The sequence below is a fragment of the Hypomesus nipponensis genome, chromosome 18, assembly GCF_054491055.1.
Source record: "Hypomesus nipponensis isolate SF chromosome 18, ASM5449105v1, whole genome shotgun sequence".
NCBI lineage: Eukaryota > Metazoa > Chordata > Actinopteri > Osmeriformes > Osmeridae > Hypomesus > Hypomesus nipponensis.
Genome location: NC_140378.1, coordinates 14709213 through 14781301, shown reverse-complemented (window position 1 = coordinate 14781301; position 72089 = coordinate 14709213). Strand labels below are relative to the sequence as shown.

Here is a 72089-nt window from a genome sequence, read left to right as displayed (position 1 = left end):
AATGTCTGGTATCCTTCCACAGCCTTTACTTTTTCAATTACGTTTCAAACAAAATTATAGAAAATCACAAATCTCTGAAAATAAATTAATGCTCGCAAATCTTAATAGCTTTTTCAAAATGGTGTTAAAAAATCTAAAATATACACCAGATTATTCTAATAATGTCTGGCCCACTTCCACACCCTTTACTTTTTCAATATTGTTTTAAAGAACATGATAGAAAATTACTCATCTCTGAAAATAGCAATAGTTAATCTTAATAACTTTACATTTTCAATAACGTTTTTAACAAAGTAGGCCAGACTTTATTAGAATAATATTTTTAAATATATTTAAATTTTCTATCATAAAAAAATAAAAACGGAATTGAAGTAAAGTGTGTTGAAGTAGGCCACAGATAATTTGAATAATCAGGTGTATATATATTTTTTTTTTACACAGTTTTGAAAAACGTATTAAGATTAGCGTGGATTTCATGCTATTTTCAGAGATTAGCGATTTATTTGAATTTTGTTAAAAACTTTATTGAAAATGTAAAGGGTGTGGAAGTAGGCCAGACTTTATTAGAATAATCTGGCGTATGTTTGAGATTTTTCTGTACAATTCTGAAAAAGTTAGATTAGCGATTTTCTGTCATTTTGTTTGAAATGTAATTGAAAAAGTAAAGGCTCTGGAAGTATACCAGACATTGTTAGAATACTCTGATGTCCATTTGAGGTTTTATATTCATACAAATATTATAAAGGTCATCATTTTTCAAATGTGTATGGGTAATTTAAACACGGTCCCTAACGCGACGCTGCATACTAGCGTTTCCCTAATGCGAGACGACTGTTGAATGTCGAATATGTAACCAACTTCACCTCGCTGGCTATGGCATGATCTAGTTATGCATTGTATTCCTTAATAGTGCATAGGATGTTTTCTACATGTTTATAATAAATCAAATGTATCATCAGTTATTCCTATAACAAAAACAAAACGTTACACTACGGTATAAAAAATCCATAAAGGCATGCACTAAATTGCAACAGCTTGTTGTCAATTAGATTGGTATCGTCATCTGGTGACCTGTAGGAACTGGCCAAGACAAATGTTCAAAACAAGTATTGGCGCAGGTTGCAAAACAAAACTGTTGGTTTTAGATATTGGTATAAAAATTGCTTAACATTATGGTAAACTTCTTAAAGGTAATTTCAGCACCTCTCCAAAACATTGACACAACACAGATGATCATCTCAAACTGCTTTTTATTACATCTTAAATAACAGTACATTTTAATATAGTTTCTATCTTGCATCCAGCTTTCAGGTTGTACACTGACTGACTTTAAAATTAAATACAAAAGGTGAGAAGGGGACAGTGGGGTGCAGAGCTCTACAGTTATTTCATGATAGAGAAAAGGAAAGGGAATTTAATTAATTTGTAATATTTTTTTATTTTTATCTTATTTTTGCCAACTCCAGGCCTAACGCACAATTACAGCACATTTCTTTTTGTACAGAATGTCGCAGAGAAAAAACGGAATGGAAAAAATGCCACTACTGCTAAAGAAAGAGCGTCTCTGTTTACAAGAGGGGAACAACAGAAAATTCTGCCATTCAAATGCTGCAAGTTTTTTTGTTTGTTTTTTTTTATTAAAGAAGGACAGAAAAAAACCTGTTTGTTACAAAATGTTTGTTTTCTTGGTCAGTGGAATTTGTTTGCTACAGAAGGAATGAAAATTGATTTGTTCCATTTGTGTGTGTTTATACAATTATAATGTTTACATTACTCTTATTGTGGAATCCTTCCCATGGACCAGGTAACCATTTGTTATGTTGTGGTGTTTGCTTCTCTCAAGTGCATAGCTTTGACATTTTAAATTGAATTCCTTATGCACAGAGTAGCCAAAACAATATAAATACCATTGTAATGATGATATATTCAACAGGTTATTTTCTTAAAGAAAAACATCAAAGGACTTAGTTCCATATGCACCTCTTTTAAGCAATTCTACAGCATGCGATTCTAAGAGTTAACCCACCCGTGGCAGACAACCAAAATCTTTTTTTTTTGTTTTTAACTTAAAAAGTTTCGATATCATTATTTTCAAACATTGATTTATACAACATGTCATTCACAGAGTAGTAACTGCATTTCCAAGCAAGGATTGGGCACCTCTGTTGAAACAGAAACTCCGTAATGAAACCGGGGTATAAATTGGAGGTTCTTCCTACCCAACCAAATCACATCACCGGTCCCAACCACAGTCAACAGAAAAAAAGGGAAACAAAATGGAAAATAAAGAAATAATGAACCACTGGGTTAATCTTCATGTAATTATTCTACATTGCTGCCTGACAAAGGGTGAAATAATGGTTAAAATGCATGTTTCTTGTGTTTTCATTTTAAAAACGAGCATTCATTATCATAAACAGCATGTGCTTGGTTAGTTAACTTTTTCTTGAAACATTATTCTATATATGCAAAGTTAAATTTTGTGCAAACAAAGACTTGTGACTAGACAGAAAATAGAAACAGAGTAAAAGTATCTTGGGACTAAATATACAGAATGGCCAGACCCAGGGGGTGGCTTATGGACTCCCTGTTGTAGCTCAATTCTCTTGTCTTTTCTCAGGTGGGATAAAGCTGGATTAAAAATGAAATTATCATTTGAAGTTTTTTATTTTCAATCTACAAACATAATTCTAAAATATGTGTAAAGACTATGAGATAAAAGAAAGCTTTCAATCCTCATTTCAACATTAACCGACACTGATCTAGTTCTTAGGGGAGAAAAAAAAAAGAAAAATACTTGAAACAAAAAAACATTGAATAATAATAATAAACATGGCCAAAAAAGCTATCAGAGTTAGATCACTGGTGTGTAATTAACTTCACTCAAACCTTGTGTAATAAAGAGGTGTGACATTTGCGGAGGGGGTGAGTGTTCATATTTTTGTTCACTACAATATCAGAAGATGGTCCCCGGAGGAATGCAAAATTTTCCTTTTCATACCATTGAATTCCTCATCTTTTTAGTCAAGTGAGTTATAACAATTGTGCTCTTCTTTTAAATGAGAAAGAGAGAAAGAGAATATTTGCCCTTGGTAGTTATTTGGGGTGTTGGAGTCAGTATCGTGGTGTTTTGAGAAGATTGGATATGCAATAAAATTGAATATTTCAATGTCGGAATGGTCTTCCACGCAACTTTGGAGTCTGACATCTGGAAAAGGAAGAGACACACATTAATAAACTGCATAAGTTATACAGTAACTGTTGGTATTTGTTTTAAGTGTGTGATAGTTGCGTGACCTCTTGGTAAGGCAAGCCATTTTTCCTGTACTTCTCAATTCTACCCCAAGATGGCAGCACATGCATTGAACATTGTCAACAGTTCTACAGTAACATTATGCAACTAGAACTCTTTCCTCACAAACGTACACATCATGACAACAATATCTCTTAAAAGCACAGGGATATCAAAATATAGAATATACTTTCCACCATGGCTGTAGTTAACTACCTATAGCGTTTTTGAATTACTTCCTTTAGGTAACAAAATAATAATATGCCAAATATTGCTTTCCATATTGGCAGAATACTCCAACGAACAGGACAAGGTTCCATAATGAGTAACTAAGACCATTAGATATATTTCTATCACAAACGTTTACTACAAAATACAATTAACTGTACATTTGTAGTATTTAGACAGCATTTCCCTCTTTAGAGCTAGTTTAGGAAGTGTTTTTCATGACAATAATTCATCCCTTGCGAGGTGTGGGTGTCATACCTTCAGACTCTAGTTCCAGATCTTGAGGAAGCTGTCCCAGGACCCTGTTGCCACGGCCATGCCATCATCAGTCACCCCCAAGCAGCTCACACGGTTGTCGTGCCCGGCCAGTACACCTACAGACAAAGCACAGCGTTACACACTTAGAATTAACTGGATGAATCCAACTGACTCCAGTGTATTGACATGACTACCTACCAAATATGGGCGTTTCCATATCTTCACAATACATATCAATAAAATAATTTATTTGCGCACATTTACAAGACTTTTCTTCTAACTGCAAAAATTGGCAGGCTTGTTTCCCAATTAGTAGGCTCAGTGTGTGTATGCATATGTCGGTGCCAACCCCAAATCACATGTTCTCTGATCCAGGCCACACATGCCGTCAATACCTCTAAAGTATTCATGCCTCTGTGGGAGCTCTTCTGCTTGTGAAGCAGGTGAGAGGGCAGTTGGTCGACCGCCCCATTATCTGCCCCTGCTATACATCTACAACCATATACTGTGGTGACCAGGGAGCTTCAAGAACATTTGGATCAAACCTTGCACTGTTGCATGGGAGCGCACAATATCCCTCGAGCACGCTCCCTTTGCTTGCCACTCATTTTTTACCATGAGGTGGAAGAGTGCTTGCCTAAGTGCTTACATGACTTAAAAAGCACACATGCCGTTTACCCTCCACTACACAACTGGCTATTAAAATGCGGAAGTGTCTTAATGGTTAACAGTACTGTAGGTGCCCATCCTTACTGTTTTGTAACTCAGCACCGAAACCACTTCAGACACGACTTTACTACGCAACCTTGTTTGAATCTCCTCCCGTAATTCTATAGGACTTTACTACAGCAGTTATACAGCCAATAAGACCCTCTCTTCATCATAAGTAACTCTATACCACTACCTCCACTGCTGAGGTTGTGCATCTAACACATCCACGCTACAGTAAACTGGCTTTCTCAATCCAAGATTGATTCATTTTTTTGTTGTCGCTGCGGTTAAATTATGTTTTTCTTTGTGCTTCATAAAAATATGAACAAAACCTTTTAGTTTCCTTTAAATCTACATCCACTATTCCTTAATCATTAGTAAGTGAGCCCTTTAACTTTTGGACTGTGAGTGAGAGACCTCATCTGCAAATCCCAGTGTGTGTACTTTAATACCTAATAATGACAAGGTCGAAGGTCATGTCCATCTCACCTGCACGGTCGGCTTTGAGGGTGTCCCACACATTGCAGTTAAAGTCGTCGTAGCCCGCCAGCAGCAAGCGGCCGCTCTTGGAGAACGCCACGGAGGTGATGCCGCAGATGATGTTGTCATGCGAGTAGACCATTAGTTCCTGGTCAGCGCGCAGGTCAAAGAGCCGGCAGGTGGCATCATCAGAGCCTGTGGCGAAGGCGTTGCCATTGGGGAAGAACTGAGGGTAGAAGGGCCGCAATGAGAGACGGAAGCAGAGTGCGTTTCTAATTAGGCTTTGTACTGCTCCAACACAGGGAGGCAGGATGTCAATATTTAGTCTAAAGCCGAAATAAATGATACCAGGAACGAGTGCGTCAGAGAGGGGGGATAATTACTCAATTGAGTATGATGGGACTTCAGTGTCACAATGAGGATGATGGAAATTTTGCTTACGCAAATGGCATTGATGTCCGACTCGTGTCCAGTGAAGGTCTGTCGGCACATTCCTTCTCTGACGTCCCAGAGTTTGGCGGAGGCGTCACACGCTCCTGACACAAACAGCCGAGTGTCTGGTGCCAGCGACAGGCTCATAACGTCACCGGTGTGGCCAGCAAATGTGGTCGTCTGCTGACCCGTCTCAATGTCCCAAAGAGCACTGTGGGAGCGAGGGAGGGGAGCAGGTCAGCAACATAGGACAGGACTGTCAACTGGTCAAACGTACTTAACTACACCTTCCAAGATTCTGCGAATCTCCTCGCGAAATCAACAATAGTGGGCCCACTGAATACTTCATGCGCGTAATTTATTAGGAAGTTACCGCAAGCTCCCAACTTTGACCTCTAACCATGGTGAAAGTCAAAAAACTGAATTTATTAGGAAATGAACATGGATAAAACAATTTCTCTTACATCCTCTACTTGACTGACCACATGTTCATTTTATTTTCATGCTTGATAAATGTTAATCCCGGTATAACTAATATCATCATGGACTTAAGCACCACCGGCCTTTAAAGTCTTACTTTACATAAACAGAATCATCATAAATATGAGGTTGTTCACTTTCAGGTGGGGAAATCCCCTCATAGGCATTAGGTAGAACAGGGAGGATGCAGTTCCTACACTTACCAGGTGGTGTCTCCAGAGCTGGTGACAATCTGGTTGTCATCCAGGAAGCGACAGCAGGACAGGTAACCTGGCGGGCACAAGAGAACAGCCAATCAGAACTGAGTAGTACACTGCTGACAGGTTCCAGGGCCTGTGACACAGCTGTGTGATGCTGACATCTGTTTGGAGGGGAGAGCAGGCATGGAAGACGGATAGCTGCAACATCCAAATGTCCAGTACAGTTTGTTCAGACAGTAAAAAAACTAAAAGGTGTGGGTTGTGGAACATCCAGAAGGAAGAAAAGTAGAGATAGATTCAAATAGTGATTAAGATGGAGGTGGGATTAACCCATTTGGAACTAAGGGAGCTTGATAGGTGATAGCCCTGGTTTGATGCTGGTTGGTTACACTAACACCACTACTCATCCATCTTTGCCTTGTTGATGTCTGTGTGTGTGTGTGTGTGTGTGTGTGTCTGTGTGTGTTTGTGACCAGCTACCTGTGTGTCCGGCCAGCTCACGGCTGACGCGCACGTTGCCCTCGCGGGTCTTCAGGTTGTAGATGGAACAGATGTTGTCTAGACCTCCGCAGGCCACGTAGTTCCCAGAGGGTGCATAGGCGCATGTCATCACCCAGGAGGAGCGAAGTGGGATGGCGTGGACCTACAGGAGACAGGTGGTGGTGTTAGACGAATCATTGGTGCTTCATAAGCAGAAGAGCAATGTTTGATTTATTTTACCTTGTTTGTGGTGTAGCTGTCCCAAATGATGAGTTTACCATCTTGAGAGGCACTGACTAAAAGCCTAGGGGACAAAATGCAAATAATGGATTATTACCTAGTAATGAGAGCTATTGGAACACAGAGTTGAGATATTGTCTTGCTCGTTCCCAGAGTTTCTCTTGCTCACACAGAGAAACGCGTGAGCAAATGATGCTGAAAACCAAACAAAAACTAGATTGCACCTTTATGTACAACGTAGAAATGAATGGTTCCTGAGGAGCTTGTATTTGTCTTTGTAGGGATGATGTGGTGGTTTCCAGTGCTGGTATTATTGGAGACCGTGGGGAGCAATGTTCCACTATTTGGATGATTTAAACAATCTAACCACAAAGTTGCCTCAATGCACAGAGGAGGGCAGCAAACAGGGGGGGACAGGAGCCCCTCCTAGATCCTGCAGGGAACACGCACATCTTGCCTGCCTAGCCTACAGATGCTGGTGAGAGAGGGTGAGAACGTGAGCTACAGTAAGAGTGAGAGGCCGAGACACGTCCCTCTTTTGCAGGGGAAACCTCTCTCGCTTAAGTGACTGTTGTCTTGTGAACGTATGTTCACAGCTATGTGAAAAGTGTTTGATTTAAGTCTTGTGTTTAACTTGGAACAACCAGTTCTGAATAGACGTGCAATGAATGAGGGATTTCGTGAAGATTTTAAGTGAAAGTTTACTTTATAAAACTGACACGCTCTACTGTTTCCCCAGAGTAGTAAGATGCTTAGTGGAGATTGTAGCGCATTATCTGACTTTCCAAACGCACTGCAATAAAGCAGGAGTGGAATTAACTAGCGCTCTTCTTGCTAGGTAAGCGCTTAAAATCAGTTGCATTTACTGATTAGAAATTAAATTTAGCTTTACTTGCTTGTATATTGCCTAACTCAAAGCAACTCAAAAATGAGTTTCTATTATATTCTTGGAGAGTAACATTTCTCATGCTTAGGCCTAAACAATGTATAGAGTCCAGACACCCTTCCAGATGAGCCACGAGTTGGCTTTATGCTGGACTGTTTCTGTTTTAAACTCGAGCCGTTTGTACAATTCATCAGGAGGCCACAAGGGAGAACCAAGTTACAGGTTGCACCTGTAAGACCAGGGATTATATAAGCACATGACAACGCAAAGGGGGAAAATATTTTGCAAAGGTTTTGACCAATTAATGGTTGTCACAGGAGAGGAGGAGTGCAAAGAGACATTCGTGTCTGGGATTCTTGTCAGGTGAGCCCAAGAGCTATAAATTGCAGTAGGGACACAACCATGTCCATAAATAGCACCTCCAAGCTGTGTTGCACTGTGGCAAGTTAACTGAGAAACAAAGGTTGATTTGGACTTGTAGCTGCGACCAGCAGCTCTATAGCTCGCTCTGTCGGCTGGTCCACAAAAATGCCCCCGTGGTTGCAGCCATTGCGAATTTGAGCTTGTTAGAAGAGATGTTGATATGGAAAGATGACTACGCAGCAAAGCAAGATAACAAAGCAGTTAGGTGTGGCCTGGTCTGTGGCGTCTCTCTGGACTGGTTCACACCTGTGGTAGAGTAATTAGTTTGCTGGTTGCTGAGGTGAGAGATGTGTCTGGTGGCTCTTGGGAAAGCCCCCTTTGCAAGAGACACGTGACTTCACATGACAGTCTGCCTTCACTGCCCAGACACTACTTAGTACTAAAGGACGACACCATTTTGAATGTTTTTCCTACCCGCATACCCCCACCCCTTCCACACACCCACAGTGCATACACATACACAATGCACTGACAAACATTTGAGCACAAAACCAACAGTGGTTCAGTGAACCACATTCATGTTCACTAGTGCACACAGTGCTCAGTTGTGATTTAACCATTTTCCATGCACACTTCCTTATACCACCCCACCCTTTTAACAAGGAGCTGCAGGAGATCGCATTAGTACACAAGAGAGAGCAACATTTATGCCCACTTCCTGTATTTGGCAAAGAGACTGAATTATTTAGTTAATGGATAGAATGAAGCTAAATGAGATTACCTTGAGTCAGTGCCCCAGTGCATGGCATAGATTTTAGCCAGATGCCCCCTCAGTGTCCGTCTAGTGCGCATCTGAATTCGGCCAACAGCGTCGATGTTAGCGGTGATCTAACAGGAGGGAAAAGGCAATGAATAACAGGCAAATGTGGGTCTATCTGCATAGGTGTGGCAGCACTTTTCCCCTCGTATTTTACAAATCTGAACAATCGAAGCATAAGACATTACATTTCCGCAATGACTCGTGAATGTTAGCGTCTCTAAGAACAAATGAATACTATAACTCAGGCTTTAAACCATGGACTCATTGAACCTTGCTACACCCACCCCCCACCCCCCCTCTCCTCCAATAGGCACTTAAGAATGCTTCCCTCTAAAAAGTTTTATTGATGAAGAAATTATTCATATTTAATATTTGAACTGCTAATTGTATATAGCATGTGGCTAACAGAGAGCTTCCTTACCTGAGACAGTGTAGCATCCGCACACGCTTTCCTGGCATCCTAAAAAAGACACAAACACACATTTCTGTTATTCCCCCACCCCCCAAAAAGGTTGCCAGCAAACAGTCATCACTAGCTGATGTTAGTATCCCCCCCCTCCCCCCCCCCCACACACAACTTTCAAGACAATGTTTTGGGCTCGTATTAGAACGAGGTGTTTATGGAGGACTACCAGCCCTCTGCATCTAATTGAAATTGAGTGCTGGGATCAAAAAAGCAGTCTTGCGTTACTTAGGACGGATTGACTGGTATAAAACAAACAGATAATATGCCATCAAGCCTAGCATGTCAAACTGTGTCTCATTAGGCCTGATCACAACTATTTCTGTGAAATACTTATACGTATTTAAAAAATATTGCTCAAGTGTGTTGGAGGGTAGGAATATGCTTGATTGCTATAGACAGCTTTTGGGGGGGCATTTTCTGGTCAGAATATTGCCTCATTTTAGATTTTGGAAGCTGACTGTAAAAACCGGACTCAACCCTACAAAAGTATTTCTCTGTGTGAATAGTTCAACTACGCTGTGAGTGTGGTGTGTTAAATTACTTAAATGTTATTGGTAAATGTAATAGGTATGAAACTGAAGAAATGTACAGCCTACAGTAACCTGTTAGGCAGCCATCAGTCTCACAATGCAACACAATATAGCTTGTTTTACACAGACATTTGCAGACAGAAATGTAATTAATAATTTGAATTACTGTATTGAAACAGGGAATAAAGAGTTGACCAATAAAACAATGTCAAACACACTGCACTACCTAATGGTGATGATGTCATCACTCAGGTCAGCTGAGGAGTATTTGCAATTTTGTGATCAATATTGATAACAACCGGAAAGATACTAGTCAGTCAAAAAGAAACAACCAAGGGCCTATTGACTAAAAATAATATAAATTCATTATTTACCAAGTTTCTGCACATTATGTTGTTAATAGGGTAGTAAAAGTTAATGCATTTGTAACCAAATGTCAGCTCTCTTAAATAAAGCAGGAGATTTTGTTCTACTGACACCTGTTTCATTAGTCCTGTCAAACTATCACACTCAAGCTTCATATATATTAAATCCAACGGTACAAAAGGGAAAGGTGGTTCTGGAAGACTCACTCTGATCTGGTTCTTAAGCTGCTCGGCCTCCTGGCGTAGCTGGTCCAATTCGCTCATTTTCCTCTGCTAATGGTGTGCTTCGCTCCGCCGCCGGGACTCGTGCTGATCTGTAGGACGACAAGGCAAAAGCTGAACACCTAGTATTAGCATTTAGCATCGCAGAGGGGTTACACTGGCTTGGCTGGCACTAGACCCTACATCAGCAGTAGCAGGGTCTTTTGTCATGTATCCTTTAGCTTTGTGATAGTCAAACTCCTTGAGGAAATTTGAACAGACTTGACACTCAATCCAATATTACGGGCACAGTAAAAGGTTAGGTTCAGTGCACTTGGGTTACAAGTAGGTCAATAACAGTTATCAGTTATCCCCCATTAAACGGATGCAAAGCTTTTAATGTGCAACATGTGGAAAATGTAGTTTTACATCTTTTTTCTAAATGCTACAAAGCCTGCTATATAGGCTTGCCAGAATAATGCACAAAATCCCTGTTCTGTTTCTCTCTGACATTACCTATAAGGCACAGAAACTAGCCAGAAAGTGCAGAATCGGAACACTTTCATAGAGAAACCAAGATGTGTTCTTTTCAGCCTGAAACCGTTACCTAGCAACAGGCTTCTGCACCCAGTTTGTGCTAAAGACTATTTCTAAAGTGATGCAGAATTAGTTTCCCTCTCCTCCAATAAACTGGCCAACCTAACCAAACATCTGGACAATAGTGAGGTGGCGAATGACCCTCACTGGACAGCTCCAAGTCAAAACTGAAATCCATTGATTGGGGCCGAAACTATGAAATCAAACATACCCCTTCTTCGCTTGGCCGAATGGCGATGCCTGGAGCTTGAGCTTTAACTACAGAAGCTGGAGGTGTTCTGTGTGCTACCGGAGCCCAAAGGTGCTCAGGTGATGAGGGTAGGCTCTATTACAGCTCGTACTGCTCTGGACCTGGTCACTGGGCTCTAAACCTCCTTCCAATGTCATCTGTGTAATCCTGGGACACAGTTGATTCAGCTCCTCCAGCCAAATCCGGTTAAGACAAAACCTGCTGATGATCCTAAAAGCAGTGGCTATCCCGCTGACCCCAATCCTCTGGTCAACGGGCTTAACCCTGACACTTTCACTCTCCAGAGAAGGGAGGCAAAATACAAACAAACACTAAATAGCAAACAGCTCGGATACATAAAGGACATGGATGTGGCCACAACTGAGTTTAAAGAACATTTCTTGTTAATGCTACTTTGGATGAAATCCTCCAGCAGTTGCTGGGGGATTTGGTGCTGATGGGACTGCTTCAAATGCTCCTCCCACTGCTTCATAGAATTTAGGAACTATTTTTTTTGCTATCAATCTACAAAGACCTACTATTGCAACTTGGCAGAACTTCCTCTATCTTCCACCAGTGAGTCACCATTAGCGTTCAAACTCTAAATGTCCAAAAACAGGCTTCTAGATGTACGGTTCACATAATGCTGGAGATTAAGGTACATACTGTATATTACTGACAAATGCATCACTGATAGCAAGTAGACTGTTAAAATCCACACTTCTAGTCCTTCCTTTCTTAAATAAGGAAAAAGTTAACAATATGAACATGTTGTACAAAGTGTACATGGCAAAAAGTAACGCTTCTGTTTGAATTTGTTCCATTATTCTTACCTCCCTTTTCCTGTTTCTTTTCCGTATAGGTCCTGTGTCCTGAGGATGGTGGGAACCTGAATGAACACCTTATCCTTCAAGCACCTGACCATCCCTAGCAGGTACCTGCCATCTGATTGGCCAGTGCAGCTAACTGAGTGTGCATCTAAGCAATGCGATTTAACCGCCTAATCTGGTCAATAAAAATGTGTCAAGGGAACATGGTTAAGTCTCCTCGTCTTGTTTGTAATGAGAGCTCTCGGTGTCACAGCTAGTTAGAATGACCCACTGGTGGCCTTTCCTCTAAATCTGCGTAGACATAAAAAAAAACGGCATCTAAACTGAATACATTAACAAGACTGTAGGTGGAGAGTATAGATGCAAAAATACATTTGCCCGCATTGGGTTTTGTTGGAAGTAGTCAAGTCAACCCCTTTGAGATATACATTTTAAAAAATTGTAATACGGATTGAAAGTGGATCTGAAACATAGATCTATAGTAGCAGCTTTAGAATCAGTGTTGGAGCATCAAGGGTCCAGTAAAGGTGGCAGTCGTAGGATTTTTTGGGGGTGAGGCAAAGGGGGGGGGGGGGGGGGGGCTAGGGTTCTGCATTGATAGAAGTGTGATATTTCTTTTGTGAGGAAGCTCTGCAAGGGTGGCAGAGGTGTGATTCAGAGAGGGCTTTTTTCTGTGTTGGTGGTGGGAGTGTGTTGAAACCGCTGGCAGCCCAACTGATAGAGTGCGCCTCTACACTACTGCCTTCTCTCTCAGTTGGCTATTTTTAGAGAGGTGGTGGAGGAGGAGGAGGGAAGCAGACTTCACATTTTCCAGCCAGTCCTATCGGCTCCGTCATCTCGAGCGCAACAGTGACAAGAGGAGAGGGAAGTGAAATTTGACTCCACACACACACACCAGTTTTATTGCCTTTTTTCTTCCTGTAAAAGCTTCAAACAGGCATGTACTAGTATAGCAAGATTTTGCTCCACAAAGACAGCCCTCTCTGCTAAAAAAAGATTAAAGAATGCCATCATTTGGAGAGAGAAAGAAATCACAAAGCTCTTTTTACTTTCAACTTTATAGCAACAGTTGAGCAAGTTTAAACTATAATTATCATTAAGACCTATGACACAACCATGACCAAACTAATCTGGGAAACCCAGCCAATATTCACCATAAACTATGGCCATGATGAACTCATTATAATTGAGTGAATATCTGGCGAATTACAGATATTTCATGAACATACAAGGTCACATCAATCCACATGATAACTTGGTGGGTCATAGTAGGGCAGAACAATTGTAAGGCGGCACTTGGGGAAGGTCTACTACTCCATGACATGAGGACAGGAACTAAGGTGGTTGATCGGGCGGGCAAGCAGGTAGGGAGATGTTCTGGTGCACAAGAGGATACAGCCCAGGGAGACAAGGCGGAGGACAGAGCCAGATTAGCCTAATGAGAGTGAACAAGCAGAGGACGATTGGGAGGAGAGCTGCTAATTAACCCCTTGGTGAAGGGGAACAGGGTGTGGTAACCTTCACGGCATTAAGGGCCCACCGGAGCAGGCACACACTAGGCTTACCTTGCTGGGGAGGTGGCGAGACCAACAAGACCAGTTAATGGGAGCACTCTTTTAATTTAACTGTACATTTTAGTCGCTGACAGTGATTTTTACGCCGATTGGCTGTAAGAATCTTAGACAAGAGTCACCAATAGCAGAGCAATTAATACTGTAAGACCATCCACTACAACTTTTTTCGACGTATGTCGACGTATGTCTTATGCTAGCTGTTTTTGAAATCATATAGGCTATGCTTGGGGTATAAAAATATATGCACTTCATATACCTAAGCTGTATTATCTGTGTACAGGTATAGAATAAACCAAAATGTTTGTGAGGTTTTGTATAACATAATGAGCAGTAACTGAGTCACTACTTTCCCCAGCCGTGAAGTGGCCCATGAGTACATGGATCCATTGACCAGATCAGCCTCAGCCCACAAAGGACCAGGTAAGCACTGTTCTTCAGTGATCATGGCAGGGACTTGGTACCCATCTGACAAAGAGAGGTAGTCTCTTCCCATCCAGTGCTGTGTATTAACCATGAGTTCCTGTTAAGAGTGGCTGTGGTGGAGGATCTTAATAACTAAAGACTCCCTGGCCCTTCGGCAGCCGCCCCAACCCTCACCCGCATCAGGCTTTACTCGCTCTCCTCCTTCTGCTCATATGATAGTTGGCCGTGGCTACTAGCACAACATATAGCCAATGGCCATGCTTTTTCTTGAGGCACATGCAGAATGACTGCATCTTCTCTCCAACTGCTTACCGAGGGCGAGACAGTCAATGGCTGACTGTGTCAGTGCTTCTTCAACTACTGATTGTGTTTGTGTCAGCAGACTGCCTCTACCCCAGGAAGTCAGTGTGTCTCTGAACGGGCGTTTCCTCTGAAAGGGTGTTTCCTTTGCTGCTCTTAGCTCTAGCTCGCTCACTCTGTCGAAACACTCAGAGGAAGTGGCAACAGTGCATCCTCCCAAACATTTCTCTTAAATCTTAAGAGACAGAAAGCCACACACACAGTCAGGTAGAACAGTCTAAATAACACATGATGAATGCTCATGTGTTATTTAGGACCCAAAACAGAACAGGCTCTAATGGCTTATCCATAGCGCGTTGGGAATGTTCCCTGTTGTCGTCTGGGCCACTGCTCCAGGCCACTGAGGTGAGCTACTTGCTTGATCAGCAGCTGGTGTGTGGTGCTGTCTGCAGCTGCCTGTAGCAAAAGTTCACACTCTAACCCTAACCCATACCACTCTCACTCAGATTAGCCCGCGTGTACTACGCACTGCATTACACTCATCAAACTGTGAACTGCTGCGATCTCATGCTACAAGCTCTGCACTTAAACAGCATAAAAGTCAGCATGTTAACAAGTGTTCTTTAATTGGATTACTAGGCTGCCAGGGGAGACTGGGGTGAGCAGGTAGGCAATGTGCAAATGCTTGAAAATATCTAACTCATTAGATAAGAAAACTAACAAGGCTAAAATTATACTTTAAAATGCAATGGGCAGGGGATCAGCGGGTAGAGTCATTTGATGCATGTCTTCCTCTCTCTTCCCTACTTTCCTGTTGATCTAAAACTGTAACTATCCTATCAAACCTGAAATATCCCCCCACACATGTTTTTACATACACTGGGCATAATCTACCTACTTCAAAATCCTAGAGCTCATGTCCATAGAGCCAAACAGTTCTCAAACATTAAAATGTTAAACAACTGTGATTAGACAGAAGATGGTCTAGCCAAGGCTTGAAGTAGAGCTGCATTAAATGCAGAAGCTCTCTGGGTAAGTCTGCTGACTGTAGAGGAAAAAAAAAAAAAAGAAAACACCCACCTCCATCCAGAGAAGGAGACAGTATGCAATATTGAACAGTCCAGAGACAGCCCCTCCTCCCCAATCCTTTCACTTCTCCTCACTCACCTACAGGATCAGGGATGAGCCCAAAAGACCCATCGCCCCACAGCCGGAACACCCACCCCCACCCCTCCATACACACCAACACACAATTGTACACACACAAAGCTGTAGAAGCACACAACACTGCACACACACACACACCTAAGGGGTATATTTATGGCCTGCCCAACAGAATAAGAGAATGAACGGAGTGACACCACAGATTAAACCAGAATCTGGACATTGTACGAGTGTGCGTGTGCGGATGTGTGGCTGTGTGTGTGTGGTTGGTGTCTGAGTGGGGGGCTAAGTGCTGTGAAGAAGTCATGCATGTGAACACAGCTGAAACACAAGGAGGTCAGAAAGAGTGCCGGGACAAGGGGGCTGATGCAGGAAAGAGGCCGTAAAGAGCCAGGAGTTGCTCTTGGCCATTTCTTAAAAGCCTCAACCCCATTCACACTCACTCTAGCTCTGCCCCTCTCTTTGCCAAATGGAGTCCAGCATAGCAGACCACAGAAAGAGAGAAGGACCAGGGATGGGAGACAGAGAGAGAGAGAGAAAGAAAGATCGAGAGAGAAAGAAAGATCGAGAGAGAGAGGATGTGTCCTTAGTCAGTCTGCATAGTTATGGTAGAACACACAAATTCAATCAGACAGCCAGACATTGCCATGACTGCATGGGAGGAGCTGCTGACTGCTATTCACTATGACGCCAAGCAGGGACATACTGAACTATGAATATAGAACACAAAAATTAGGAAAAAAAACTGAAATGTTCCATCTTCACAACACTAGCAATAAAGCCTTGATCTATAGTACAATCACAGTCAAGATGCAACTCCAATTCTTCCTATAACCCTGAGTGGCTTAATTGGTAGAGCAATGTGCATGAAACACCTGTGTTGTGGGTTCCTTTTAGGTCAAATCAGTCACTTGGAATAGGTAGTTATACAGTATCCTATTAATAATATAAGTTTGACTGAGTGACTCTGTACTGTTGAGCTGGGAAATAGGGAAGATCTAGTGTAATTACAATCTGAATGTCTAAGGGACATGTGAATTCCAAATCCTAAAGGCATAGAGGAGAATTACTCAACTGAAAATGAGTAGCCTCAAGCCCCTTGGCCCATTTTCCTCAATGGAAAGAAGAGCAAGAGAGTTCTGAATCTGAGGCTACACATTAGAATATATCAAGACAATTTGGGATATGGTTTATTCCCTTTCCTCTCAAACGACTGGTTGTATTCCAATACTCCAATACACAATTAGGGTACAGTACTGCAGTGCCACAAACATTATCCACAATATACATGGTGTTTTTTGATCAAAAAATCGCCAGCAATGAATTGAGCATCCAATCCACTCAATAATACATTGACGGGGACTCTCCGTTAAATCCTACTTGGCTCATTGCATTAAGAGATAGGTCACCATATGTTTCAACTTCATGTGCATCCACAAAAAGCCTACATACAGCCTACATACCCTTTCACTGTGACATCACATGAAGTGATGAAGTCATTACCTGAGGGTTGGTCAAGATAAGAGGTTGTGCATTAAGAAAAGGTCCTCTTTGGGGACAGAAGCAGTTTTTTTTTTTTTATAATGACACAAAAACATTTCCACCTCATCAGCTTTGCACCCAGAGGACAAATGTGCATGGCAGACCTATTGCATTTCTTCGACAACATAGTGGAACCCCCTCCCCCAACACAGCTGTGAGTACTATTTTCTGTCTGATTTGAGTAGTTTCTGTGTACGTTCATTCAGCTTTCAGGTAATAAACTGAGCTCTCCAGTGGCAGATCCATGACTGTATTGGTCCAAGGACACCATCAAAACAGGCTATATAGACATCATTCACAGACTGGAATATGAATGCTGATCAACCAAAGTTTAATTTAAGTTTAGAAACTGTATTCAACAATATCACAGAGAAAGGATAAAAAAAAACAGGTGGCGATGGTATGTAGCAAAGGTTGAGGTGATCAACAGAAAGCCCAAACTATAATTGTTTTTGTATATTATAGTGACTTTTCCCATACAATGGTTTCATTTGCCAAAAAGTGGTGGTCAGAGTGCTCGTGGTCACTCGTATATGGGGAGAATGTCGGACCATGTTAGACAAAACATCAATGAGAGTGACAGTAGAGCTTAATCGATCGATCTGTGAAACATTCCATGATGCCATGAGAGCCTAGTAAGCAGATTGGTTACAGCAGATGGCGCATTTCCAGTTGAGGCAATTCTTGGCATGAGGAAATCAAAAAGGAAGGAATCATGTGACCTAAAGTAGTGGTCTTCCAGTTTCATTCCATTAAGAGTTCTCACTATGCTATTATTACACCACTTCAAAAGAATCTGAGAGTTAACGGATGTTGCTGCCCTTGCAAAAACACGAAAGTAACAAGGTATGGAGAGATTAACCATTCACCTGTCCTCTGGTATTTACATTCTCAGGCACCCATGTACTCTCCTCTCCTCCCTCCCCCCCCCCCAAGAGGCCCACCTTCCCGGCACTTGCTCCTCCTCTCGCTACGTCGTTGAGCACAGGGCTGAAGCCAAACAGGTTCCACAGGCTAGCACTCATGCTGGCAGACTGACACCAAAATGGCACAGCACGAGGACAATCACAGGGTTGGAGACATAACAGTTGATTCTAAACTACTAGTCTCAATATGACATCAAAAAGATTAATCAAATCAAGGCCTACATTTAGGCAAATTATTTCTTAAAAATTAGAACAAAGATTAGAATTGTCAACATGCTGCACATTTAGCTTTTCATGTGCGGACTACACTAAAAAATTGAGCTTGCCCAAAGCCAAGAGCATGACTTTGTTTTAAGAGTAAAATACACCATTTTGATTGCATTAATATTAGTCACCACTCCCTCTTTCCCATTCTTCCCATGTTACCAAATGGAAAGAAACAACTGAGAGTCAGATGACAGCTAGTCCACCATTCCTTTTTAGTTCTGCTCTTTTACTATACCAAAAAGGAATATACACACAAACACTAAACACTCTTCCTTGCCTTCCAGTCGTCTTGGAATTCAGGTTCGGTCACATGTTCTCTGTGGTAGTCAAATGTACTGTGCAGAATGTAAATAAAAAACCAAACAATCTTACTTCTTTATTCAAAGCAGACGTGTCCAGCTGTTTTATGTAAAGGCTGAGGAGCTGACAGGACCACATGATGCACTGACAACACGGGGAGTGAGTGGGTCACTAACGTTGCTGTCGCCACTCACTTTGACTATTCAAAACAGAGGCTCTCAAGCACCCAGTTGGTGGTGATGTGTGATGACTAGCATTGCAGAGTTCTCCTGCTGGCAAAGCTACTGCCACTAAGAACTCAAACCTAATGACACCAACAGAACAGAGGAAATAAGTTGGCAAAGAGCAGAAAAGTATTTTGGAAAATGGATTTGGTTGCATATTTCCAGGTTTCATTCTATGACAAAGTAGAAATTGACAGCGAGAAGAGAGGGATGGGGTTAAAGCAGTTGCAGTGACATGGAGTAAAGCTCACGCACACCTGTATCCACAACATCTGGGCTATCCTCGTTCCTCAATCGAGGCTAGCACGACAAAACCAGCCTCCTCATACAGCTGATGAATGGTTGGAGAGGGCAAAAGAGGAGGAGAGAGAGGGGAGAAGAGGAGGAGAGAGAGGGGAGAAGAGGAGGAGAGAGAGGGGAGAAGAGGAGGAGAGGGGAGAAGAGGAGGAGAGAGAGGGGAGAAGAGGAGGAGAGAGAGGGGAGAAGAGGAGGAGAGAGAGGGGAGAAGAGGAGGAGAGAGAGGGGAGAAGAGGAGGAGAGAGAGGGGAGAAGAGGAGGAGAGAGAGGGGAGAAGAGGAGGAGAGAGAGGGGAGAAGAGGAGGAGAGAGAGGGGAGAAGAGGAGGAGAGAGAGGGGAGAAGAGGGGAATGGTGGCCAGTCACATGCAGCTCACACTAAAAATAAACCACAGTGGTGAAGATGTGCTTGTTTGTGTTCAAATATACATAGACCTCGAGGGTCAGACACAGGCCCCCCAGTGCCCCTTAGAACAGGGTAGGGAGGGTGGGTGGGGTGGATTACCAACATCATAGTGCCTACACAGTCATCAACTGGCACCTTGGGTTAAAAATAAACAGTAGGCCTTCATTTGAGATAGCCTGGTCCCAATGAAGGTGGTGCTGTGCAGCCTTATGCGATTCTTCTCGGAGAAAACTAAACATTAGCAAGTTGGAAAGAGGAGTTACACTGTGTCCTGGATGCAAGTGTGACTATATAATGTTGTATTGGACGCTCTCTGTCCACACTGAATGCGTCATATTCCCTTTTGTTACGTCATGTAAACTAACCTATGACACCGTGTGCTATGGAACTTTCAACGCGAGCGACTACAAATAAATAGAAACAGGGTGTCCGGCAAAAAGTTTGCACCGCCTTGCACTGCTCAGTTGCTCGCATCCAGTTGGGACATTCCAATAGAACACAATCAAACTGATTTTAGTCGCTCGCATCGCATCCAGCTAGGACACGGTGTTAGACTGTCAAACAATTATTATACCATGCCAATTTTATCTGCATCACGCACTAGTACAGACAGGTAATATTTGGACAAACAGGGCTGAAAGATGTAACTTTTGACCTTAAAGTACTTGCTCTCATTTCATAGCTGAGAAGGTAGTGACAATGACTGCCTGATGAAAACTGGATTACAGGTTCTTTAACATTTTATTCCCTCCAATTCAGGCATTCCCCATCAACAGAATAATGCATGCCCTGGTTGATTTGTTGAACTACACCAAAACATGACAGAATAGGCAACAATGAAAGACCAGCTTCAACTCTTAATTAACAAATTCTATGCCAATTGCCAGTCCCATTCATGACGAGGGTCTGTTGGATACTGTAGTATGCCATATAGCTAAAAGCAGGATCATAGGAAGACTGGAAATCAGCACTATCACTGACCAAGCCCCATAATCCTAGAAACTGCAATCCACAGACAGTAAGAATTTAATCCCATTCATATCCGTCACTGTATTGGGGGGGGAATCCAGCAGGATGAAAATCTGTATCAAAACAAAAATCCCTCTAGTTCACTTAGAGAAGATATATGCCAAAGCTGAATGATCTTGTTGTAGTGCCACTCATCTCTGATGTGTTCAAACCAGTGTGAGGGAGGGTAAGCAGGTTTGATATGACAGGAAATTATCCTTAGTGTTAAACTCATGTTTGAGACTAACTAATTCTGTGAACCCCATGAGACTCTCACCATTGACTGTCCATTCGAGGCCACTGTATCACATGTAATTATGGATCATGAAAGGGGAATACATCTCAGTTGTTCACTTTGATTTACACTGCAATGACAACTAAGTGGAGACAGTCAAGCAGGCCCTGTCATGCCACACCACAACCACAACAACCACAACAAAGCCCTAGAATAAATTAATATTTTAAAACACAGTATCTCACAGTAGGACTGAAGAAATATATGTTTACAATGTTATTGAGTCAAGTTGAAATCCTTATTAGAACTAAATGTCATTAAGATTTGTAACACAGATACATGCTCAAATATCTCAGGAATCAGACACTGAAGTTTCACATTATCTTTCACAGGCAGAAAAAATAGCCTAGCATTACTACTTCATTGATCCATTTGTGTAGATTTCAATAACATTATATGTTGTCTTCTCGTTTGTGTTCAAGTCAAGTCAGTTTTATTCATAGAGCACAATACAGCCAATGCCAAGCAAAGTGCTGTACAAAAACATCAAATAGGGCAAAACAACAATAAATAAGAACAACAGACAAACACATTTACAGTGAGCACGAGTGACCCTAAACTGACTTGAAAGCTAAAGAATAAAAATAGGTTTTAAGACGAGACTTAAATGTATCGGTGGTCACATACATCTGACAAGACATGCATTTACCAATCATACAAGGCTAATATATGAAAATAAACAAACATGCCAATTAAGCATTTCAGCTTTATCGCACTTTTCTGTATATTTATAAATAATACAACTCAAATATACCTTTGAAGTGTACTATCCTACTGTCTAAAATGATGATTGCAATTAAATTCCTTGCTAAATATATCAAAATATGTATGCATGTACAGTCTGACATACACAAGATGCAGGCTTTACCCCATCCCTAGTAATCCCTCCATGTTGTCCTACATCTTTCTATAGACCCGCCGGTTTCCTGGGAATGTCATTGATTTGTCTATCTAACCGATACGTTAAGAGAAATATTGTAAGGCAAACGTAACCGCCGATTAAATGTACTCTGCCAATGCTAAATCCGTCAGATGAGGGGCTGTTGTCTTAGTCTGAGAACGAGCGGCGAGGAAAAAGGCTTTGAACGCCATCTTGTTCGCTGCAGCTGCTTGGGCCCTGAATACAGGAACCCATTCATTCAAGAAGGGGGGGCCAGACTGGCAAGATGAATTCATCTTTGTGAACGAGCAATAATTACAAATAGCTCTTTTCAAAGACAGGGTAAATGTTTTACGTGACACAGATATCACTGATCACCTGCCATGAAGACCAAAAATATTCTGCGGGTTTGTAATAAAAAGCGACTTCAGTTATCCACTGTTCGAAAATGATGTGTTCAAAACCGGTTTAGATATTTTATGATAATTGACTGGATAACACCAGTAACCCAGTTGGCATGAGTTTAAAAAGCTTTAAGTTGTCAAACCCAGCACATTTTCGTCGTTTCATCGACAAACTAATATGGGGTGGTGCTTCCTCATTGAATGGACACTTGACGTTTCTGGTTTCCTCTAAACCGGTCAATAAACAATACTCTCACAGTGCTGGTAAGTTAAAAACGGTAACCTCCACTACCAGACCTGTGCTTAAGTTAAATAGATTGCAGAGATCCAATTAGGCAATACCGTTGATATATCATTAGGAGCTGAAGCTTAAGTTAAGGCTAATCAAATTCACCTGGACAGTACACTGGCACACAAGCCTTGGTAGTGCTAACCTTTTAAGTATTGAACTATGCCCTCCTTTCATTTCAAAGTACTGCTACGATCAGTTCCCCGTGCAACCAACTGTCATTTGCCTACCCACATTTTCATACGCTTCCCAGGAAAAGCCAAAGGGACTTCTAATGCTTGCTAACCCGTTAGCGTGCTAACCACACTGCCCATTAGTAAAATGGATGTCTTATTCATTGCCACAAAGGCTACCGCTTGATGCACCATCAGCCTAAGGCGAGTGTGGCTTTATGTACAGGGAATGGAGGCAACAAATATTGACAGCGTTGCAATCAAGGCCAACGATGTATATCTACTCACTATAACGTTAGCTAATTACTGTAGGTGAGTGTCTCACAATGTCTGATACGGCTAGTGCTACCACTGCCAGTGGCACTGGCCTTCGTCTTTAGTCGAAGCTAGCTCTAACTGTTTCACTTTCTTTTCTATTTATAAAGAACTGTGAATGAACTATGAATGCTCAAATCTAATAGCAAACCAAATTTCATAACCTACTTTTAATCTACCAACATTAGCCAGATAGATCCTATTGCTAGATATGGTCCCTTGGTGGTTGCATGATTCTGATACTAACCACCATACCTAGCGAACGTTACGTTAGCTAGCTAAGCCGTAAATGCTAGGAAAAGTGGGGGTGGTGGTGGTAGACTAGATGCTGGCTGTATCGGTGAACGTGAAGTAGCCATTTTTAGACTCCCTCCCTAGTCTGCTAGCTGGCTAAGTCACACCATTTGAGTGACAAACTGTTGCTTGATTAAACCAAGCAGTGTCCAGGTGTATGTATGGACCAGGACAAAACACTAACAATTAGTTATCGTTGTATTAAATCTACATAATACTAACCAAGTTTGTAGGGCTAATTTGTTAACATGCTTGGCAAGTAAAATTAGCTAGCCAACTCGCTAGCACTAGCCAAGTTAGAAAAGAAATTGAGCCACTACCAAACAAGTTGATTAATTAGTACTTCTTTAGACCATATTTCATTCACTAATAACTACTTACTGCTTAAGTTCATGCAGTTTCGTTTCATGCAAGCCTAGTAAAGGACTAGGAACTCGAAGTGATAGTCTCAGGGACGACAGTATGGATCCGGAGAAAAACCCGGACGTTGACAGCACGTTAGCTAGTTTTGATTTGTTTTACAAGACAGTTAATTTTGCCCCCACCCCGTCGCAGTAATGCCGTTGAATAGTTACACGGCTGGTAGCAGAGAAGGAATCGCACAACCAGCGAGTCACTATTTTACCAATTTTCACATGTCTTTTAACCTAGCACTGACTCGGGTAGACTACTTTGTCGCATCTTAAACACGTTTATTAGCTAGCTCAAACCCAAATTCCAAAGAATGTCTCACCCGTTTTCAGTCGAGGGTATCCGTTCTTTATATCGCATTGACTGGAAACAGCGAAGACAGGTTCTCCTCTTTCCACCTAGCACGCAGACTTGGCGAGATAACAAGCTATCGAGGAGCGGCACTCCCCGAATCCAGCTTTCGATCCGCCAAGGGGAGACACACCGGCACAGAGGCACAAAGATGAGGCAGTGTTCACCACACCAAATGTTACTTGCGAAATACGTGTTTTAGAGTCTGGGGGTGGTCTTCCAATTGAGAACAATTTCTTTCCAATCTTTAATCCTTCTAGTCTTTCCCACCGTCTTCCCCCTATTCTCTCTTTCTTCACACCAGTATCTCAAACGCTTCCTCCGGCCATCAAACAGCAGAGATGGGCGCGGTAACCCTGCACTCAGCTATGGGAAACCCCACGTTATGGTAGCGTCATAACGTAAGGACTGAGACGTCGTCCACTCAAAATCTGATCGTTTCGTTAAGAATTGGCTTATGTAATGTCGCTAGCCACTTGTTTTAATGACAATTTACACGGTTTCATCCCCCAACACCAAAAACTTATATACGGATATTGATTTCCTCAATTTGCTACTTTCTACTACAGACTTATTAGCAGCTTAATTAAACGCCAAGGAAGGCGGCTGAGGCAAGGATAAAAAGTTACAGTATTTAGCCATTGTCCACAAACTGAGCAATGATCCACCCAGGAGCGCCGTATAGGGGGGAAAAGTTAAGACGATTCTAAGGGCCCCTGACTGACAGGGCCCCCCAAAAATAACTAATAGAAAATAAACTAATATAAATGATCAAATAATATAAATATATATTTTCTTTTTTCATGGGGCCCATAATTCCTGGCAGCGCTCCCATCCACCACCATGTTTCCATTTAGTCTATGGAAGTGGGGGGGGGGGGTTCCATCTTTTCAATGTCCAAGGCTAACTATTTTTCCATAAGCACATTAAATGTGTACTAATCAAGAAGCACACTAACCCCTCAACTCTGCACTGTCCAATAATCGGTCCTTAACAATATAACTCAGTCTGCCTATTGTCCCACATTTACCACAAAAACAAGTGGGGTAGTTCAAACAATGATGTCAAGGGATCTCTATCACATGTCTATGGGGATAATATCATTCTACACACAGACTAGATAGATCATTATCATGGAAAGCTAGAGTGTGACATCGTGCTCAAAGGGAGATTGAATGCACAGTGGGTTAAGGCGTTACTTAGAGACGTAGAACACAATATCCCCTCATCCATTACCCAGAGGAGGGACAGAAACCCTCGTAGACTGGTACTCTCTAGTGAGGATATGGCAGTCAGCATCAACAAAGCCCCACTCAAGGCTCAAGTTAACCAGGACCAGATTTGTATTATCTAACCAAGCCTCAGCATTACCCTCGTCTAGTTGCCAATTTTTTTGTGTAGCATCTCTCTCATACAATGTGCAAACTCAACTGCACACGGTACATTGTATAAGAATCAATACAAATAATAATCTTATTTGCATAGCTTACCCCTCTTATACACCATATTTTTCTTTTTGTGTGTGTCTGTCTCACCTTTTGTCTGTTTGAAGGGTGTGTCAATGCATGATAAGTATACAAACCTTGGTGACCAGATAGAAGACAACTTCTTCTGCAGTTTACATGTCCCATGTGGGTTCTTAAACTCAATAACAGCATGAGTCTGAAATCCATAGGGTAGGGTACTAATATTAGCATGGTGTGTTCACGCACAGTAGCAGTTTTACAGTGACACAACTCACATGCCGGCCAGCGACACATAATGCTATCTTGGAGTTCAGCCAATATCAATTAATTCATTCTTCAGAGTCTCGACTCAACTCAAATTCCTTGAGTTCAGCTTGATTACATATCACATACTGGAGCACAAGAGACATAGTGATTGTGACCACAGTGCGAATTATACAATGACAGTCAGGGGGTCAACTTCTTGTCCAGGGTGTTGTTTTTACCTCTTTTGGGGGGGGTCCAAGTCTTAATTAGGAGGGCCAGACCCCCCCAAACTACCCCTTACTTCGCACCCTGATTGTGACTCTGATCCCGATATCTCACACATTACACATACCTACGAGATTAAGTAGACAAATATAACCATCCCACTCAAAAATGCTTTTATATAAGTAACTGGGCCACCCTGTCAATCACACAAAAATGGGGATTGTAAATGTGCAACACATGCTGTATGTTTAACTTCACCAAGAGTGAATGAAAAATGCTATTGGATAGTGGTTATTTCTATCAGTACAATGGAAGTGATGTGTACTTCATTGTGCCTGTGTGTTTGTGGGTCTCTATTGTGTAACTACTGTAGCAGTGACAAACAAGTAAATATCATGTGTGTGAAGACAAACTACCCTACTCTGTGCACAGTTTCTCAGGGACCCATCTGCACTGCCTAGCTACATCCAGGTAAACCTAAGTGCTGCTGAGATTTAGTTGCCTTGGATACGTCCTGGATGCATACATGTGTTGTGAGGCTACATGCACACAATCATGGAAGCCTATTGGTTGTCTGGTTTGTGGCAGCATTGTGACAGACTCTGTTAGATGACTCCATGTATCCTCTTCTGTTATGTACAATGGCAATATGTCTAGCTCATAATAAATGACTCAATCAAGTAATAAGAATAGATGTACAGTATATTTTTGTGCTTCAATATAGATTTTATATTTGGTATTTAAAAACTCCTTTATGTTAATTGGGAGTTGTGGTTGTTTTTCTCAATGGAAGTATTTCCACCCAGTGGCTAAAGGCAGAAATTGCTTCTATTGCTTGTCTTGGAATCTTGGCCCTTCAGACAGTGTTCTCATGGTTTATGAAAATATAAAACCGACACAAATTCTACACACACACACACACCCACGCGCGCGCGCACACACACACACACACACACACACACACACACACACACACACACACACACACACACACACACACACACACACACACACACACAACCCTACCATGAAAAACAAGTAATACTCAAGCTCAGCAGAGCAGTGACAATAATTGGCACTATCACACAGACTTAGTAGAGATCAGACCAGAAATCAGATTAGAAAAAAGATGGCAACACAAATATCGTATAATATTATCTAATGCATTTCATAAAGCGAGTGACATTATATTAGGCTAAGCTCATAACGACCTTGCTTTTTATAGCCAGGTTGAGATACAGTAATCTGATTTAGTGTAATCTGCTTCAATCTCTGATAAATGCTTACCGCATGTATCTCTATGAAACAACGGGTCCTATTGGTAGGCACACAGAATTACTTAAAGCTGCTGTTTATAAAAGTATGTGGTTTAAATAGTTCCATTACAATTTCTACAGTTTTAAATGTGTATGGTATAACAGTGAACCATTTATAATAAAAAAAAGAAAACATATTTATTGAATTAATGATTATCTGTGAAATGATATTATCACTGAAATATAAAAAGTCTCCATAGCATGCAGGTGAATTTGTGATGCAATGCAGAGTTTAAAGTGATACAATGTTCAGTGATGGAACATAAATAACTGTTCAAATGATGTTTCACTACTGCAAAGTAAAATAATATAAATTATAATGGTTTAATGAACATGCAGTTAAATGACAGAAGCATTGACATCCATTGTGAAGAACCAGAGCACTCTTTATTATTATTATTATCCTAGCTATAAGGACCATATAACTGCAGTGGTTTTATCCAGTGTAATAGTAAAAAAACAATTCTTCTCCTATCTAGTCCTGTATGTCCTGTATTCAGGCATGTCTATGGACCGGGCATACACATCCCTACTACTGGAGAATTAGCACACCTGGTTCGAATCATTTGCTTGTTGATAATCTGAATCAGGTTCAACACTGGTGTTGGAGAGAAAAACAGAAACAGGGTTGGGCTCTGCTATAAAGTTTCTCCATAAAACTCAGCTGCAACTGCATATAATCTCTATTACCATTTTTTAAAAGCCTTTAGAAGTTGTACATTTATGTTAAATCATGGTTTGAAATATGTAAATATAAAGTCTGCATTGACATTAAAATACAAGGACATGGCAAATTGGAAGGGATCTCAAATGACATGTGAATTGATAAATATATACAGCAGGACAGAAACATCCAGGTTGGATCAGACAGAAAAGTTTATGTTAATCTCCAGTTTTCCGAACAACAATCATTTGAAACAATTGTTCAATCTACAAAAGGATGATAAAGTAAAAAAAACCCATTGATTTTCTGTCCCTATGCCCTGTGTCTGTATTAATCAGTTAAACCCGATTTTTTCATCCATCTTTGAGTGAAAGCTAGTCTTTTGCACCAGAGGCCAAGGCCAACAACGTGACATTGTACACCTCTGTATCGTCTCCTCTCAGGATGAGGGGAGCACACACCTGCACCACTTCATTAGGCTGAAATTACACACACACACACACAATTAGTGTCTTATCAATATCTTATGTATTAACTATACATAATTGTTGACAATTATGGAGGGCACTCATAAAGGGGGACGAAGATAGAACCATAAAGCGGTATCTGAAAGACCTCGCCGGAAATTATTCTATTCAATCCACCATTCCAGAGAAATGGAAATCTAATTCAAATAACTTCTATTCAGTGGGTGAAATGAAATTAGATTAATTGACCCAGCAACATAGGCATTCAGAGCGAGTGTACTGCAGTCCTACCTGGAGCCCACTAGGCGGTGTCCAAGTTACGGTGATGGTGCGTCTGTTGCCGGCATCCACAGTCCCTTTGCTAGGCTCCACACTGAACCCCTTCTGCTGTAGGGTGGGCAGGCTGTCCCAGCTGAAGTCTACATTCTACAGTCGCATATCACAGCAGAAAAAAAAAGTCTATTCAGGGCCAATATGAGTGCTGAATCACTTTAAGTGAAGGAATTTACAAGAAACTTGACTTATTAGGGGATAACGGCATACCATAGGCATTGACAGTAGCCAAGGTTGATATATGTGTATGTGAGTGTAAGCACCTTCTTGGCCACAGGCTGCAGGGTGCGTATGCAGCCCACCTCCAGTTCTCTGACGGCAGTGCTCATGGCCCCTTTCTTACAGCCCCCTCTAAGAGTCAGCAGCACAGGCAGGGCAGGGCTCTGTGAGTCTGCTCCACAGGAAGACACAGGAGCATTACACTGATTATTACCCAGAATTGGGTCATTGTTACATAGATAATAAGACATGACATGAGAGATATCAAGGACATTCTGACAGAGAGAGAGAGAAAGAGCGAGAAAGTGATAAAGATAAGACATGGAGGGGCAGAAAGGCTACCTTTAAGTTCTGAGTTGCCCGAGGATGGTAGAGGAAGGAGGGCATCAATGGGCACGGTCAGTGGGTCTCCTCCACACAGGTACATTGTGTGAGCGCGTGCAGCACCCCTCAGCTCAATAGCACAGACTGTATGCTGAGATGCAAAGTGTTAGTGCAGGATGCTGAGTGCTAGTGAAGTAACAGACCCTAGTTGATCCCCCCCCACCCTCCCCCCACTCCCACGGTTCAGCACACGTGAACCGCAGATTCATTGCAAAGTTTACAAAGTCATAGTGTGAAATACAGTTTTCCTGCTGCCATAATAATGAGTCATAATTTCCTATTTCTCATTGCAGAGTTGCAGTGAAATTATACCAGACTCGTGCTGTGTTTAACTCTACCGCTGAAGATTTATTTGATTATTAACAAGTGCAAATCTGCAATAGCTGCAACCAACCAATGTACAAACATTACATTTTTGTAACAATCACTAACCCTAACCCTGTTTTCCCTTACCCCTAATCCTAAATCTAACCCTAAACCTGTCATTACAAAAGACAGCGATGTATTATTGTCTTCTGACCTTGTTTATGAGCTGTACTCTCAGTCTGTCTGAATAGTGGAGGCTCTCATGGTCAGGCAAAAAGGTGACTGTGATGTCCCGGCTGTTCCCTGGGGCGATGCTGCCCTCTATGGGCGTCACGCTGAACACACTCAGACCACTGAAGTTCTGGGTGCCTGTTGAGTCAGATCAGATACAGTCAGACTATGGGGAGAAGCAAATGAGAAGTTCTCCTGGCTCATAGGTGGGTTCAAGCGCAGGTCTTACCCACAGTAGGCTGTGTGGTTCCCTCTGGACTGGGGCTGATGAGGGCAGGCAGCGAGTCAGACCTCTGTGGAGCCTGGCTGTCCAGCAGCACTGAGAAGCGCACATCCAGGGATGAGGTGTTCTGGAGCTGAACAGATGGATATATGACAACTCAATATCACACCCACATACTAATGATACCTCTTGTTACAGTAACTTCTCCAATCATGGCAATGAATCAGAAGAAGCTATTGGACTTGGTTACAGGGAAATACTGATTGAATTAGAAGGAGAAGTTGAATGAATATGGGTGAATGTGTCTGTTGGCCCCTATCTGCATACCTTGAAGCTGTAAGTGGCACTTTCCTTCTCCAGTACATAGCCAAAGTGGATGAGGCTTTCTTGGTGGGAGCAGGTGATGACAGGCACGACTCCCTCCCCACATAGCCTCAACTCCAGGGTCATCCTGTGGGTGAGGATCTCCATAACCTCGCGGTACTGTGAAGGGAGTGGCCACACCATTCACTAAAACAAGCCCACCTCATCTCCAAGCTGCGAGTTAAGACTCATCAAATCCTTATTCTGCTTAGGTGGTTTCCAATATTCATCTTCCATCCAGAAATGTCATCCTACCTTTTTCCCCAGGGCAGGAGTAAAGGCCAGGACCAGGGTGTGTGTGCCTCCAGGTCCCAACCGCCTGAGAGCATTCAGCAGGGAGAAGGGCCCGCTCAGGTCCAGCACTGAGGAGCTCAGCTTAACACAGGTTTAACGTCAAGGTAATACAAACACCAGAGTCCTGCCATATGCCCTAGACTGCATGGACTGTGGAATTCATGTGTGAGCTGGTGCACTAGCATGATAAGGACGTATACATTGATCAGTCTGGGCAGGGGAGTTGTTAGACCCTTTTTACTGGGGCACATGCCCCACTATAAATCTGCTGTGCCCCAGTAAAATCAAAAGTTTGAGTTTTAACAATTTACTTTATTAGTCAGTGCCTTAATTTAGATTGATAATCCCAGAGGCCCGCAGAATTCCATGTCAGTCCGCTCTTCTGAGCTTGCCAAACAGCCACTGCAGCACGCACACAGAAGTCCAGGTGTCGGACACACGTCAGAATTCGGCTAAGAAAACTTTACAAAACTAAAGAGAGTTTCTAATTGATAGACCTACCAATCATCACATTTTGACTAAAACCTAAAAACCATATTACATGAAGCTCAAAAAACAATATTTGCGCTCAAATGATAAAGAATTTGTTTTGCACGTTCGCAATAACTATTGATGTCCCTGCCAAAGCTGATATCAAACTTGCGTTTGAGTTGAAAGAAAAAAAAGGAATATGAATAGAGGACTGTGCCCCAGTAGAGTTTTATGACTAACAACGCATCTGAGTCTGGGTCAGCAGTATCTGTGTGTGTGTATTTATAAAGGAGGATACATCCAAAGATTCATGAGAGATATTCTGAATGGTAATCTGTTTGACCACTTTCTGACCTAACGAGGGAAAAAAAAACGAAAATTGATTCTGGAAATATACACAATCCATTAACATCTAAATGCCAGTAAACATTTAGAATGACTGACCCACGGCAACCTGTTTGAAGTCAATGGTGGTCTGGTCGTTACATAATGTCACCACTAGAGGGGGCCGTACAGCTGGGCAAAGTAGCTCGAGGTAGAGTGTATTGAGGGGGCTGGGGAGGAGAGGGTACATCTCATGAAAAAACACTCGTGCAGATACAATCATCCCTTCTTCCACACTATAGTCAACTTTTTTAGGACAAGAGGAATATGCTTCAAATGAAAACATGCAGCACGTTGTACAGTAATGACTAACGTGTTGGGGTTAGCATTTTCATATGCATCGCCGTCTCTATAGTAACGAGTCTCCAGCTTAACGTTTTCATTTCATTACATCAAACAAACAATCTCAAGGGATTTCTGATGATTGGAAATCAAAGATTACCCCTCACCCACAAACCCCCACACCACATGTCTATAGATGTAGTGTAATCCATGTGAGTGACAATGTTCACACGCACAGCAGTGTGAGGACACCAGTGGTGATGGTCTCTGTGGGTCTGCGTGTGTACCTGTAGGCTGGACCCATGTGGGGCTCACCCTGGGGAGAGTCTCCCTCCGACACAAAGCAGGGGATGACGTAGCGGCTGTAGCGCTGGGAAAACGAGCGCAGTAAAGAGGCCTTTCCTGCCGCATACTCGTCTGTCCTGGGAAAACAAACAAATTCCCTATCTAGTCCGTTCCAAAAGAATCCTAGACTGTGCAAATCTTTGATACTAATGGATTGTTAGGTCTTGTTTATGTGCTCCACTTCTCACGTTACATAAGTCTCTCAGAAATGTTCTATATAAACTACAGTCATATTAGCAATAGAACAAATCATTCAACGTATTGATGAAATCACTTCAGAACAAGGTGGGAGGCTAATGGATGTGCAAGCCGTGACTACGTTTAATAATTTAATTTGTATTTCAGTGCTGTTTCTTGCAATCCACATCAACTTAAGGTTCCTATTTGAGCTCACATTTTTACACAGAAAAACCTTTACCAAAGAGGTTCCTTGAGGAAATATTAATATTAAATATTAATTTTAATGGGAAGCATTCGTATTTAACAATGCTGAATAATTGTATATGCATAACATTTTCATGTGTAAAATAGTTTAGAAATGGTCAACATTTGTATACTGTTTTGAAGTCACATCTAATCCATGTTACACATGACACAATAAATCAACATATTCTGCCTGAAAGAAAAAAATGATTAAGATAATCAAAGTATTTACTACAGTGGATTAGCTAGAGTATAACATCCAGAAGAGCCAAACAAAAAGAGGATTGACAGTGTGGTCAGTGGGAAGCTGAATCTAAATCTTTCACTAGCAGGCTGCATATGTCTGTCTGTCAAAAGAGTGATCCCTACCCGGGCTGGATGTCTGCTGGATTAGGAGGTTGAAAAGGGCTGTCATTCTTTGGGCTGATGGACACTTTGCTGTTCTTCTCATTCAGAGCCTGCTTCCCCTGGGGACGAGCTGGAGGAGCCTTCTTACATTTTTTGGGGTCCGTGGTTGGCTCCTTTTTACACTTAAAAAAAAAAACACAGACGTGGACTCTTTCACCTAGTAAAACGGCGTCGCTGAATAGCGTTTCCATATGGAAAGCGACCACTTACAGGCCCCTCCTGCTCGCTGCGTTTGCCCCCCTCTGCCTCCACACCCCGGTGCCTCTCCATGTCCTGCACACGCAGCTCCTCGGCGCGACACAGCAGGCGCACTGCCTCCTCCCTGACCTCGTGCTCTCCCAGCCTGGGCCTGAACGTCACCTGCACCAAACACCTCTGGGGGGAGGTGCACAAGCACAGCAGCATCACTACAACAATCTGAATATGAGAGATGAGGTGTGGAATATACTTTACACTACACTTGTTTTTTTTAACGTTTTGTGTTTGGCTAGTGGGAGGTCATTTTGGGCCGCTCTTGCGTTAAAATGCAGAGAAGGCAAATATTAAAGTGTCAGAAGAAGACTTCAAATCTTATCACAGAGCTCCAAGAATGTCCCAGACAACATCGGTCCACTACCTGTCCAGGCAGCACCCGACCTGCTGTGGGTGTGAGGATGATCTCCGAGTTCTCAGGCGGGGCGAAGCTGAACAGCCGGGGCCCCACGGGCGCTACAGGCCCCCCGCCCACGCGAGGCACCGCGTGGCTGAACTCGTTGCGGCTGGTGTGGGAGTTGACTACGTGGAGCACGGCTGTGGAGTTGTCCCCGATGGCCGTGGCCCCAAACTGGACCAGAGAGTGGGACAGCTCCAACAGAGGGTGGACCCCCACAGCACGGCACAGTAAGGGGAAGTCCCTGGGGGGAATTGCAATGGATGATTGTCCTAATGCAGCCCCCATAGGCTAGGGCTACAGGACATAACATACAGAACTTTGTTACCTATGAATTCCAGATTTGCAGGTGAGCTGAAAGCTGTACTCTTCAGCCTTTTTTGCGCTAAATATCAGATCGATCTCCAGGGTTTCGAGTGGGAGGAGAGTGCCGAATCCCTCGTTGGGCTGGACCTCTATGAACTACAATGACAAAACTATAATGTTTCAGTACAATCTTTTACCTGGACAAAAACAGAGATTATATATTCAGTAGTCATCCAGGCAGGGATACAAAGGTCTAGCGCTTCACTAGAGAGCATGAGCGGAACTCGGGCAGAACAAAACCAGGATTATCTCATTGTCTAAAAGTGTCATCCCTACCCACCACATCTGAACACACTGGATAGGTGGAAGCATCAGGGTCATTACTGCAGGGATTTGGGATTATGCTTTTACCTGCCCTACTAAACTACTGAGATGGACATTATCTAGCTAGTAGGAACTTGATCTAGTGTTTGACCCATCTAAAGCACATCCGTAATAAGAAAATGTAGTGTGAGCATATTACATCATTTGCAAAGCTAAGAGGTAATATTAGTGCATTTCACCCAAGACCAATTCACCCAAGTGCATTTATGTGGCACCTTAGGTATTTCTAGGAAGCCAAAGTCTTGGGGCAGGAGGGAGAGGTTGGTGAGGCGCACGCTGGTCTTGACAGACTCGTAGATGGAGCAGTGGCCAAAGTCCACCTCTGTCTGGTCAAACTGCAGGTCAGAGGATGTGACAACCGCATGGACTGTGAAAGGAACAGGCCTCACCTGAGCAGAGGAAGATGAGTAAGAGGTAGAGGTGGTCACTCGCTTCATATACAGCAGTTTAGATACACTTGTTTCACATGTGAAGATGGGCAGCAGGTAAAATACCAGTGTTTGACTTCTTGGCACCACATTTCTGCACATTGTGTTCACATCAATACGTAGTCTGACCTGGTTTGGAATGGAGCCACAAGCCTACTGCTTTGTCTTCCAACGTCCTCCAGAGCTGTGTATGGGTGCGGCAGATGACCTTGTTTACTCACTGCACTGACGGGTAGCCTATCTGGAGTGTGTGTATGTGTGTTGGGATGGGAGAGCGCCAAGAGCACTGGGCTTAAAACTGGGGGCAACAGCTTTGGTGCTCCACAGGAGCATCCTGGCTCTGCTTTGGGCTCGCTCAGATATCAACTTGGTCCAAATCCTCTCCTCTCCCTGCCTGAGCAGATATCAGGATTTGAGTTTGTCGGTGGTGGTGGTAAATGTGGAGGTGAGGGTTGGAGGGTAAGGGTAAGACAGCGTGACTGCCACCCCGTTTGAAGGATTTACAGACCAGTCTGTCCAGTTAAGTCTCTATTGATGAGTCATGACTGATGCGTGTTCAGATCATCCAAGATGTATTTTCATAATATTTCACTTGGGTAACTGCAATCTGATGAAACTTTTGAGCTAATTATTTTCCTTTTCAAACTTTTAAACATCAATACATAGGTAGGTTTTTATCATAAGATATTCAAGAGGTCCCTAGAGAAACATGAATCTGTGTCAGTGACAACAATGTTGCTTTGAGCGGACGATATTCTCCTCGTGAATACATCCAGAATGCACTCCTTTCACTATAGAACTGATTGTAAGAAGAAATACATCACTATCCATTTGAGTGAGTTTTTATATAATAAGCGAAAACTAAATAATATACAAGTATTCTATACATTATGGGGACTTATTCAATAAGGCTATTTGCAATAACCTTTACGCTTGGCTCATTAGTGCTCATAGTAATGCTGGACCTCCGGGTGGGAGATAAATTGAGCTCTCCACCATTTAAATGAGTTAGAACTTTCAACGCTTCTTACTCTGACCTTTCAGGATACTAGACACTGAAGAACAACATCCAACACATCCTTGTGGATTCCAAAGACGGGACAAACAGTATGATACTGCATACTGTAGGTAGACTAGAACGTACACAGTGCTGTACAAACCTGATCTGCCACATTTAGTGCCAATGGGACTTCCAGAACACTTGTTTGACTGTCAAAAAACCTCTTGGCATCCTCGGACAAGGACCGTCTAGGGAGACATCAGGGGAGATGAGAGTAGTAGATTAGGTAAAAGCCATCAAAGATGGCAGTTTAGAGTCCCGTTAACACAAACACATGGGGAAAGCATCACACAGAGACAGAACCCAGTCAAACCTCCTGTGCTTCACTGTGAAGGAAGACTCACCTCCCCCCGCTACATTGGTAGGATCACCAGGGAAGGCAAGAGAGTGCGCCTCCACACTACTGTAGGCTGTAGCCATGGTGATGTTGGGAGTAAAAACAACTCAAAGAGGTTTGGCTGTCATGCACAAGCTTATGTAAACCATTAGCCATCCATCCCTGGGTATGGAGAGCTGCACTCGTGAGGACTGATATATCTATGTCTCACCCCCTCTCTAAGCAAACAGATAGTCGATCAGCATGAAAACATTGGTCAGATGTCAGCTTACAGTAGGTCCTGAGTGCAAGGCAATTACGAACCTCTCTTCTTTCTCTCTATTTCACTATTCTTCGGCATCTCTCACTTTGAATGCATGTTTCTATCACACAATATTTATAGAACTCTTTCCCTCTCCATTTCTTTCTCCTTCTCTCTGCCTGTATATACATATCTTTTCTCTGTCTTTCTCTCTCTATCGGACTTAATTCGTATTGTGTTTAAGAGTAAAGCTAGTGGAAGGCATGTAGCTAATGTGTTGATTGTCAGTGGCTTTAAAGACCTTTAGAAGGGCTTTCCAGATGTCAGAGGGCTTTCTCAATGCCATCAAACTCCTGCCATAGACGTCTGCTTAAAACAAATCTCTGATAGATTCACAAAATGGTTTGTGTTGTAATTTCCATTCCCCTCAAGGTACAGAAATGTTACAGGCACGTCACACTGGGCACAGGTCGACATTGAAGCCTTACTGGGTTAATTTAGAGTAGTAAAGCCACATGATAGCTTAACCAATCACTGCAGAGAATGTATTTAAGGAAGCAATCTTGTTTTGACTGCTAATAGAATCTCGGCTGGAGAATCACTCTTGAATTAGCTTGGCAGGGCAGAGTGGAAAAGCTTGGCGGGTTGTCGCAGAGCCCATATGCTAGAAAAAAAATGTGTGGATGGATGAGGTTTCAAGTTGGTAGGCATCCCATGGTCTTGCCTCATGCCACTCATTGTCTATCAAGCTGATCCATTGTCTCCTCCAAACGTAACCCAACAGAACCATTTTGAAATCCTGTCTGACAATGGGCAGCAAATATACTGATGTTCTCAATTTGAGTGTTACATTTTTACATTTTTTTTGGGGGGGGGGGAATTAGGGTATGTTGCTGACATTTGATTTCTAACTTGTTAAGTGGGAAAAAAAAAGATTTTGTTTTGTCATTCCCATAAATGTAGTCTAAGAATCACTTACCACCTATAATTATGAATTGGGAGGAACACCCCCCCCCCCCCAAAACCTAAAAACACATCTCAATAGACTGGGTCTTGGCTTTCATTTCCACATTAAAACAGTGATTATAAAAAAGGATTCTAAAATGGATTAAGAGGTTTAAGAATTCCTCAGCAAAAACAGGAAAAGAATAGCCTGACGTTGTCATACTCATAATTCTAGTCAGAATATGAGTCTGAAAACTCTCCGTTGGGCTTTGAGTACGGAGCGTGTTTCAACCGAACTCGTAAAACAAATGCCTCTACGCTCAATTGGATAGACCTACAACCAATCAGAGCAACGTATTATGTTGTTTGTTGAAAACAAATTCAACCCAAGGGCTCTTTCGTGACGTTGTTGATTACGTTACATCTGTCCATCATCGTATAAAGCCCGCCCTGGCAATTTCATTGGTCCGTCCCGATTCTGGGTTTTCTGTAGTTGTCCCCAATACGAGACCCTCCAGACCCAACTTCCCAAACACATTTTTTTTGTGGGCAGGAGAAGTTGGGCTGGCAGCCAGGCTAGGAAAAGAAGGAAAAACATCCTAAAATTGTCCCCAAGATAGTCTTGATGAGCTGTTTTCCTACTGTATGTGTATACACCAGCATCTACAGATGTGGGTTTAAAGGTGCTGGATATACTGCATGGGGGAAGAGAGCAGGGCTGCTGTACACAATAATCTGTAGTAAATCAGTACTAAATCACAACTGTAATCTCCCTTTTATCAGCCCGTGATGGCCAGAAGAGTGAGCCACGTTTCCGACTCTTTATACAGTAGATTACACATAAACCGTTTAGGTATCTCAACAGCCACATCACCCCTGTCCTTGAGAGGGAGGCATTTCAATATATGTACACAGTTTGACAATGGCTTGGCATATGCACGTTAATGAGTCAAGTAAATGGAGAGTGAGAGACTCTTGACAGAGAAAGGTTAATGACAGAGACGGGGACAGGAGGAAAGGGGGACAGGGGGAGTGTTGGAGCTGTAGAGGAGCGTGACCTCTGGGGCAGGAAGCTGGTCAACATCGACACATTTCCAGGAATGTGCATCCACACTCTGTGAACAAGGTATGTAGGAGATGGAGGATGAAAATAAACACCATTCTGAAGAATGCAAAAGGTGACTCATCGTAGGGGATACAGCTGGTTTGCCTGTGTGTGCGTGGTAAGAAGGCATGCTACAATACTGCAACTAACCAGGGTGCCTCATAGCACTGGCAGGACACGCTCTAGTTTAGATGGCACACTGTTCAGAAACTCAAACTAAAATTGAACCCAGCCCCCCCCCCCCCCAAAAAAGAATTAAACTCTGACAAAATAAACGGAAGAAATAGTAGAAAAATAACACATGTTTGTCGCTGATGGTTTATCTTTGCTCGTGTGTGAGCATATGCTTGGCAGGCACATTCGTCAACCAGGGCATTTTTTTTTATTAAGATTATGTGATTAACATTTCATTTTTGCATTTCAAACGGGATGTTTATGGGGGATTTCTGGGAGCCTACATTGGTTGAGAACAGCAGCATAGTAAAATAGAGCAGAAAACATTGGGCCAGTGTCTGTCATTACATAAGCAGCACTTGGGCCGATAGCTCACTGCATACTGTAAGCAGGTCTGCTCACCAGTGGATGGATGAAGAGATGAGGGCAGAGAGAGAGAGGAGGAGGAGTGAGAATGGTGATGGTGGTGTATGCTGCAGCACCGTAGCAGTAATGCTATCCTTTAATCCTTGTTTTAAAGCTCTCTCTGATTCACTAAGTCAGATTAGCGCGGCTCCCTCTCTTCCTCTCCAGCACCCGGGCCGTGCCATCGTACCATTCACTTTTGTCAAGTAAAGAAGAAAAATACTTTACTACTGCCATCGTCAGACCTTAAATCTTCTTAGCTATCAGGCAGGCAGCTAAACTCTGGTAAAAAAAAAACTAAAGAGGTGGGCGGGAGAACGAGTGCCCCCGCCCCCACACATTGTAGATCCTGAAGGCCTCTAAGAGCTGCTCTGGAGGTCTGCTACCCAGTCCCCTGGCGTTCAAACTGCAGGGCAACTCAGCCTCGCCATCCTAAAAATAGACTCATCGTCCTAAAATTACCATTAAAATTCATTATCAGAAGACTTAACGTGACTCAATTTTCTGTGTTGATCTGCAATCTGCACCGTGGTCAAATTGTGAAGATAATAACGGAGGTAAAAAAAGAATGAAAGCCAACATTTTGGGATACAGTACTGGCACTTGCTTTCGTTTTGTGATATTCAGGCTGTGCAAAATGTACACAACATAGTAGACTATAAAAGATTCATCTATGATCATTATGCCCTTAGCGTACTTACCTGGGTATGAACTTGAGCTGGGCATTAAAGCTGGCCCCTGCCTGTATGTAGCCAGTCTTAGGCAGGATCTCCATATGGTTCCTCAGTGCGGGACACACCTCAAACGTCAGTCGAAGAGCTGTGCTCGCTCTGTAATACAAAGGACAGGTAATGCTCATTCCATGTTTGTAGTCATATTTAACATATCACATCAATATTTCCAGAATCCAGTCAGTTTCCCTCTATCCATTTACAGTTGTGCCATGCACAATATAATGTGCATAGAGAAATATATTATTACATACTGTTTTATAATATAGCATATGGGATTCCCCATTTAAGTATTCAATGTTCATGTTTTTGAACAGAAGAACAGTCCTTAAAGGAAAAAGTGCCAATGGGCAGCTTCATGTGATCGTCCACACATACAGTAGTCACCCTGGGAGCACCTTTATTACCGCAGGGCTCCTGGGGAGAACACGGTGAGGAGACAGCATGACTGACACCACATGAACTTGCCATGTACGCTGTAGTGTACTCAGGCCCTCATCATTTAGGTGACCCATTTTCAGTGGGGAACCAGCAGATGGTTGTGCCCGTGGTGAGGAGTGCCTGTTAGCTGGTGATTTAACTGGCCCATCCTCCCTGGGAATTCTACCCCGCACACACAGTCAAACTACCACACACACACACACACACACACACACCTCAAAACTCATACCCTCGATAGGTAAAGATTTCTTCCATTCGGTGAATAACACTCTTTTGCATTCCTAAAGGTTTTTGCTACTTTTGTCTTCAACGATACAGAGGTGAGATGATAGAGTGGTGACAGTGATGAGCCTTTAGCTAGATTGTTTGACTGCGGCAAAAGTGTGAGGTCCTTCAGTTTTTTCTCTGCTGCTTAAATTACATGACCTACTTTAAATAGTGGGGTCAAACAGATGGCTTTGCTGCCTGAGGAAAGGACACTTGGGATAATTCGGGGTGTTAAGCGACTATCTTTGAATGAGCCAAACTGTAACCTTCAAACAACTCTCAGAGGAATATTCATAGACCCATGATCAATTAGAGCTATTAAACATTCTGATTTGGAGAAAGAGTCTGCAAACTCAGCATTTTGGCTTCAGAAAAGTATTTGAATGTCCTCTAACAGTGCCACCTTCTCTATAGTTTTTCCTTTTTGCCATCATTCTTTGATGATATTGTAATTTAATACACCAGATACGTACTACATCTAGCCTATTTGAGGTTTAACAATTGTAGTTACAGATTTGATGACATCTCCATATTAATGAGATTTACTGCTGGACAGATGAAAAATATTCTGCAATCCAGCTGCCTGGTTAAAGGATGGATGATTGCTATCTGGTAATCACGCACGTTTATTAGCTGGAGATTCTTTCTGAGCTTATTCTTTCATTGTATGTCCTATAAACCTTTCTTTAATCAGCTTTCATGATTATCCATGTTTTTTACTACCTGCTCATGCAAGCCATGGTTACGAAAGACAAAGTTGTATTTCCTGCAGGGCCAGATGGTTTCCTTTGTGGTCTTCATGTGGTCTATGGGGTATCCAGACCCACAACAGAAACTTCTCCTGGCATGGCTACACACTAAACTGCACAGCTCTGAGAGATGCCAAGCACTCTTTCCTTCCTGCTTCATTCCAGGAATGCAGCAGATTACATTAAAAAGTGGTAATGTGTGAACAGGAGTTTTTCCAGGAAGAATAGCGGCACTATTAAAACAAAAGACGTCCACCAACTCAGCCTGGTTCCTCATGGCTAGTGGGTGACAGCACTAAAAACAGGTACTGTTAAAAATAAGGAGGGGGAATTGAGGGCAGGTCATTTTGAACCTGTTTCAACTCCCCAGCAGGTGTCAGTAAAAGTGGGTTTCAGTGTTCTTTATGTCTGGAGAAGCTCCATCATTAGCTTGATCATGACAATACTGTACGATGCTTGCTGTTCATAGTATGACCAAAAGTGAATATATCGTTCATTTGTTAATTGTTTATTATCTCAAAACCATGGCATAAACTAGAGTTTGTAGTTTTTTTTATGTTTATGTTTCCCCCATAACTTGTCAGCTATTCAAAGTGCTGTTTCAACTCCAATGGGGACAAATTGTACAATGCTGGTTGCTTTGTCTGCCTGCTGATTAGTATTTAAAATAACTATGGTTTCAAAAGCAAAAGTGACATATGCTGGCTGGCTGCTGTTGGTTTCTGCAGCCTTTGGGTATTTTTTCGGATTGAGACCAGGCGTTCTCAGAAACACCCTCTCCGTCACATCATCGCATGCACTGGTGTGTCTGAGCTCCAGATGGCAGCTGACATAAATCCCCCGTTGGTGACGTGACACAACGACTCGCGGGCAGCAAAAACAGTGCTGTGTTATCTGAACCCTATCACATCATGATGTATCACAATAATAATCAAAAAGGATTTGGTAATCTTCAATTCTATATCTAACGCACGGGGGATTGGGAGAGTGTAGAATCTCAAAAACAAGAGAGGAATTGCCAGCACTACAACTTTAAAGTTCCAGGATTAGGTGCTTTTTAGGAAGACTTTTGTGCGGGCCATTGTAACCCATTATTAAATAATTAAATATGCTGGATGGCTTTTTGCTATTTTCAGTGGGGAGAGATAAGAATTGAACTGGTTCTGTGTTTCTGTGTTTTTGATTGCAAAGGGATTCTGATCATTTTACGGCATATTATTCCAAGTATTGCAGCACTAAAAAATGGCAAAGACATGATATCATTTCAGCTAAATCATAATATACTTCAAAACCTTTTAATGTAGATATTAAGATACAAGAGGACTGTAACAGAGCATTAACTGACCCACCTGCTTTGTACCACAATGGTGTCTTGATAGAGGCGATCAAACATACAGATCTTCAGGTCAATGCTTGGTTGAGTGACCCACACAGGCACACTCACAGCCATACCTCGAACCTCAACAGGTATCTGGAAGTAGATGTGGAACCATCTGTCAAAACTACTATGTTAACATGTCCAGAATGAATACAAGTTGTCTTGGGGATAAAACAAGGCAAGGTGAAAGGAATGAATATCTTACTGGTGCACAAGATGACTCTGAGAATTTGAAGTTGAAGTCCAACTTAGCTTTCCCAGGTATGGTAGGTTTAAAAACAATCTCCAGCTTGACACTTTCAAATGGGCCAACATGGCCCTTCCTGCCCTAGAGAGAACAAAACAAATGAAACAAGGACTGTCATTTAAAACACAAGGACATTGAACTGATGTAAAAGTCACGTCTCACTACACAAGAAGGAGAAGGGAACAATCAACAATAAGTTTGGACAAAGAAAAAAAACGCATTGGCACCTCACTCAATCAACACTGAGAACACAACTGCCTGGTCTGATCATTTAACCATGTAACATAGAAGCATTCAAACTCAAGGGAGGAATATATCAATCTAAATGACAATCAACACAGTTGCAGTCACACAAACACACACCTACACACGCACTGCACAGAGGGAGAAGCAATGCACCATTAGCCCCAAGAGAGGCGTAATGAGCCCAGAACAAGCCCAGAACTACATGTGGGCTTCAAGGCACACATGACATTAGTGCTAAAGACCCCGTGGCAGACAACCCAAAGAGAGACGGCAAGAAAGAGACAGAAAGAGAGAAGGGCAGAAGAAAGAGAGAGAGAAGGGCAGAAGAGAGAGAGAAGGGCAGAAGAGAGAGATAAGGGCAGAAGAGAGAGATAAGGGCAGAAGAAAGAGAGAGAGAAGGGTAGAAGAAAGAGAGAGATAAGGGCAGAAGAAAGAGAGAGAGAAGGGTAGAAGAAAGAGAGAGATAAGAGCAGAAGAAAGAGAGAGAGAAGGGTAAAAGAAAGAGAGAGAACGGTAGAAGAAAGAGAGAGAGAAGGGTAGAAGAAAGAGAGAGAGAAGGGTAGAAGAAAGAGAGATAGTACGGATGACTAATGAAGGCCCGATTACAAAGCACAAGCAAAGTCTTATCTTTAATTCATTTAAAGCACTACCTCTGGGATAGTGATGTCGCTGGTGTCTGAGGAGGCCTCTTCTCTACTGGCCTCCAGAGTGTGGGCTCCCTCCCTCTCTGAGGGCACCCCTCCTGGTCCTGCCTCTGCCACGCCTGCCTCTGAAACAGCTGTAGAAACTCATTCATGAACTGACTTCACTGATTCAATATTAATGAATGTATAATAATATATTCATGAGTAAATCGGTGATCTGCATGTGCTTAGCTGACACGGTCCACAAACACATTCGATTCATACTTTTCCATTGCACTAGTTGGTTTTGATAAGTTTTGATAAGATCAGAATGTTGGGTATTAACATGGGTAGAACAAAATGCAAACTAGACAGCTGATAGAAAGAGTCTACTCCACATTTTCTATACAATATCTCCAAAGACAATGAAACTGAGTTTATCAAAGAAGCACTGAAGAATATTACTGTGAAGACATGCTGAGTTGAGGGGTCTGAGATAAGAAACGCTTGCTCTATCCGAGTCAGCAGTCTGCACAAGGTGAACCCTCAGTTTGTGTAGGTGTGTGTGTGTTTACCTGACTGCTTTCGCTCAGATTTGACAGAGGGTTTCCCACTTTCTCCTTTTGAGTTGTGGTCTCCATCGGCTCTGGATGCAGTGCTCCCCTGACCATCACACACGGATACTGAACTGCTGCTGTCATTGGGAAGCTATGAGATCACATATCACATACAAACACAATCAGTTATGAGGCCAATATCATTCTCACACTGACAAAAAAGCTGTTTTTATTTCTGATGACTACCTTTGTACTAATGTCCCCATGCTGAATCAGAAATGACAAAGGGACCCCCCTGACTCAGCTAAGGTATTCAAGGCTGGGATCCTAGTTTCACCTGGGTACTGTAGGAGAAAGCCTGAGATGAGATCTGGGCCTGGACCAGGGCCGGTGACTGGGTTAGGTTCTGGGTCTCTGCTGGGTTGAGGTAAGCTACGGGGACCAGGGTGAAATTGGTGCCCAAGGCCCCCCTGTTGTTCAGGGTGATGTACCGTGAAATATTCTGTCCCACCACATGGGCACCAAAGTCAATGAGGCAGCTGTCCACAGCCAGCTGACAGGGAGACACAATGACAAAGAGACAAACATGAATACAATGCAAATGTACCTTTTCTTGCATCTATTTTCAAGTGGACTTATCATGAGGATTTAGAAATACGCATGGAAGCTATTAATGAGGACAAGTTTGTATAGAGGATTTGAGGGAAAGAGGTACGTATGAGTTTAATGTAGTTATTTTATGACAAAAGCATAATGTTCAGGCAATGAGCATAGTAAAGGTATTAGAGGTATAAATCAATTGCATTCGGAGGCCAAGTAGGATAGAGGATAGCCATTACATGAAATATGCTAGTGGCGCACTGAAAGAGTACAATATACCCGAGCCAGCCTTTAAGACTGTCCTTATATGGAGGCACTTACATCACATTTCTTTATCGTACATCTGATGGGTATGGAGAAGGGGCCGGCTGCTGACATAAACTGGACTTCTCCCTCCAAATCTTTATTGATCTTTGGACATACATGACGTCATTGGTTATCAATGTGCATATGGTTACAGGAAAACAAGGTTTGCGTCTGTGTCCAGACTCACCATGGGTTGGAATGTGGCCTGCATCTCGCAGGCCATTCCTGGAGACATGGGTCCAGGAGGCTGGAAGCTGGAACCAAACGTGGACAAACTATTTACAGACTACAATCTTTTTTCCAAATTGCTGTTCTGCGAAGAGAACTAAAAACTAAAAACCCATCTTATCTATTGCTCTGAGGAATGTTCAGAGACAATATTGCACTGATGATGTGATAAGCATACGTATGCAATGATAAATAGACTGCATGAAGAAGTTTGATTCTTCAACACACAGAGACTGTAAAACTGCATTCTATGAAAGCATAATCCTGCATTATTTGGAAGCAAAAAGATACACTCTCAGGGGGAAAAGGATGAAAAATAGTGGAAAGAACAAAGGTCAAAAGTCAACATGTTGGCATCTTCACTTTTATGTACAAGAGGGGAATCTTCTAATGATAACAATGAAGATGTAAGGATCACACTTCAAGAATTTTTTCCACATAGATTAGATACCAAGCTCTGGAAAAAATAAGTAGGCTATCTAAAAGACAATGCACAATATAAGGCAGTTCACTGCTACATTTATATTGGAAAACACATGCAAGCTACAGTACAGAACTTGCCCTCGAGCTCTTCAGACACCTCCTCTAAAAAATGCATAAGGGTAGCCAATCAATAGAGCATAGCACACAGCAGACAGAATCACTTCTCAAAAGCCAATAAACAATGAGAAAGAAAACCACAACAATAAGAATTGAAGTAAGGAAGAAACCATAAAGCCGTAGGAGGAAATACCAAACTACAGGCTGATTGTGTCTCAATAATCATGATGATTGTATATCTTGCCATTGTATAGAGCAGAATTGCCACCAACCATTTACAAGCTAGCCTCCCATGATCAGCCCCTCAGAAATATGTATTTGCAATTTGCATTGGTTAATGTCATGTTCTATTTGAGTCTTCTCTCTCTCTCTCTCTCTGTTAATCTGGGACAATCCTCTGATGGAGGAAATGGAGAATGAGGACGGGGTAAAATGTGCCATTCCTAGCTGACTCTATTCCTAGCTGACTCCATTCCAAGCTGAATCCATTCCTAGCTGACTCCATTCCTAGCTGACTCCATTCCTAGCTGAATCCATTCCAAGCTGACTCCATTCCTAGCTGACTCCATTCCTAGCTGAATCCATTCCAAGCTGACTCCATTCCTAGCTGACTCCATTCCTAGCTGAATCCATTCCTAGCTGAATCCATTCCAAGCTGACTCCATTCCTAGCTGACTCCATTCCTAGCTGAATCCATTCCTAGCTGAATCCATTCCAAGCTGACTCCATTCCTAGCTGAATCCATTCCTAGCTGAATCCATTCCAAGCTTACTCCATTCCTAGCTGACTCCATTCCTAGCTGAATCCATTCCTAGCTGAATCCATTCCAAGCTGACTCCATTCCTAGCTGACTCCATTCCTAGCTGAATCCATTCCAAGCTGACTCCATTCCTCGCTGACTCCATTCCTAGCTGACTCCATTCCTAGCTGAATCCATTCCAAGCTGACTCCATTCCTAGCTGACTCCATTCCTAGCTGACTCCATTCCTAGCTGAATCCATTCCAAGCTGACTCCATTCCTAGCTGACTCCATTCCTAGCTGAATCCATTCCAAGCTAACTCCATTCCTCGCTAACTCCATACCTAGCTGACTCCATTCCTAGCTGACTCCATTCCTAGCTGAATCCATTCCAAGCCAACTTCATTCCTCGCTAACTCCATACCCAGCTGACTCTATTCCTAGCTGACTCCATTCCTAGCTGACACCAAAGGGACATGCCTTGACGTTGTCGGTATATTTCTAAAATAGGATTATTTTTCATGATGAATACATAAGGGGAATTTTAGAGAATTCTGACAACACATCTTGGGGGCCACCTGGTGTAATACGTATGACTAGGGGGATTTTAGTCTTACATTTAGGTTGGTTAAATAAAGATGGGCACATGTGAAGTGCATGCATTTGGTAACTTCTTGTTTGAAATGTTTGTCTCTATCCAAAATTGTATTTATATACAAATCTACTATGTCATACTATTAATAATGTAATGTTAAATTATTTGACTATCAAGCCATCTGTGACCAACATAATTGGCATCCTGTTGATGATTGGCCAAGGGTGTCCAAGCAGCGTCGTCTGCTAGTCCAGTACCCAGCTGAGACCTGGAGGTGAATGAAAGAGTCCAAACTGGGCATGCTCTCAAGTAACCCAACAGAACTGCCCTAAAGTCTGTCATCGTCTCAATGAGAGGACTCTATTGCACAAAGATGCACGCTTTCTGACAGCTTCAGTACAGGCAGGCATCAAGGGGCTATATGAATACATAGAGATATTGTTTTCTAGGTCAGAAAAAATATGAGCAGAAAAAAAGAGAACAGTTCACTAGGGATTGAACTGGAGTGAGACCATGTTTTCAGGCATGGTGTGTGTACCGTAAATGAGGCCATATTTACTGTAGACTAAAGATATCCAGGAGCTCATGGGAGCACAGGGACTCTAGTCTGTATTATATTATCTAAACCCTCACTGGTTTTACACTAAACAGAGTGGTTACTGCGAGTCAACACTATTCAGCTCAGTAGCAAACTGCAAAAACAAATACCCAAATTGCTACAACCCAAATACTCTAGTTCCATACCACATGAAGAATATGTCATGAGCAGCCACAAAGTGAGAAAGAGAAAAATAAGTTGTAAGATATTCTTAACAGCTTCCACAGCGTCAGGTTTCTCAATGTTAGCAAGAACAGGGGGGAGTCTTATTGTCAGCCAAAATCATTTGCAGGTGGTGCTAGAAAACGTATTAAGCCGAGAAAAAACTTTGCTTTGCACTCTTATAAAGCGTTGTGATGTTTGGCAAGCCCAGGATGTACACCTAGTGTCCCTGTATTGTGTCTAAGAAGACATGGTGAAGACAGCTACAGCTCTGGCACACACATGGCTATGCTGGGGGGGGTAGAAAGATGGGAAGCCATTTTTAGATTTTCAGGGGGCGTAGCAGAGGGAACTGTGGGCATAAAAATAATTCAATGCATTTTGGTAGACGTTTCTCTCGCTGCAGAGAATGTTGTTCTGAGATGAAACTGAACAGTTAGACATAAGTAAGAAAATATCACATTACTGTTATATAATACTGTCAGAATACTGTTATGGCTAAGCAACCAATAGCAAGTAAATAGTAAAACACCAGCATCTACATCAATCCTAACTGCGTTGCTTATAGTACAATAATCTTCTAAGAAACTAAATGCTCACTTTTGGCATCCAAATTCACTTTTTCCAAGGTGATTATTAAAGAAATTCTCTACCTTCTGTGAGTCATAATACTCAGAAACGCCATGGTGGGTGAGAGCAGTGTGCGGCTCACTGAGAGGAGAGAAAGAGAGAAGGGGGAGGGGGGGGGCAGGAGAATGATGCGGGCTGACATGTCATGTTAAAGTTCAGGACCAGTCAGACTAAGCTTCATTTGACTCTGGCACGGCCGGGGAGATCCTTCACTCGCTCAGGCAGAAAGAGAGGAGGAGAGAAGAAGAGAGGGCCCACGTAACCACATCATGTCACAGGGATGTCGAGAGAAAACGATCCCGTGTGAGTGACCTGCAGAAGCGCTTCTCTCTCAGCCGTGGGAGGGAGGCTCCTGGACCGGGAGAGAAGCAACTGGACTGACTCAGTGTTTAGGCATGTACAGTGGGAGAGGGTGGACATTCATTCCAATAATACCCCACAGATACTTTCGGTTCTCTACAATACTCTTCAATGAGAATCAGTACAACCAAAGGAAAATTGCTGTTGTTAAATAAAAGAGACAGTTGAAGAAGACAAGTGTATTGCAAAGATGGTTCACCTTATGGTAATAAAATCCATCAGATCTCGGGTGATGCCCAGCAGCTTGCAGTAGTTTATTATGTAGCTGATGTTAGTCAGGATGATCTTCTTCCTGTACGTCTGTCCCACCTCAAAGTTCTGCAACAGTTGTGTAGGTGGAGTGAGCAACAACAACAACAACCAGCCTGTATACAAGGTGATAGTATATGTAGAGTGAACAAATACAAAGGGTAAGTAGACGTGCACCTTGAAGCCGACAACCTCGGGCTTGCTGATGAACGGTGGGCCTTTAAACTCCTTCCCATGAGGGACTTTTTTAGGAGGGGCTGTTGGCTTCCCCACAGGCAGCAGGGTCATGTCCTGTCTGGCTGCCCGGGACTGAAATGCTTTGTCAGGAGCCTCCTCATCTGGGCTGCTCTGTAAAACCATGCAGACAATTGAGACGGGCAGTTATTCAGGTGATACACTTTGACATGCTCTCTACATTCTGGTTGAATCCTCCCATATAAGACACTGTCTCACAAAGCCAAAACCATATGAAGACAAACAAGACACAAATGTGAGGTAGTGTGCCTTTGATATGTTGACAACATTGCAGATTTCTGTAAAGTTATGTAAAGCGAAATAATTTAGCCTGTAAGCTTATTGTTTTGCTTTTCTAAATAGCAACTAAGCTTACTTCTAAATCTCCACCTCAGCCTTTTCTGATATGACGACATAATTTTGGCTGCATCCTAAAAGCAATTTCCCCATGAGTTCTTACACGCAAAAATATCGGAACTGCACTGTCACGTTCTGTTGGAAAGCTCAACAGCATCTGCAAATGAAAAGTGATGTCTGTCGCCATGGATTTCAGGGGTCAGGGGTAGGAGGGAGAACGAGAGAGCGAGAGAGAGCGAGGGAGGGAGAGTGAGGAGGGGGGAGTGGGAGTAAGGGGTAAGGGAGCTAGCGACATAAAAAGACAGACCTGCTGCTGCTGGGGAGAATAACTTATTTTCCCTTGTGTTAGTGGTATTTTGTTGGATCATCCCAATAATCAGCTTCACTTTCAGCTAAATATATGTATTCAGTCATATATCACATGTAAAATCCCGTAGATTTGCTTGTGCTGCGTTCAGTGTTTACCTGGTGTGTCTGGTCCCATAGGCCAGTGAACTCTGGCTGAGCCAGGCTCTCCCTCGGACTCTGCTCCTCCAGGTCCACGGACTCTCTCAGGTCCTCTTGGTCTGACGAAGAGCTGCTGGAACTCAACGCACTTTCCTGGAGGGATAGTTGATGGAAATATATGTATGTGAGGAAAAATGTATTCGTCCTGTACATCCTAATGAACAGACTAAAATAGAAGCTGATGCAGAACGTTTGAGCAATTACAACTGACTTGTCTGAATGTTTTCTCCTTAGTTTTAGCAGGTTGTGGATCAAGGCTCTGCAGAATCTTCTTTCGAGATCTTGTCTGCCTCATCTTGTCCTTATTAATTGATGGGGGAAGGAACATTGAAGCCTGGTGCCTTTTCTTTCTTTCCAAAGACTCCTCTTCCAGCAGTAACTTGGCAACAATATCCATCCTGTTGGATTTCTGTTTCTCCTCAAACTCCCTGAAAACAGTGCATCAACAAAGCCAAACTAGTAGACAACATCTGCATGGACCATACATTTGCAGTGAAATACTGTATATTTCTGTTTAAAACAATCTAACAGTTCCATATGAAACAATGAGTAAAAACTGTGTTTGCAAACTGCCCTTCTTTGTCCAATGGGCTCATATTTACAAAACAGACACACATGGAACACTGAAGAAACACTGTAGGATAACACAAGATATATTGAAAACCCACTCTTTCTTTCGCTGGAACTCCTGTAACTTCTTCTGTTGGTACATGTGTTTGGTGCTGTTGGAGCCCTGTACTTCTAGGGCCTCCTTCAGCTGCCTCTCCTCCTGCTCCTGTCTCTGGGCCTCAGCCACGGCTCTTCTCTGTTGTGCTCTCAGACGTTCCTGGAACAACAGAAATATACACCACACTCAACTCAGTACGGGAGAACGGCAGTATTTTCGACCCAAATTTGGTATGAACCGTAAACTGCTTTCTGTGACAAAATGATGAAAGACATCCATCTGTTCAAGCTCAAGCTTCTTGTTACATGTTGTTATCGACAGAGTAAAATCCCACAGGCGGAACACTCAGCATCTTAAGTTGAGTACTCTTTTATTTGAACCCATATGTGAAGAAATGGCCTGAGGTTCAGACATGTTGCATTCCCCCTCAGTGAGTTATACACTGCTTACTTGAGTAGCTGCAATGTTCGATTTCAATGACAGCACTGCCTGCATTCTTTTCTGCACCAGCTCATGGCTTCGCTGCTTCTCCTCCACCTGCTTCTGATGCAAACTGAAAACAAAATAAGGTAAGAGAAAATACTATGCCGTTTAAGAGTTATTTTTCAAAGAGCTAACCTACAATAAGTTAATACCTGTGTAGCATGAGACTACCACATGTTGGCCTAAGCTCCAAGTGTTCAGCACTAAAGGCACTACACTTGCTACCTTTTAATTGTCTCCTTTAAGAATACAGCCGCTTTCTTGCGGCTGGCCTGGGACTGCTCTTTGCTTCTCCGACAACGATCCTCCTCCTCCTTCAGCATGGCTTCTTTCTTCCTGTCAAACAGAACCGATAGAAATAATGCATTGTTGCATGTTTAAACATTGGGATCACTTTATAAAGTTGTACTATCACAACTGATTGCATTTTTAGAAGGCATTTTCTGTGTCAAAACAGGAATCTTAACGTACATCTGTCAAAACCATAGAGTATAAATGTTAATGTGTGGCCTTTGAACTGTTCATATAATCTTGTTTTGTTTTGGTATGGAAAGAAAATCGATAAAGATCTGTGGATACCAAACAACAATGACATTGAAAACAATCGATGTTACATTTCTTCACAAAAATCAATCATCACACAGACTAATCTCCAAAAGGAGCAGCAGCACGAGACAGGCAGTTTGGCATACGCACGCCTTGAGGCGCTGGGTCTTGCGCTGCAGCCCCAGGACTGCAGAATCCTCCATCTGCAGCCGTGCAGCTCCTCTCTGGGCCTGCAGCGCCTGGTAGGCCTGTTCCTCCTCCTGCACCTCCTCACGGAGGAGAGAGAAACGACCCAGCTCTACCTCAACCTGCAACAGCTCCAGTCTGCAGCAGAGGAGGGAGGGAAGAGGGAAAGAGAGAGAGAGACACAGACAGGCAACACATAAACATGCATAAGTTGGTGACTCAAAAGTAGCTTCAGTGAAAGTTTGTTCAGATTTTGGAGCTATTCACTCATGCTCTCTGAGCGTCTTGGTCACATGGGCCTCCAGGTTTTCCTCTGCCTGCAGCTCTTGACACAGGCGCCTGTGTTGGGCTCTGAGACGAAACACTGACGCACTGGAAGAAACCACGGAAACCAGGTACTACTGTTTTGTCATTTCAGTTTTAAGCAGACACAGAGACAATATGCTCATCCATTCCTTTTCAAATGGAACGACAACGGATCTCAATTGCTTATCGAAGCGTACCTGTTGTCAGCATCCTTCTGTTGTTGATCTATCTCCACCTCCACTGCAGCTCTCTGCCCCTCCAGTTCAGCAATATTCTGACGACAAATTCTTAGCTCTTCCCTGGTAAACACAAGGTAAAAGATAAGGCTGAAAAAACACTGAACGTAACCTTCTCATTAAAACACTTCTTCAAGGCTGCAGTATTATTTGCAGTGTGCTTGCGGCATCTGTGTAATGAATTATTGGATGGATATTTTTTACAAGTGATTTGGGGAAGGTAGTATTTATTGGGCTGTCAAGCAACTAATGAAGGTGTATTGAAACAAAGAGCACTAAAGCTTTCAACATGTTCATACACACATATAAACACACAATTCTACAGTGTTGAATGGCCCAATGTTCTTTTTGCAATCTAATGAAGTGCAACACACAATATGTGACTGAGGTCAATGCAACGGCAGAAAAACACTATTATGGCAAAAACCAACATAAAGCTATATTGGATAAAAGCCAAGTGCTCCAGAGCTGTTTTATGTTCTTATTGAAAACACTCAACTGTTATATTGGCCAGTCTTTTACTGTGAGTATTTGTCAGAGCAAAACCACAGACACAATTTGGGCCACAGTCTCGATCACAGCTCGGTTTATAAAGCCATTTCGAAATGGCTGATTTTAGTTGGATAGAATTGTTACTTCAGCTATTCTACAATGTAAGTAGGTACAATATAAAAAGATGAAGAAGGGGCCTATTCCAATGAAAGTGCAAAGATCTGTAAGTTGCCAGATCCTGACCTGGCTTTTAGCACATTATGTTCCTTCTGTCTGTGAAAGGAGTCCAGCTGGTCCAGGTTTTGTCTCAGCTTGAACATCCGTGCTGTTTCGGCGTAACTCTTCTTTCCGCTGTTACCGACCCCCACCGCAAGGTCGCCATTACTGCCCTCCCTAGAGAAGATATGCAAAACATTGCTGCACATTCAAAAAAAGACCTTTGTTACTGGTAGCCTGCAACAAAATGCATACACAAGGACATACCTTTGTAATATTATATCATCATCAGGTTTAATTGTTGTGAATGATGGCAAATACTCATAATTGAAACAAATATTCTAGTTCTGACCACATCATCAATAAATGTTTTGTAACTTTAAAAGGCATCAAACTCTCACCAGATTGAAGCATCAACTTCTCCAAACAGATCTTCTTCAGCTAGAAGGGCTGGGTCATCCTCTTGGAAGGTCTCACCTCCTGTGCCTTCATCTGAAATATGGTTCAAATAAATGTTCAAATATATCATATTCATATTGTATAATATATAGGCTTATGTTTTGACAATCTAGCACGATAAGTTGTACATTCATATTGTGAGGATGACTTTGTAGACATGACTTTGTAAGAGTCCAAATCACTTTTTTACTTTACAGAACAGAGATTAAAATAAATCTTGAATACCCCCTGTTTCCTCATCTGTCCAAGTGTTGAGTGGAGCTTGAAGCTCAGATGAGATGTGTGAAATTAGTGAGGAACTTTTCCTTGCATCCATTACACCTGACTTATGCAAAAATAAGGTGAAGGAAATACAGTTTAGCCCATGCTAGGGTGTTTGGAACGTGTGGGAAAAATCCGCCTCGACTATCCTATACACAAGAAAAATAGGCAATGCAAATAGAAATGAAACTCCCGGTGGGCATTTCATCAGCTCCTGTACTGTAGTCAGGCTTGTAGCAGGCTTTCTACGTACTGTGTAGCCTACTACTAGTACTGTAGCTAGCTACTGCACGGTACAGTACAGTACTTTAGACGCGCCTTTATATGGTTAGCTAGCTAAGTTAACGTGGACGTTTCTGTGCTATTAAACGTTAAAAGGTTGTGTATGTTTTTTTTCAAGCTCGAGCTAATTATTTCGCCAATCGTTTGCTATCCGTTGTGCTTTTCCAAATTCAAGATAGCTTACTAGCTAGCACCATGTACCAAGTGCACGCCACCCTGTTGTTGTTGTCAGGAGTTTCTATGGATACCACTCGGACAGGAGGTAACCAGGTAACCCCTTGCCCCTTCAACAGCACGCAGTGCCACTGCGGCAGTGGAGATGCAAAATGTTGATCAAATGATGGATCCAATGATTAATGTAATAATGTTACATTTCACGGCAAACTGTAAAAAATAATATTTGTGTTTAGCATGTGGGCTGCAAAATGGAATGGCTGGTCTAGTCTGTTTTAAGATTCCCTCTGGGGAATTCTGCTGCTACTTTTGGACACTCCTCAATCTTGGTTCAGCGGCCTTCTATCTATAATGAAAGTATGGGACAGAGATCAAATCCGAAGAACAGAAGATGACGTTCCATGTGCAAAGTCAGGTATATGTAAATTAAGTGTGGCGATTCCAACAACATTAAAGACAGAGAGAGAGAGAGAGAGAGAGAGAGAGAGAGAGAGAGAGAGAGAGAGAGAGAGAGAGAGAGAGAGAGAGAGTGTATGTGTGTGTGTGTGGGGGGGGGGGTATTGGCCTTTCTTGCATTAGGCCTAATTGTCTGATATCAAAAGACAAATACAAGTGATAACTCCTCAGTAGTTTTATTTGTAACGTCCTCTCCTTTCCTCTAGGGTAAAAAGACAAGGGCAGGTGAAACACTGCACCGTCAGATGTCATATTGAGGAAATGGGGAATTCTTATGGCTGTCGTTATTGCACATATATCCTACAAGGGAGACCCGGAATCGTAGAATATTTGCAGGTAAAAATCAACTAAATCGGTTTCGTTGCATTGGTGTAAAGGCTACATATTAAGTTAGTAGCCTATATCTTATTCTTCAGGTCACAAGCACATTCTAAAGCTAACATAACTGACAGTGAACACAGCCTACAATTAGGCTACATAATATTTGTCTTTTCATGTTTTGGTCTGCGCTTTACTAGCTTTCCATGCGTGGACGATTTAATCTGACGTTGCTCAGAGAGCAGGGAAAGCAGTAGTGACAGATTAGCGTGGTTCTCCCACTCAGCCACTGATGTGAAGGAGAGAGGGCGAGCGCGTTTCAGTAAACTATTGTCGGTGCAAAGAGTTGGCTCTGTACGTGCGTGGTGCGTTAACTGCGCTGCGTTCGGGACAAGCACGAAGCGCGCGTTGGAGCGGAACATGGGTCGTTATCACAGTTTACTTTACCCCAATCTGCCTCCACACAATGGGACTATAGGAACAGAAATTCTGTGGTAACACCCTCGATTTATCGAATCGTTCGATTCTAGGGCATTTTGGCAAACAGCAATGGAGATGATAACTTTCATATTGGCCAGCCTTGTGCTCCTGAACACGGGGGACATGTTCACCAGGTAAAATAACCTTATAGTATCACTTATTCTGTATCTTCTCTTCTTGTTTACCACTTTTAAATGCAATTCATTGTTTGGTTGATTTATAGGCTTAATTGTAGACTATTATCCGACATTGAATAAAACGTTACGATAGGCTATAGTCATTTACCTGAATTTGCTGAAATTTGACTGTGCAGCAGTTGTGGTATTTTCACTTTAAACATATTTGACAGTGTAGATGACCTGCAAATCTGGTAAGCTACTGGTGACTTTCAGCAAATCCGTATGGATTTAGATTTAACACACTGATGTAGTCTATAGCCTTCACATTTAAAATATAGGCTAACATTAAGGAAACATTTAGTTAACAAGCCGACGTGAAAAATTAAATGACTTAATGACGAAGTGAACGTGAAATTATAAGATTTGTTCAACACTCATTCACAATGCTACATGCCAGATGGGGGGGATGACATAAAAAAGTTAAGGTCATTTATCACATTTCTGTCATCGCATAATAAGGCATTATTGTGACAGGTATGTCAACCTCTTTGGCCTATTGGGGTCAAGTATATACTAGAGCAGTTGTCCAGTGTCTATCATCAAACATTAGCATATGCAAAACCCTTTTGTCAATGCATGCATACATAACTATGCTAGTAATTGAACAACCATTAGAGGGTACGGACGCAGCAGTTTTTCAAACATAAAATGAAAGGTACTTTTCGGATGATCACGACTTGACCAATTTGTTAAACAGAATGCAGACATTATGTATGGCTGTAGCCTAAATAAGTATGCATACATTCATGATGTTAGGATCTCTGTGTCATTGATCATAGTTAGGCTACAGTTAAACTCCTTTTTGCTGAACAATTTAATTACAAAAGGGTAGGGTCAAATGATTACATTATATTAAAATATGCATTTCAATTAATATTTGAAGAAATACATATAAACAGGTGATGAAATATTCAAAAGATGTGACCTGATTGGTTGGTACTACTGGGTGGTTTATGGGCTATTTCAATGTGAAATTGCTTTTTGATGTAATCCAACTTTTTCCCGGATAGTATCTGTGATTGTTGGATATATGTTTATTGTTCTTAACCATCACTTCCAAAAAGGTCAAAAGTTTATGTATTCTCTGCTCAATGATATGGATCCATCATCTCTTCTCCACCAGTAGATGGTGCAGTATATAATGATTCCTGGGGGCTTTTTAGAGGGCTTTGAATGTTTTTTTTATTGTTAAATGTAATTTATTGTCTTAATCTGGCTTTATAAGCATGTAACTAGAGTGTCCTTTTCTCCCACCCCATGACGTGCTTTGGCAAATCAAACCGAAATGGACAATACTTTACAACAAGCTTGAATTAATTCAGCTTTCTCCACAGTTTTATATTTATGGAATAATGTGGAGCATATTGCTCCTCATGTTCCTTTTATGAAAAAAAGCTTACTAGTTATGTTACTGTAGCTTTTCACCTATTGGTGTCTTATGCATTTCACTGCTCGTCACTTTACCTGGGTGTCACGTACCCTGCACTTGTACACTCAATTTCTCTCACAATTTGCATTACGTTTATGGAGCTTAACTTAACTTTATGGAAGAGTTTATCTGTTTACTCTGCACTTAATGCAATATAGCCAAAACAAATGGCTTTCACATATGCCTCTTAACATGTGCGTACAAAATGTTTTTATTTGTCAAAGGATCTTTAATGCATTTCAGTTATGACTTTGCATAGCATTTATGTAGGCCTACTTTGACATGCAAAAAGGACAAACAGGACAAAAAGAGGTTGGTAGGGGGGTTGAGGTTGAATAGGATAGAACCTATTTAATATAATAAAAACATTGTAATATACTGTTTTCTTAACAACCTAAACACTGTTTTGTTTAAATTTGTATTTACTGACCAATACAATGTTTCTCTTGCCCTACTCTACCTTAGATGACTGGCAGTTCCTTAACATGCATCAGGGGTTTATCTTGACCTCTCGATGCTTTAGTTGTTCAGTCACAGCATAAGTGGAGGATATCCAGAATTACAAATCGGAAAGCTGCTGAAAGATTAGTTATTTACATTTGGGTTTGCATTAATTGCTTTAGGCTCTTTAGCTTAGGCACTGACCCTTCTGCAGCTTAGTTTACCATGACAAATCACAAGGCTGCCCCATAGGGGCCCTTAGTATGGTCATAATGTACATTCTATATGTGCATGTCTGGCCTATGCCATTTATGCACTGTGTGGTCTAGATACAGGCTGGGGGGCAAATGGCTTTAGGCTTGAGAGTGGGAGTGGGAGTGGAGAGTCACACTACCTACAGTTAAAAAAAAAATAGGCCACAGCAAGTTGAAAAAATGCTTTTAGTCTACAGAACTGGAGAAAATCATGTTGTCAATCAAAGTCAGGTGTTTAGCTCATGTGGTGGCAGACCAACATTTTAGACCCTTTCTGCTTACTGCCCTTTTATAGCGGCATATGTTAATTACTGGGGAGGCAAACTGTCAGGCCCTCGCCAGCTCTTCACTGGTGTCCCACAGGACCCTCCTCTTCTCTCTGTACACCACCTCACTTGGATCAATCATCACCTCCCACGGCTTCTCCTACCGCTGCTACGCTGACGACACCCAGCTGTACCTGTCGTTCCCCCCGACTGATCTGGGGATCTCAGCTAGGATCGAGGCCTGCCTCACAGACATCTCCGCCTGGATGACCGAGCACCACCTCCAGTCTCCCGGTCGTGTAGATTCACCCTCTACAACATCCGGAAGATCAGGAGATACCTGTCTGAGCACTCCACCCAGCTGCTAGTCCAAGCACTGGTCCTCTCCAAGTTGGACTACTGCAACTCGCTGCTCGCTGGTCTCCCAGCATGTGCAACCCGCCCTCTTCAGAGGATTCAGAAGGCAGCAGCCCGCCTGGTCTACAATCTACCCAGACGCTCCCATGTTACCCCGCTCCTCATCTCTCTCCACTGGCTACCCATCAATACCCATATCAGATTCAAGACCCTGGTACTGACCTTCCGAGCAGTGAACCGGACTGCACCCGATTACATTAAGTCTCTCCTGCAGCCTTACACCCCCACCCGTCACCTACAGTCTTCTTCAGACAACCGCCTGGTGGTCCCACCGCTCAAGACCGCCCGGTCCCAACACAAGCTCTTCTCCTGCCTGGCCCCCCAATGGTGGAACCAGCTCCCCACCTCCATCAGGGACACTGACTGTCTCCCCACCTTCAAGAAAAGGCTCAAGACGCACTTGTTCCGGGAGTACAATGGCACTTAGGAATGCTTGCTTGATTGGACCTGATGTTAGTTTCCTCCAGGATCACAATGACTCTTATTGAGAAACTTGTTGCTCTTGTAGGTAGTTATAGCAAAGTTAACTCTTGAACTCTTGTACTCGCTGTGAAATATTTTACTGTTGATTGTTCTTCTACAGGTACAGTCTTGCACTTTTTGAGGTTCATGTTGTTTTAATTTGTAACTTGTATAACTGCATGCTCTTATGGGTCTTCCCTTTGGCACTTGTTTAGTTTTTCACAATGTATGCTTCATGTTTTGGCTGCATGCAGTGTTTGGGACCACCTTGTTGTTATGATCAGTGACCTATGCTCTTTTGTAAAGCTTTCTCTTGGAAGTCGCTTTGGATAAAAGCGTCTGCTAAATGCATAAATGTACACCGTTTAAGGCTGACATATCTAGATTTACAGCACATAAACATTGCTGTTCTGGTTAAGGATGAAGTTTGCACAGGTACAAATTGATGTCATTATACGCAAATCAACACAAATCAAGCTTCTTAGCAGAGTGCTACATCAGTGTATATGGAGACGATGTGGAAGCAGCTTGTTTATGTCTCCACCTCCCAGTTTGTGAGCTCATAAACAGAATGTTGCAGTTAGCAAAACTGGGCCTCAGGAGATCCTGTTAATGAAGGGAAATAAAAGACTAAAAGGAACTAGCATCGGTGGGAAATTGACTTTGAACTGTTTAAAAGGGTGAGATAACAGAGTGTGCACATTTACCCAATCTCCCCCGAGAACAATCAAAATGCTCAACCCCATTAGAGGTTTACAACATCCCTTTTTCTTATACTGTGGGCTTGGTATGTATCCTGTGGTGAAACACATTGTGTCGAAGACACGGGTACTGAACATCATGATCCCATGCACACTTGATGGTCTTCAGGTTCCCAAAAGAGTGGGAAGTTATGGAATTCAAATGTTGTAATAACTGCATTTATATTTAGTGTTACACTTTCTAAAAAAGAAGTGGTGAGAGTAGGTTAAGTTTACTAATAACAGTTACAGATTAAACCATTATTGTTATCGTTAAGTCCAAAGAGTTATCCAAATTTGGTCAAAGCAACAGTATTCTGCTGGTTTGTCCTGCTGATTTGGCACATTAAGAATTTGAGAAGTAACAGCTCTCTCCAAATTTAGAAACTGCCAATTAGTGATGAACTTCATGAGGCAGCTCTTTTGATTAATATATTCAATGTTAACATCTATTCTTGTCGTGTAAAATTAACAAAAAATACAGCCTCCATGTTGAAATGTTATCCTTTGAAGGACAAAATTAAGAAATATGAAAATGATTGAAAAAGATGTCATAGTTATTTGCCAGCATATTCTGTCAAAATGGCAAATGTTCCTGAAACTTGGCTGTGTGTATGGGATACAGATACTAAAGAAATTGAAAGATGTCTTCACATGTAGAACTCACCCTGTATTATGTATACAGGTTTTAAACTCTAGTATCTATTTAATAAAAGACAGGAATATAATGTATGTAATTTCAAAATGATGGAAGGAGTTCCTCTGTAATCAGTAATTGTAAGTAGAGGCCACGAGTGACATTCTTTTTAAAGGGTTCTTTTGAAGAGAACACTGCCCTCTGGTGGTTATTTGTAAAGTAATTAACGGCACAACATCTTTAACGTTGAGACCTTGAATGATTCATAAGATGTGATAATCCTCTTGATATTTGTGGAGAATGATGATTAAGTCAGAGGGTGCAACTGCTATTTCTACACTCCTATTTGACAAAAATGAAGAAATATGAGGAAATATAAAAACTGAAGATATTATATAAAGTGAAAACAATAGCTCTGTCTATGCTTCCCTATTATGCTACAGGGAAATACATTTTTTTTAAAGATCATCTTAACCCAACTTGGAAATGCACTGCATTTGTCTATGTGTCCCTGTCACCATCTCTTACTTTCTTTCTCTCTTTCTCTCTAGCTTTCTCCTAGGGTTTCTCAATGCATAATGGATGTCGTGTGGTGCTCAAGCTTGCTGTGTTTGTTCCCTTTAGGGCCATGCTGAATGACATTGGGGAATATGTAGGTACAGACATTCAAATATCCTGGTTGCCTAACCTGGATGATTTAATGAAGGGCTATGCTCGAAATTTTCGCCCTGGGATAGGAGGTGCGTATGAGATCTACTGCTTGTGACATTGGATTGCATTTCACCCCCTCACATTTACAGTCATTCTTAGCATAACAAGACTAAGTATGTGTATGTCACAGTTATGATTTGATCTGCCTGGTCACCAAAATATAGTTTTGGGGATAAAAAAATATAAATATATTTGAAAGTTTTGTTTTAATGATTTAAATCACATCAGCAACAGTTTTGAATTTTGATAGGCTCATCTTTGAATGCGACATGATGAGCAGATCAGATCCCTTATGAAAACTAAATTAATTCCATAGGGAAAATGTTTGTACAAGAGATGATTATCAAAGTGAATGCTAATTAAATGAATGAGATGTGTAGTGGAAGAAAGGAGGGTCACAGGAGACTTTGCTAAGAATGCCTGCCAAATGTGAAACATCCAATGACCACAGCATTGGATTTCTCAATCTCACAGCTTAACTCAGTTTAGTCGAGGTGAAAAGAAATCCATGGTAAAAATTAAAACCACCACCACCACCACCACCACCACCACATACATGGCTGTAAACACAGGCTACCTAGACTCTTACATACACATTGCTCCATATTGCAACAATCATTTGGGTCTTTGGAACTCCCCTGGAAGAAAACCACCTTAACATCTGATCGCTAAAACAAGCTGAAGTCAAGTTGATGGGTTATTTATGAACATTGATGAGTCATATTCACCAGTTGATGCCTTTTAACCTTTATTCAATTCATATCCCCTCACAATTAATACAGTACAGTATTAACATTCTGACACTAAGATATCATATAACCTTAATTCCTTCCAAAGGGAGTTATTTGACTATTGACTTGTCCACACTGATGGCCCCATTCTATCAGCTATATATACTAATGGTTTTTATGTAATTTGTCATGATGGTTATGGGCTAAGAATTGAGTGGCGGGGAATGGCAATGTATGATTCCTTAATGTTCAGAATAAATACCCTTCGAGTTGTGCTTCACTGATTTCTATATACTCCCCCCCTCTCGATTTGCACTTTCTTGGCATCAGACCCTACCAGCACAATTCATGCAAATCATTCAGCACAACGCCAGCAGAATATAACGCTATGAATGCGCTTTTAAACAACCTCACCGCAAGAGACCAGGAGGTCCATGTTGTTTATCAATGTGCCGCTATGTCACTTCACTAGGGGAGGGACTGTTTGGGGTTTTAAAAAAGGGAGAAAGGGGAAGAGGTTTCTTTTTCTTTTCTCACTTCTTACCCTACAGGTCCACCTGTGAACGTATCCATGGCTATTGAAGTAGCCAGCATTGATCACATCTCAGAGGCTAACATGGTAATGTATTCACTTCAATAGATTAATCCTCATAGTCTCTATACTATGGGGAGTCTAGATTTCACCGTTATAGAAGTCAAGGAATACAAAAAATTATGTTATTTTTTTTGACTAGACTAGAGTTGCAAAAGCCTTGGTCTCAGTTTTGTCCCTGATTTTGTGTGTGTGTTTATGTCTGTGTGTGTGTTTATGTCTGTGTGTGTGTTGCCTTTTGGCAGGACTACACCATGACCGTGTTCCTCCGTCAGAGCTGGCGGGATGACCGGCTGTCCTACAACCACACCAACAAGACCCTGGGGCTGGACAGCCGCTTTGTGGACAAGCTCTGGGTCCCAGACACCTTCATTGTGAATGCCAAGTCTGCCTGGTTCCACGACGTCACGGTAGAAAACAAGCTGATCCGCCTACAGCCCGATGGGGTCATCCTCTACAGCAGCCGGTAACGGGGGTGTCTGGTGGGCAGGAGGAGGTGGGTGGGAGAGCGGAGGGGAGAGTATGGAGGAGATAAACAGCAGAGGTGGGAGGGTTTTTGTAGAGTTTTTTTATGGTTGACAGTTGGTTTAATGTTGCCTGAAGGACATATAAACTCAGAACATTGCTTCATAGCTGTTGCTTCACGACACCATAACTGACTTTATCATTCTTGGTTTCCAGCAAAACATTCACAAAGTGTTCTCCCAATAACTCTAGCTCATGCTGGCAGTATTAACCACCCTTGTCATTCTTCTCCTAGGATAACCTCGACAGTGGCTTGTGATATGGACCTGACCAAATACCCTATGGATGAACAGGAGTGCATGCTGGACTTGGAGAGTTGTGAGCTGTTTTCCCTCATCTTTTCTGGCCTCTCACTTCACTAATTTGTATTTTATGTTCAATTTGACAAGAGTTAGAAAAGCTTTCAGAGTCTCAGGCACAAACGCAGGCAGGTTAAGTGCCATGCAGGGACTTCAAATACCTACAAAAACTGTAAAATTATTTTTCCTCAAGTTTATGTGGAGTAATGGAGAAATCGCACATAAAAAGTACATATAAATGACCTTTGCTATAAGTTCTTTCTGTCCATTTTTCAATGTGATGTTAAAAACTTCCCAACACTGCACAGCCCTGGGGGATATATCTTCTATCTGTATATTTTCAGGCTAGACCAGTAAATAGTCTGGTTCTCTGTCCTAACTGTTTGTTCCAGATGGTTACTCCTCAGAAGATATTGTTTACCACTGGTCAGAGAGCCAGACACATATCCATGGATTGGATAAACTAGAACTGTCCCAGTTCACAATCACTGACTACAGATTTGTCACGGAGATGATGAACTTCAAATCAGGTGAGATCTTTCCTTTCATCACAGCTATGGTTGCCACCTTCCATTTACCGAATATACTGTATGCATATAAGATTCCTCATTCAGCTGTGAAAATGGCTTTAAATGCACAATCCATATCCTACTGTGCTATTCTCTTGGGTACCATATGATTCATGTTTTTGCACCCAGCTTGTGTCTTGTATCGAGAAAGACTGTTGAGTTCCTTCAAATTCTGTTTGAAGAAAAACTTTTTGAACTCAAGTTGCCTCTGTGGTTTTGAGAATAGTCTATGCACAGACAGAATAGATCATGTTATTTAGGCATGAAGGTAGTGGTACTGTGTAGCATAAATGTTTTAAAGATACCCTCTTGGGTGTTAAAAAGAGTCCTCCAATTCTGAACTATTCACAAGGGTACTCAATTCCAATTCCATGGACATTCCAGGTACCCCTGATCTCACCGCACAACTAATAATATGTTTTAATACAAAAAATATATATACATATGACATACATGACATTGAGTTTGTGTGTAAATTATATACATAAAAAGGGAGCGAGGGTGAGAGAGAAAGAAACAGAAAGTGAGGGTGGATGATAAAAGTGTTGAGCTAATAAACTTGTTTTATGTTCAGCATGTTCAGTGTCATTGAGAGTGTGCCATTCCTACTAGCGGGCCGTTTCCCCAGGCTCAGTCTAAGGTTTGAGCTAAGGCGTAACCGAGGCGTCTACATTATCCAGTCCTACATGCCCTCCATCCTATTGGTCGCCATGTCCTGGGTGTCCTTTTGGATCAGCCAATCGGCTGTTCCGGCTAGGGTAACTTTAGGTCAGTAGGATCATAATACAGTAATGTGTTTGTGTATGCATTTTATAATATTGCTATGACTTTTTACTAGCTTTTTTGTTAACATTTTATGGTAAAGGAAGTGATTGAAATCAGTGGATGGAAGGATGGAATGTATTTTTTATACCTACCGTACATACATTTTGTCATGTGCATTGCAGGGATCACCACGGTCCTCACCATGACTACTCTGATGGTGAGCGCCCGATCGTCACTCCCACGAGCCTCAGCCATCAAAGCCCTGGATGTTTACTTCTGGATCTGCTATGTGTTTGTGTTTGCTGCTCTGATTGAGTATGCCTTCGCTCACTACAATGCCGACTACAGGCTGAAAGAGAAGGCTAAGGTCAAGGCCAACAAGCTGAGTTCTGAGGTAAGAAAACCACCGACGTGATGTCTAAACAGCATCTGTGCAACCTGAAAAGTTGAGGCTTCCGATTGTTTTGTTTTTTTACGACAATCTTCCACTTGCTTCTATTGACACACACTGTATTCCTCCTACTCTTCAGTCCATTGTGAAGAACGGCAAGCAGGCCATGGTTCTCTTCTCCCTATCTGTCACTGGTATGAACCAGGGCGTTGTGATCTCCAATCGTCACAACCGTGCCCAGCGCTCCGGCGCCGAGACCCCCGGGGAGGGCGGGGATGAGGCCGAGCCCAGGAGGGGGAGGAACAGGGTGGTGGAGGAGAGCAAGAAGGAGAAGAAGTGCTGTGCCAAGTGTGTGTGTAAACCCATCGATGCCGACACCATCGACATCTATGCCAGAGCAGTGTTTCCTTTCACGTTTGCTGTTGTCAATGTCATCTACTGGGTGGCATACACCATGTGAGCTGGTGAGGACCGCCGTACAGAGACTGCCGACATGGACTAATGTACATACAATAATGGAAATCAAAGGTCTCTTGTCATTCTGAGACACGTTCTGTGACACTTGCACTGTCTTCTTCATGCCTGGAATGTAGATTTCAGAAAGAACACATTCATGTATGACCACGGAATATGGTAAAGGCTGTAAAAAGAGTTGAATAAAAGGAAATGTTATGAATCAATATAACAGCTATGGACAATTTAGTCTGGACCAGATGTTGCTGAGGTCATATCCTGTGGGAGACCCTCTATCCCACTGCCAGACGATTGACCTTTAACCTTTAGCAACCTTATCCACAATCCCCCATATACTGCCCATCGTTATCCCCCACACTAATAAATGATGTCCTGTTATAACATAGACTGCATACTCAAAGTCTTATTGATTTGCACAACTGTAATTAGCTGGCTGAACAACTCAAGAGCACAGACAGACCATTGTCTCAAACAAGAGGAAGTGTTCAAACACAGAATGACCAAATGTGTGTTCATCTGCATGGCTGCTTCCTTGCCCGCACACTCCCTTCACCCCTTCTTTCCCTCAGTCTTTACTCTAATTCCCCCACCCATTTTTCCATTCCAGTTTTTGATTTGGGATGCGGAGCCTCTTATCTGCTGGTACCAGCCATGCTGCCTGTTTCCTGATCATTAAAGGACTTCCTCTACTACCTGTGTATCTCCTGGCTGGAAATATTCACTCTGAGTTGTAATGCCTTGCTTTGTTTAAAACTGATGTTTAAAATCACATTGCAGTTTCTTATAATTAGCTATTGTTCTCATAAAAAGAATGGAATTACATGACAGATTTTTCATCAAAGCATTTCTGTGAATTCGCTGGCATTGTGGTCAATACCCTCAACAAGGGTATGAGAGGATAGTTTCGCTGCCTGTATTTCTTTTCTATTTGCTAGGGTACTTTGAACTCCAAGGGACCCCTCAGTGACACTCAATCATAACTTTATTTTGAGAAAAGAACTAGTTTGGGACATAATAAATAATGTAAATCGACCTCAAAACGTATAAAATAAAACTTTAAGAAAACCCTACCTGTGTTTTTGTTGCTCCATATTTTTCTCTTTTTCTTTCTGTGAAGGCTGGGGTATGAACCCTATCAGGCCCAGTACAGCTGATGAGGCCAGGCCATGGTGGGGAAAGGGCAGGGCTGGACAATCTTCCTACATGCCCATCGCAGGCTGGCTCCTCCAGGGGAGATAACTTTGTTCTGGGTATGAGAGATGACATCATGACGGATGGCGATGAAGATGTGGGTGCAGGGCCAGGAAGTGTTATCTGCTGCCCTTCACACAATCAAGGGTCTACACACACACACACACTATAGTAACAGGGGTGGAGGTGTGTTTTGGGGTGGGTGGGTCACATAGGGGTACTTTAAAAGTCAGTCACTGACACAAGCTACTTCATATATGTAGAATTAGTTGTCCTCATTTGTACTGGGACTACAAAACTATCTGGTGCTTTTAGGGAACATATCGGGGAGTTGATCGAGGCATTTGGGGAAACATAACTGTAAGTCAGACCACTACCAGTACTGTATATTTCTAATACATATATTTTAAAGAAGATATTTATTTGTCTACTGAATTTTGTAGTATGATATAGATTTGCAATTATCTTTTAAAACCTAACCATAACCCTACCAATTTGCATCCATGTTGGTTTTTGACATGACACAACCTTTACATTCTGAATCAACCCAATTAAATTTGAACATGAACATATTTAATTGCTACTGACTAATGGCTGGCACATGGTTAGATTTACTCAGGATCAACTGTGGCAGCACTGATCAGATATGTGTTACATGTGAAATTCCCTTTGATGTGTCTATGCTGCCCTTTGATGTTGACTTGGCTGGTAGCTCTTTATTATTTTGTAACATGTTCACTAATTACTCACATACACTTAGGCTTGATGTTTAATGGCTTGGTTTCATCACCAGTACTGATTAGAACATGCATGGGCCAATTACAATCTCTTGTGTCAATTACTGCTGATTGGTTCCATAGATTTGCTATTATCACTCATGGAACTTTGATGGCTTGCATGTAATTGGTCTTCTTGGACTTCTCCCTAGCTACAAGCCTTGGACAGGATGTGCCGTGTTCTCAACATCTTGCTGGCTCTGCTCAGTCGCTTCCTGTTTACGGTCCATGGTGTGGTGACTGTGTGGCGTGTGGTCACGGTCAAAGGGGAGCCTCTCTATTGGTTGCTGCTGATGGGCGTCGCTCTGCTGGGGGTGGAGATGACCATCACCATCAAGTGCACCCGCAATGCCGAGTGGAAATGGTAGTGGTGATGTTACACGCTCACAAACACTCACGCACACATGCACACACACATGCACACACACGTATAATTGCAAACATTATTGATGCTTAACAGTTAGCAGTGCAAAGAGGAACACACCATTTTAGGATTAGTGCAGCTGATGATGATGTTGGTGAGTGAAACAGAAATGTGTCGAAGGTTATGAAGTTACACCAAGCCCTGTCCCCGGGGTAGAATGAGGGTTGCAATGTTGTAGTCTTCGCCCCTCAATTTTGTTTTTGTTTGGGAATAAATAACTTGTGACCTTGTAACAGGAAGAGCTATTTACAAGCCAATGCCTGAGGTGGTGAGATTCTGTAAGCTACTTATGGTATTGGGCCAAAATATTATCTCTCTCTCTCTCTCTCTCTCTCTCTCTCTCTCTCTCTCTCTCTCTCTCTCTCTCTCTCTCTCTCTCTCTCTCTCTCTCTCTCTCTCTCTCTCTCTATGTCAGTCTATCCAAAACCTAATCTCAAATTTCCCCTTACAAACTATTTCCGTCTGTGTCTCTGTCTGTCTTACTCTCTTTTTGTCTCTGTCTCTCTCAGTCACTCGCTTTTTGTGACTTTCTCTCACTCAATCCGTATTTCTGACCAAATATTCTAGGTCCTAGCCCATCAGACACGCAACTATCACCAATAACTGAAAGCATTTCCTCACATGCCTGAGGTACACTAACATAAACTAAAGTTGACCTGTATTGAACAGATTTCCAGGGAAGTCAGAAAATGTCATTGGGCAGTAAAAAGCAAAAGGAAATTCTTCCTTCAAAAAAGATACTTTGGTATTTGTGGGGGCATACAGAGGCGGAAGCTCACTTCAGGCTTCTCTCTTTCACACACTTTGAAGTTCTCTCCACATGGAGCAGGCTTTGCACTGTCAAGTGGGATTTGCATACGTGATGAGAATAATTGCCTGTCTGAAATGGGACACTTCTTTATGGAAAAGGAATCTTTTTCACTGACTGGCCAAATAAATTGGCGTGTCGCTAAAAATATCCCCCACTCTTTTTGATTCCTCTTCTTCCTATTGGCTGTCTGCTTGTAGGTTCTCCCCCATGGTTTTCCTCTACCTCAGTACAGTTATCCCCTCCATTTGGTTTCTGGAGCTCAGCCTGCTGCAGATCAAGCTGCCCGTCAACATCTCCTCAGGTCCTGAGCTCCATCTCCTAGCTCACATCCCCATTGCATCGGTACGTGTGGTCCCATAAAGCCCTTACCCACCCACACCGCCCCCCACACACACAAACACCCACCCACCCACACACACCTATACACACACCCAGCCACAGACGCACACATGCACCCACCCACACACACCTCTCCACCGCCATTCTTTCTTCCAGCTACATTTAAAGGATAACCTGTGATAGATTAGATTCAAATCTAGGGGGGGATAAAGTATCGGAAGGAGGAAATGTAATCGACACATTTAGATGAGTTCCAGATAGGCTCGCTCACTAAATACTCTCAGATCTGGGATTTGAAAGCCATTTGACGGCTGTTTCTTTCGTGTGGGAATTGGGTGATTTTTTGGGGTTTCAATACTTAAAATTTGAAGATAAATTGCATCTCAAGAACATATGAAAAATATATGCTCTGGCAGGTTACATTTACATTGTGGTTTGATCTTATAACACATCAAGATCTGATTACATATTGTGTCATACATTGTTTTATTATTTTGTCTTGACCAAAGCAGGAAATTGTAGAACTGAACCCAGAGGACTGGGCAGCAGGCCTGGAACAGACCATGCTGATCGTGCTGGTTTTGGGCCGCTGGCTGATGCCAAAGGGGGACATGTCTCGGGACCAGCTCTCCCAGCTCCTCATGGTCTACGTGGGGCTGGGAGCAGACATCTTGGATATCTTTGACACGTTCAAAGAGCCTGAAGTCAAAACCAACCAAGCTGTCATCATCGTGGGGCTTGCCCTCTTCTCTTGGGCTCTCATGCAATTCCCTCTGGTTTTGACCCAGACACGCCCCCCACAGGACCAGATCCGGGCAGGCTCCCTCCAGTGGGAGCGCTCTGCTGGGAAAGTCCTGAGTGGTGTTGGTGGCAGCCATGGAGCCCCGCCCTCCTCCTCCACCTCCTGCTACTCCAGTGAAGTGTGGAGCCTGCTGCTGACCGTGGGCCTCCAGGACGGCCCTTTCCTGGTCTATCGCCTCTACCTCATGATCAGGGAGCAGGTGCTCAACCAGCTGATGATCTTTTTCACTTGCAAGAACATTCTCATCGTCCTCCTGGAGGTCTACCGAATCTTTGTGGTGCAGTGCGAGCAGGGAGTGGAAAGAGGTTTAGAGGGGTGCACAGTGAGTATGCCCTGGTGCAGCATCGAGGGGCGACAGGTGACAGGTGAGAAGGAAGAAGAGGAGGAGGGACGAGGGGAGAATGGAGAACAGAGCATCCAGACAGTGGAGGAGAGGGACAGAGGAATAGAGTGAGAGAGAGATCAGAGTGGTTGCTTGGTTTGAAAAGCCTTAGAATGTTGTGAGGCATGTCTAAGCCCTCAGGGGGGTAGCTTTAGCTCACACGACAAGCAAGCACATATGCCAAACTTACAACCCCCGGCCCCCACCTTCAAAAGTGTCCCACTGAGAATTTCAGATCTCCGGAGGATCACTACAACTCTAGTGCACTGTAGAAAGAGAGTCCCCAGAGACAAGCTCACCATGACGACAACAATTGGCACTTTCTTTCTATTCCATTTTACAGGAGCAGTGTATAAAGTTTGCAATCCTAACATTATATTTTTCCTATTTCAAGTTTCTTTGCTCAAAGGATTGTGTAAATTGCAAAGATGATTACATTTGTGACTTTAAATAATCAAGTAGATTGCTTTAGATTACCCTTTTGCATTTTAATGAAACTTATTTCCCCAAAAAGCACATTGAGTTTAATAGTTTTTTTTATCTACAAATCTGATCTGTTAGGTAAATTGCATGATGTAAAGGTAGTGTTGGTTGGTCGTCTGCTTAGTTTTTTTCCATGAGATGGCAGTGTTGGCAAGTCAAACAAGCCTCAAAACAAGAGTGTTTATTAAATTAAAACATTCAATTTGCCTATATACTGAGCTCTCTAAGGATAGAGTATTCTAGAATCTACAGACCTATGGTAATAAAAAAATCTTACTAACTTAAACATTGACATTGCAGACCTGACAAGTATCTTTTGTATGGTGGTGTCAAGGTAACAAAAAATATTTATATTCAAAAAGATGTATAGTGGCAGAGGAATGCCTTATTTGCCTTTATAAACTCCTTAAAACACTGCACGGCCTCAAGGTTCATTCAACATCAAGGCATGTACATCACAGGCATCCTGTAGATAGCATTTTTTTATATTCACTAAAGTGCTTCTAAAGAAAACTCAAAACTAGTCAATCGTGACATTCAACAGTACATAATGATTATGTGTTGTATCAGATAAGTGAAAGGTGATATTATTTGGTTTGTCTTTGATTATATTTACTTGTCATAAACTTTTAAGTCCTGGTTTATCAAGTCCATAATAACCCCCTCTGGCTCCAAGGAGCTCTGTGAGATAAATTTGTGGTGAAATGGGATAAGTTACAAAAACCTTTAATGCCAAACAAGAAGGAGGGGAGACTGACACAGAGAAAACAGAAAGAGACAGAGAGACAGACTGAGATAAAAAAGAAAGATTGAGAGAGAAAGAGAAGAGAACGAGAGTGTGAGAAGAAAAAAAGCGAAACTTACAGAGTAACAGTTAGATAGATGCATTCTCCACACAACTATCTATGAAGAGGCTGATTTTCATAAAGCAGGAAATCAAATATCAGGGTTTTACATACACACCTACACATCCATATACAACCACACTGTACACACACACAAACACACACACACACACAGGTGTGGGCGGTATGTGGTAAATCTGGCACTATGAGTATGAAAGAGAGCGAGAGAGAGAGA

At 42.3% G+C, this 72089-nt stretch overlaps 3 protein-coding genes across 6 annotated transcripts; 1 reads left to right on the top strand and 2 right to left on the bottom strand.

Annotated features, from left to right (window-relative positions):
* Positions 1-1232: 1232 nt before the first annotated feature.
* gnb1a (guanine nucleotide binding protein (G protein), beta polypeptide 1a) lies at positions 1233-24293 on the bottom strand. Its single transcript, XM_084679764.1, has 11 exons — positions 23901-24293; positions 10439-10545; positions 9292-9330; positions 8832-8938; positions 6802-6865; positions 6562-6724; positions 6085-6151; positions 5411-5612; positions 4979-5195; positions 3779-3894; positions 1233-3208 (listed from the first exon to the last, which is right to left on the bottom strand). Exons 2-10 carry the CDS (start codon positions 10493-10495, stop codon positions 3788-3790), a joined length of 1023 nt encoding a protein of 340 aa, XP_084535890.1. The 5' UTR covers positions 10496-10545; positions 23901-24293; the 3' UTR covers positions 1233-3208; positions 3779-3787.
* Positions 24294-27505: 3212 nt separating this feature from the next.
* On the bottom strand, positions 27506-54711 carry cfap74 (cilia and flagella associated protein 74). Its single transcript, XM_084679732.1, has 38 exons — positions 54174-54711; positions 53891-53981; positions 53517-53666; positions 52743-52844; positions 52507-52611; positions 52204-52377; positions 51733-51843; positions 51475-51577; positions 51026-51183; positions 50569-50785; positions 50316-50450; positions 49437-49607; positions 49210-49328; positions 45346-45412; positions 45174-45263; positions 44590-44805; positions 44271-44403; positions 43723-43850; positions 42785-42907; positions 42551-42672; positions 39715-39843; positions 35907-35994; positions 34534-34707; positions 33957-34090; positions 33596-33872; positions 33190-33354; positions 32941-33101; positions 32091-32225; positions 31582-31691; positions 31436-31491; positions 30628-30747; positions 30337-30492; positions 30016-30142; positions 29770-29924; positions 29208-29340; positions 28910-29037; positions 28605-28739; positions 27506-28325 (listed from the first exon to the last, which is right to left on the bottom strand). Exons 1-38 carry the CDS (start codon positions 54262-54264, stop codon positions 28221-28223), a joined length of 5094 nt encoding a protein of 1697 aa, XP_084535858.1. The 5' UTR covers positions 54265-54711; the 3' UTR covers positions 27506-28220.
* On the top strand, positions 54626-66862 carry gabrd (gamma-aminobutyric acid type A receptor subunit delta). 4 transcript variants are annotated; one of them, XM_084679733.1, is made up of 12 exons: positions 54626-54761; positions 54902-55080; positions 55328-55457; positions 55970-56053; positions 61369-61484; positions 62738-62805; positions 63024-63244; positions 63539-63621; positions 63995-64132; positions 64784-64939; positions 65119-65330; positions 65467-66402. In XM_084679733.1, exons 4-12 carry the CDS (start codon positions 55989-55991, stop codon positions 65785-65787), a joined length of 1380 nt encoding a protein of 459 aa, XP_084535859.1. In that variant the 5' UTR covers positions 54626-54761; positions 54902-55080; positions 55328-55457; positions 55970-55988; the 3' UTR covers positions 65788-66402. The 4 variants fall into 4 exon arrangements, with proteins under 4 accessions (XP_084535859.1, XP_084535860.1, XP_084535861.1 ...); XM_084679734.1 differs by lacking the exon at positions 54626-54761 and adding an exon at positions 66409-66862 and having other exon boundaries at positions 54771-55080; positions 65467-65791; XM_084679735.1 differs by lacking the exons at positions 54626-54761; positions 55970-56053 and having other exon boundaries at positions 54771-55080.
* The last annotated feature ends 5227 nt before the right edge of the window (positions 66863-72089 follow it).

Bases quoted from the DNA above. Each gene is read 5' to 3' on its own strand.
- gnb1a (XM_084679764.1), bottom strand. From the start codon at position 10,495: ATGAGCGAATTGGACCAGCTACGCCAGGAGGCCGAGCAGCTTAAGAAC. The intron at 8,939-9,291 runs GTAAGGAAGCTC...CCCTCCTGTTAG, and splicing joins CGGATGCTACACTGTCTCAG to ATCACCGCTAACATCGACGC. The intron at 5,613-6,084 runs GTAAGTGTAGGA...TCGCTCCCACAG, and splicing joins AGCTCTGGAGACACCACCTG to TGCTCTTTGGGACATTGAGA.
- cfap74 (XM_084679732.1), bottom strand. From the start codon at position 54,264: ATGGATGCAAGGAAAAGTTCCTCACTAATTTCACACATCTCATCTGAG. The intron at 33,102-33,189 runs GTAAGTGGTCGC...TTTTTTTTTAAG, and splicing joins GCAGCGAGCAGGAGGGGCCT to TGTAAAAAGGAGCCAACCAC. The intron at 28,740-28,909 runs GTGCTTACACTC...ATGCGACTGTAG, and splicing joins TGCAGCCTGTGGCCAAGAAG to AATGTAGACTTCAGCTGGGA.
- gabrd (XM_084679734.1), top strand. From the start codon at position 55,989: ATGGAGATGATAACTTTCATATTGGCCAGCCTTGTGCTCCTGAACACG. The intron at 62,806-63,023 runs GTAATGTATTCA...GCCTTTTGGCAG, and splicing joins ACATCTCAGAGGCTAACATG to GACTACACCATGACCGTGTT. The intron at 65,331-65,466 runs GTAAGAAAACCA...CCTACTCTTCAG, and splicing joins CCAACAAGCTGAGTTCTGAG to TCCATTGTGAAGAACGGCAA.